This window comes from Lolium rigidum, chromosome 4 (genome assembly GCF_022539505.1).
Source record: "Lolium rigidum isolate FL_2022 chromosome 4, APGP_CSIRO_Lrig_0.1, whole genome shotgun sequence".
NCBI classification, from domain to species: Eukaryota; Viridiplantae; Streptophyta; class Magnoliopsida; order Poales; family Poaceae; genus Lolium; species Lolium rigidum.
In genome coordinates this window covers 38,089,488-38,161,576 of record NC_061511.1, presented here as the reverse complement: position 1 = coordinate 38,161,576, position 72,089 = coordinate 38,089,488, and the positions used below count along the sequence as shown (strand labels likewise).

At 44.3% G+C, this 72,089-nt stretch overlaps 4 protein-coding genes and 1 pseudogene across 5 annotated transcripts; 2 read left to right on the top strand and 3 right to left on the bottom strand.

The window, feature by feature from the left end:
- Positions 1–7,215: 7,215 nt before the first annotated feature.
- Positions 7,216–16,406, top strand: LOC124646930 (disease resistance protein RGA5-like). Its single transcript, XM_047186967.1, has 3 exons — positions 7,216–7,270; positions 12,329–13,159; positions 14,081–16,406. Coding segments are annotated over exons 1-3 (3,159 nt in total). The 5' UTR covers positions 7,216–7,268.
- A 21,014-nt stretch (positions 16,407–37,420) lies between these two features.
- LOC124646929 lies at positions 37,421–40,608 on the bottom strand (annotated as a pseudogene).
- A 267-nt stretch (positions 40,609–40,875) lies between these two features.
- LOC124646928 (disease resistance protein RGA5-like) lies at positions 40,876–47,913 on the bottom strand (the record flags this gene model as incomplete). Its single annotated transcript, XM_047186965.1, has 4 exons — positions 40,876–43,081; positions 43,186–45,462; positions 46,329–47,156; positions 47,906–47,913. Coding segments are annotated over 4 exons (5,055 nt in total), but the record flags the coding sequence as incomplete, so codon positions are not given.
- LOC124707865 (disease resistance protein RGA4-like) lies at positions 47,828–52,104 on the top strand. 2 transcript variants are annotated; one of them, XM_047239562.1, is made up of 2 exons: positions 47,828–48,876; positions 49,862–52,104. In XM_047239562.1, the coding sequence occupies exons 1-2, from the start codon at positions 48,038–48,040 to the stop codon at positions 52,002–52,004; spliced, it is 2,982 nt and encodes a 993-aa protein (XP_047095518.1). In that variant the 5' UTR covers positions 47,828–48,037; the 3' UTR covers positions 52,005–52,104. The 2 variants fall into 2 exon arrangements, with proteins under 2 accessions (XP_047095518.1, XP_047095517.1); XM_047239561.1 differs by having other exon boundaries at positions 49,859–52,104.
- A 3,092-nt stretch (positions 52,105–55,196) lies between these two features.
- On the bottom strand, positions 55,197–61,430 carry LOC124646927 (pumilio homolog 1-like). Its single transcript, XM_047186964.1, has 9 exons — positions 61,011–61,430; positions 58,317–59,551; positions 57,412–57,553; positions 57,230–57,337; positions 56,891–57,103; positions 56,696–56,806; positions 56,095–56,289; positions 55,826–56,000; positions 55,197–55,735 (listed from the first exon to the last, which is right to left on the bottom strand). The coding sequence occupies exons 1-9, from the start codon at positions 61,428–61,430 to the stop codon at positions 55,695–55,697; spliced, it is 2,640 nt and encodes an 879-aa protein (XP_047042920.1). The 3' UTR covers positions 55,197–55,694.
- Positions 61,431–72,089: the final 10,659 nt, after the last annotated feature.

The window sequence follows — 72,089 nt, the reverse complement described above, 5'->3', positions numbered from 1 at the left end:
TTCGCCGATTAACTCCTAGATCAAAATAATTTATAGAAAGAGTCAAACAAAAGCACTTGGGAGAACCTAGTAATAGAACCGAAGAATAAGAAGTAACACACTAACAAGGTAATAGAACAGAAGATGGACCAAATCGTCTGTGACTATGAGATCGAAGATGTTGAACTTATATCGTCAGCTTAATGTGTATTTATAGGCAGCCAAGGTGTGGATTACTTAATGTGCACACCAAGTAAGCTAATGATGTAATCCATGTTAGTTTCAGATGGTTGGCGCCAATGTGGGAGAGGATATGCAATTTGTCTTTAGTTAGTATTACGTGCCTACACATCACCAGATAAACTGATGCTTATCTATCTCAAGCAGAAAAGGGTGAATAGGTTTTGATACGTAGTTGTAAGTTGCAACCACCACTAACATTGACGTGATCATCCCTTGGAGGTATATAGATGGATCAATCGCTTGAGCTTAATCCAAAGTCTAGTTCTCCAAATCCTCATGGTTGTACTTTATACATATGTGAAATCCCTTAGCCCCTCTAACTGGCCTTGGTACCTTCCATCAAAGGAACGGTTTGATGGAATGCGCATCTCTCAGATAGAAATCCTCACCACCTCTTTAGCTGAGGATCAATTTTTGTCAAAAAGATGTTCTGCACTGCAGCGCTTCATCATCATACAGCTTCAATATACCCTGAATCTTGTCCCGTACACGTGTGACCAGTACCACCACATGTGTCCCAAAGGAGGCATATCCATGTATTTCAGATAATTAGTCGGGCGGTCATCTCGGATGAACTTCTTGACCGCCTTAGAAGTTAAATTTAGTCAAAGTTGAATACTGTCACATACACATGATTCAATGCGGAGCATACTCATATAAGCGCTGAACATATATCAGAACAAAACTCCATTAATTACCATCAGTCTGGGAGATGATTGTAATCTAGGAATTTAGTAATTTCAGAGCTCCCTATATAGAAGGCTACCCAACGCGTGGTGTGAGAGCGACTGTTGACACGCCGGCCATGGTATCGACGAAAATGTAGATGCGGTCGGTCCTCAGGTCATTGAACACCGGTGAGTCTTCAGGCACGACGATGATGGTGGCATCAGGCTTGCCCTTGCGGATGATGTTCTCTGCCTCGTCCGCGGGCATCCCGACCACCTCCGGCCACGACGTCTTCTTTCTGATCCTCGGGACGTTGTACCACTAGCTCATCGCCGGCTCACCACTGCGATCGAACGAGCTATCTCTATCTCTATCTCTACTATATAAAAAGGAAGAACTGGTTCTGTTTCCTCCGGTCTAAGGTTTCGTCCTACATATTTTTTATATGACCAATTTGCCCTCCCACTACACAATCAAACAATTAATCACCGCGCCAATAGAAAGGAAAGTAAAGAAAATTAGAAAGAAATCACCGCACCATCAGAATCGAAAACCATACAAAGGAAACTCCACATCCTCTCCCGATTCCAACGCCACCATCCTCTCCCCTCCCGGCCTCCCCCGTCACCACTCTCGATCGAAGAATGCTCCACCTCGATCTCGACGCATCGGTAGTCTGTCCATCATCCTTGCCGCCGCCCCACCTCCGCTGGCCCGCAAAGATGGCTTCACGCCGGCGCGCGTCCTGTGTTGGGAGAAATCCCAAGGGAATTACCAAGGCTGCCTGCCTCGATGTGCCCCACGGCCCTTTCATATGCCTCAATCTGCCCCACAGCCAACATCAGTAAAGTACAGCACAACCTCTTCCTGGAGGAATCCATCAATCCCTCTTCTTCCTGGGATAAAGTAGCGGCCAACGGATCCATCCGTAAATCCCCAAGCTTGCAAAGGAAAGAGACCCTCACCCAGTTGCGAGCGGACGCGCCTATCGTTCCTTCCGGCGAGGCGAGACGTCAAGCAGGTGTTGTTTTTCGTACGAATTTTTGCCTACTGATTGGCCGCTTAAGTAATTTTATGCCCAATGTAGTATCTTTTAGGTCCAGAACCACATGGATAATTAGAATAGTTGTTTATTGTTGTTGTTTGCCTAAAATCAGTAGTTTAGAACTATAATCGGCGGTTGGATATTTTATATTTCAATTTAATTCTAATTGGTTACACTGAAGTTAAATTACTCCCTCCATTCACGAAAAAACAATTTGGATCTCGGGCACTGGTGCTCCTGCCTCCTGGTGTCAAATAATCACCCAAAAAAATTCCACACATACTAATATATTTTTATTGGACCGGTAAATTTGCATAGAGTAATTTAAAATAATGCGACTTGTGATAAATAAGAACTTTGATCATGTTTTTATAATTTTGGAGCTTCAGACGTATGAGCTTTTGTAATCCACTGTTGCAGCTTCAAATCTTTTAGGGAGTTCTTTTATATGTGCTGAGATTTTGTTCTCGAAAAGTGTTGAGATTTCATATATTTAGCACCTATGAATATTTGATGTGTTATGATGTATTAGATCTAGCTTTTAGATGAAAGCTGTTGTGAAAGTTACATTTTCTCTATATTATGCTTATATTCGATGAATTGCGTGTTAAAAAAATCCGCTTGGCTTTTGGCTTGCCCAGGCTTCAATTATTTTCTAGGTCCGCCACTGCAAACAAGAGTAGCTCCCCGCGCGGTGGGATCATACCTGCCATGATTGGATCAGCCTCCTGGATCCAACTCCACCGGACATGCTGGCCTCGCGCACAACGCCATCGTCATGCGCACCTCCTGCAGGTAGCTGCTCCGACAGAAGGTCCATGATGCTGCGGCCAGGGAGAACATGCTCCTCAGAGAGGAGAAGGTCCCTCACGAAGTTCCACCACTGTCAGAACAACCACCTTGAGGCCTTGTGCTGCCGAAGAAGCCAGCGGGTACCATCCTCCAGTTCTCCCACGCCGTCGAGCATGAGTGCTAGGTTAAGCAAGGTGAGTTTTCCATGGAGATCACCACGGGCAAGGTTTTTTTTGTTCCTGCAGGCTCATCATTTGGTTCAAGGAAAATAACTTTAACTCGCGATTTTTGTTGATGCAGGTGCATGCATCTTCTTGCAGCTCAAGGTTTTACTACGTTGCGGCATTTACTTCTTAAATCCAGGTACCTCAATCTATGATGATGCATGAAAACGCACTTGGGGATCATAATAGATCACCAAGTAAAGAAAAGCAAGTGAAATACATCCTTATATCCAGCTTGGTCAATTTAAATTTGAGAAGACAAGGGAGGTTTTGGTTGAACTTTTGTGCTACCGGTGCTCTACTCAAGTACTAGCAAGTCAGCGCTTGCACGTATTTCAAGTTCTAGCTATTGTTGATAGTTTACATCACATGTAATCTTGATGCTATTTAGTCTTAGCAGTACATACACAAACCGTACTATTTATTTTCCACGGTCATAAATTCTGAATGAATAAAACAATACACACGGGAAGAAGACATGCTTGATGTTACCATCTCAATACTGAATATGTCATTTTTTTGTTTTGTTTGATGTCTACAGGAAACACCATTACTCTTTACTCTGTTAGTGAGTAAGCTAAGTGATATTACTTTTCCTGTAAGTTCTTCCTCTATATTTCCTTTGTGATGCTTCCATGTATATTTTCAATTCCTCCATAACTAAAAGATCATAGCTCGGATTTTAGTGCTTTCATCTGTTACTTATATTTTCTCACTCAATTAATTGACTTTATAGTTGCTTACATTGTCTCGCTCTCTGTATTTGCATACTGGTTTGAATCTATTTTGCCTTGTCTAGGTAGTTTTCAGTATTAGGTTCAAAGGCATGAGCAACAAGATTGGGCTCAAAAGGATGCAGTAGTGCCAACAGTTGTTGAACTGTCGGTCCCAAATTACGTATTGCGAAAGCACATAAGGCCTCTTCCTATTTTCTCGATTTCTACTTGGATTTTTTGGCTGCATGGCCAAGCGGACCTATACTTCCCAACGAAAATGTTTCCTTAACATACATATTAGCTTATTCATCTTGGTGCAAAGATGTTAAAACTTTAAAATATCACCTATGAGTTTAGACTTAGAAAGATTACTATTGCAAGCAGAACGCAACATGACTCAGCAGTAGATTTCCTCTAAGCAATTTCATTTTAGTTCGTAGTATTAGTCGTGCAATTTCAAAAGACCAGCATGTCGTGTTATACACGAACCCATCGATTTACGTTCCGTTTTTGTTTCTCTTTTTTTCAACGTTCTTCCGTTCTTGTCGCAGGTCGTGGCTCTTTATTCTGCAAGTTGGATCGTGGGAGTTAAGAAGACATGAAGGTGAATTGTGAAGGTCAAGTCAATCTGGGAAATCAACAATCCCTAAGAACCCCTAAGAACCTGATTGTAGCTTTCAAGTTGAACCTCAAGGAGGAAAGAAGACACATGTGCTAGGGACACCTGCCTTGGGCAGGAAATTCACTCGATGTGTTAAATGGTAGCATCACCTGCCTTGGGTAGAAAACTCACCCACGGCGGCACAAGTGATATCATCTATGTGTTCTCTAATATTTTGTTAAAAAATTTCTTAAAGAGTTACATGATTACATTGATGTGTTCATTGATGCTCTGAACATGTATTATACCTTCACTATCAGTTATTTGCCAGTTTGCATTGTAGATCACCTTCCAGTGTTTGCATCATCTTTCATGTTCTATGATTTTTGCGTTTTTACATCTTTGCATTTGGCTAAATTACCATATACCTGCTAGCATTAATCACAGATGGGAGTGCATTCTGAAAGTAAAGATTGAGGGATCCATTGCTCAAAAGTTAACAATATAGAATTTATGAATTATGTGGCATGGTATTTGACAATAGTAGATACTCAAACTCTCAAACAAAGGTATTATCATGTTGTAGTATATTATGATATCCTTGATTTGTTTTGAATTTTCGTAGTGAGTTGTGAGTTATATATGTGCTTTGAGAAATAAAATTTAAGGACCCGTAGCAACGCACGGGCATTTGTACTAGTATATAGCTTAAATATGAACGCAGAAATAATCAAAGGATGGCAATTGACCGTGGGATTAATAGCGCAAGTACTCACCACCGTTGAACTGATCGAACTGATAGCAGCTGCTGTTAACCAAAGGCAATATCCATCCACCGGTGATTTGGATATAAGATGGTGCGTATACGTCTGCATTTATCGAGAGCAAGTGCTGTTAGCTAGCTTAGCTAAGACAAAAAAAAAAGCGACCTAATTAATTAATTAGGCATTGAGAGTACTCCAAACGATGTTAACAATATACATGCCGCGTTACTCACAAAGATCCAAGGGACAATATTTGCTGTAGAGATCAAACGGGTAATTAGAAAGCAGAAAGTATAATATGCTACTATAAATATGTCACTAGCCACATCGTGTTCATCGATCATTACTTGACGGAGCCGTTTATGCAGGTTTTTAAAAACTGTGAGGACATCTTCCACATGCTCTGCTTTCTTACTCACTCTGTTTCAAAAAAGATGTCACGGATTCACCTAAATTTGGATACATTTATACACTATTTAATGCATAGATATATTCAAATATAGAAAAATGTGAGACATTCTTTTCGGGGCGGAGACAGTATTACTTATTCTAGGACTTGTCATTATTTGTATGCATGAATTGAGTTAGGCTTAATTTGATGAGTGAGAGTCCACCAATCAGAATGCTAGCATGAAATATATTGCTACTCATGTAAGGATCAGGCCAACGACATCACACAAATTTTGATAAGTAACAATTCTACGGAGACTTGCAAGAAAATTCTCGAGGAAGCACTTGCCACAACTAAGAAGATATGGGGTTGCTTCTTCAATTTATCTCATTGAATTTAGAATCCTCTAGTGTGGCTTCACACTTGTGTACGTGGAATGGGCATTGGCGGCGACTTTGCTATTGTTGTTTCACAATGGTGGGTGAAGGGAAATACCACCGAAGACACCGTGGTGTGCCGTTTTGCGAGTGGTTAGAATCACTCTGGCGTGATGTACTCCTGCTTTGGATTTGTTAACGTGATGACATGTATGTCCAACAAATCTATAAGATATAAAATAAAGAGAAATGGATAGAGAACATGGAATGAGAAAGCTGATTATAGACTTATGATGAAGATGACAGAATGGCAAAACGGAGGAGTGTTCAAACGGAGTAGTGGCAAAATTGAGGTTTCAATCGGTAAATGGCAAACTGAAACTCAAGTCGATCATAGTGGTAAAAATGATAAAAATCCTTTATTTAATTTCCATGGTTTTGAACAAAATTTATGTTTGAATTTCCGTTACGTGGTATGCAGTTTTTATAACTGTTAAACTAATTTTGCAATTTGTTATGACTGTTTAACTGGTCCGTGAATCTACTATGAGCAAGCACGAGAGGAGGCAAGTTTTTTTTTTTTTGCTAAAAGTATTGTGGTGGAGATCTAAAAAATAGTATTGTGGTGGCTAGCGCCCCTACAAAGTTTGAAATGTTTTCCAAATGTCCGTCAAAACTTTAATTCTAAATCTGATCTAGAAGTATATGAAAACAGTTAAATCCATATGTGGACAGTGTTCAAATTTCGTCTTTTGTGTTTTTTTTCTTTTTCTGAATTATTCAACGCATAAAGAACACCAATTACAGCAAAACTCACCAATTCTCGGTCCTGTGTGTAGCTCCTCCGATGTGAAGCATTTTCTCCGATGGGCGGCCGTCCGACTTGCTAGAAGCATTTTCCTCCGCCGTCGTCGGCGATTCGCGCTGAGGTCGTCTTCATCGCCCGGACGGGGTGCCCCTCGGCCTCCTGTGCCCCTGCCATCATCTCCTCGGCGACTCGGCGTCCGCCCCGAGTCCCTGCATCGTGGAGGCATAAAATGAATCCAAGGCACGCTTCATCTTCTCGCCAACCAACGCCCCTGATTCATGGTGCTGTGGTGGGTGGTCTGCCTCCTTCCACCCCTCTTCTCAGTGGTGGTGTCTCATGCTCTGCGCAGACAGTGTTTGACAATATGACCAAGTGAGTAACCTGGCTTCTGCTTTCTCAGTTGCAGCGATTTGCAATGTACTTCGGGCCAATTTCCCCCTGCTCTGTGCTCCCTGTGATGTTGAGCCTAACCTTTCAAGTGTTGTGACTGACAGCGCCGTTTCATGGTGTGTGGATTCGTCCCGGATGCTGCCACTGTACTGCCGGAGGATGACGCATGCTGCAGCCTGTTACAAGGAATGGATGCTGCTTCCTTGATGCCCTCGAGTTACTCGACAAAAGGCACAAGAGAGATAATTGCGATCGACTACAACGACATCATGTGCGTAATAACAACTCTCTTGCCTTTACTCTGTTCCTATTTTCAAGTGTGCAGCTAAACGTAGCATGTATAGGTTACAATCGCCACCAAAACATAAACTTAGCCAGTAACTCCCTTTTTAGGACTAAAAATAAAAATAAAAATGTTTACACGGAAGAAGAACTAGCACAATCATAGCACCAAACAAGCACTCAAAAGAGGCACAATGTATCAAACGACCAGCTGAAGATAGCCTTACAACATGACTATTGGCTGACAAGCAGAAAAAAGTGAGCAAGCTTAAGGAAGGTAGATGCGCTCATCAAAGGGATGCAGAGTCAGGCTTCCTCACAGGGATCCTGCTCTTCTACTCCATCAATTCTGCATCAGCTACAAGGGTCCCTGTAGCATACCTCGTTTCATTATTAAGTTGCCGAAGGTGCCACCTCTTGCAGTTGCACCGCGTCCAGCACGAAAGGCCCTTTAGCAAAATTAACCATGAGTCCTGGTTTGATGGATTCTGTAGCATTATTCTCCTGCTCCACCCCCACGTATGCGGTAGAGCGTGCTGCTGGTGGTTCTTCATCAACTACACGTGGCCCCTCTCCGATGTGATACCCATGTGCCGGTTCCTCCTCAACTGCAGCTGGTGTCTCCTGAAGGCCACCTGCGATGAACAGAACAGTCGGCCTGTTATGGTGGCTCCTCGCCTCTGCTTCCCACACTTTTCTTGTCTTTTCGTCCACTTCAGGATGCAGAGAAATTTCCTTCAGCTCTCGGAGGCGCATGATTTCGACGCCGGAAAGACCAACTAGATCCTTGCAGATTAGTTGCAGAGAGATAATCTCTGGCCGAGCTCCATCTTCAATTGATAACACAGATGTCCCCATGACTTTCAGCTCAAGACATAGGCAGTGAAGGCTCCTGAACTTCCCATCTTGTATGACGAAACCATCATCGATGCTGTTGGCAGTCATCTTGAGGTACAGCAAGACAGGCACCTCGCCAATGACTGAAAGGAGATGCTGTGTCACAGACAGGGTGGTCGAAATGCTTAGCTTAGTGAGGTCACGAAACAAGGCAACGAACTTTGGCAATGTGGCTGAGTTGAAGTTGCCATGTAGCTTCAGTGAGCTGAGATGATACATATGTCCTGCTCTCAAGCTGTAGTGTTCACATACTTGATCTAGAGCACAGAGGGTACCGTTGGGTAATCCTTGGAAGTAAAGGGACAGGGATCGAACATTGTCTTCACCCATCTGAGTTTCAATGTACCTTTCGATGGCTTTGGAAATGTGATTATTCATGTCAACCTGACCTTGTTCAGTTTCCTCAGAATCGCACCATATCTTGACCTTGTTCAATCTCTTCATATGGTCCATAAGTAGCAACAATCCCTGACCCTTGTCGGCAACAAATCCCTTGACCGTCTGTAACGTACATTCTTTGGGCAGTCTCTCTGTCTTGACTTGGTCTTGAAGCTTAAACTTTCCAATCAGATGAATTAAGCAGGGTAGACCAATAGCTTCCACTGGGAGCACATTCACCCTTGTCTTGCTTACATCAAGTGTCTCCAGCAACTTAAGTTGTGCAATTTCCCTGGGAATCCTTGTGATATTGGGCCCAAGACTTAGATATCTCAGATTCCATAGATTGCATATGTCTTTAAGATGATAATCTTTGACATCAATGCAACCTTCCAGGTCCAACACTCGTGTAAGCTTGTACTTTTCAAAGTTGGAAATAGCATCACCTGCATTCCCTATAACAGTTAGAGATCTGACACGAGATAAATCGATGTCTGGCATTGTTCTGGAGTTTCCGCTGCTACTATCATGGATAAAGAAGTGACGAACTTTTTTGTGCTGAGAACCATATGGCATGATGAATTTCTTAGACATAGACTTGTGCAACATGAATGCGTGCATGATACCATGAGCTTTGCATGTCTTCTCTGTATCACTGCTGATTGGAACAACAGGCAGAATGATACTTCGGTTGATAAATGTCTTGAAGGTTTCATCAGCTAGAATTTGGTGCCAGCCTTGATGATGGCGTGCATATCCTTCAGCCAACCATCGCCTGGTTATGACATTCTTCTTGAGGGGATGATCCATTGGGAATATACCTAGGTACAACAAACAGGTCCTGACACTGTAATCAGGCAAACTGGTGTAATTCTCCCTAAGAACACCTCGAAGCCTTGCAAAGTTAGGCTCGTCTTCACGTTCCAGATATGTACCCAAATCGTTGCACAATTTGTTACATAATTTCCCTGTGAGTACCTTTTCACAGCTCAATTGGCATGCCACACTATAAAGAGCAAGTGGAAGACCACCACATTGCTTCAGGAGTTTTGCTGCACCCAGCACTATTTCAGGTGAGCATCTTCCCATGAGAGCTATTTTTCTAGAATCTTCTTCTCCAAGAGCTCTCATGCTGTACACATAACCAAAGGTACATCTATCCTCTTCGCGGGGATAATTGCAGCATCTATTAGCTACGGACTGAGTGGCCGTTGTCACAATTATTCTGCCATTATCCCTGAAGGCATTCCTCAGCGTATTCCAGTGCGTCAAGTGCTTCTCCTTAATGTCATCAATCACGATTAAATACCTGCTAGACAAATGAAAATCAGATTTTGGTAAACGTAAAGTATCCAACAGTGTATTTGGAAGCATGTAGATATCCAGTCTACATGTGTGGATCTAGAAAACACAAGCCATCTTCTTCCACGAAAAGTGTATTTGGAAGCTTCGACACCCTGTTTGCTCACATTGTCCAGCGGGTGACATTTGTGGCCTTAAACCTAGAAGTATTTCAATTATTTTATGGAATTGGTTTTTATATACGAGTAAATTCATTAAGGCGCAAACTGTATGTGCTCTGTTTGTCTATCTAGAATTGCCCAACGATATTATTTTTAATAAAGATTTCTTGAAACTTTGTGGGCTATTCATATGCCTACCCAAGTACCCATTCAATATGTACTTGGTAATTTTATTCACCCAATGATACTTTCACACAGATTGTTCTTGCATCTCGGGTATTTCGTTGTGAAATGTCCAAAATTCCACAGGAGTTTAGCTTTTTATATAAAAAACACTTTTGGCCTTGTCACTTTCTTTTGAACATTGGTGGCATATGTGCCTATATATAAGAGCACATATAGGAGAATGTCTTATTTTACAGTTCCAATCACCATAAGGAAACATTGATTTAAGCGTAGCTGCATAATTTTTTATTTTTTCGGGAGCTAGTGGAAGATTGATAAGTTGGTTGGGATACACTCTAATACATGATTTCAGGCTAGCTTGTACTACTGTGTAGACAGGAGTAAAACTGAAAATAGTTGATGCGCAAGACTTAATTACACATACCTGTCCTCGTGGTATTCTGTGGGAGATGTTGCAGAAGACACTTCCCCAAGACTAATCTCATCTTGTATATGTTTGACAACCCCATTGGCACCCTTATAATCCAGCAAGTGCCCATCAACCCATACACAGCGGAGTGCTCCTTCCATTTGGACAGTATCGTAGACTGCTTTTGCAAGGGTTGTCTTCCCTGAACCACCAAATCCCACAACGGCGACCACCCTCAGCTGAGCTGCAGCCCTGCTAGTACTAGTACCCTCTGCTTCATCTTCGTTAGGTTCGATGCCGAGCAGCGCACGAAGCTCCCTGGTAGCATCCGCGATGCCCACAGGATGACAATGATCCTGCGCATAACTCACTTGCTGTGCGGTCTCGTTTATTTGGCCTGGGCTTGGTCTCCATCAGCTAGCAGAGAGGCGTTCAACGCCCGCTCCCGTGCTGCCGCCACGCGGTTCCTGAACTCCTTCATCTTGGCAGCGAACCGGAGACGGATGCGGAAAGTCCTGATGGCGTGAGCTGAGCGCCGAGCCCGCGACGCTCCAGCCTTGCAGGTAACGCGGTGCAGGAACCGCTCGATGCAATCTTCGATATCGTGGGTCAGCTCAGTGATCTCCTCGCCATACACCCTCGCGACGGCCGTGCGAGGAGGATGAGCAGCCATGGTCTGGTAGTCATCCACAGCTGCCGCCAGGATGCCGAGGTCAGTTTGCAGAGATATGCTTTCCCTTTCGATGTTCTTCCACATCTGGTACTTCTTCTCGAGCTCGCTGTTGAGTCTTCCCATGATGACGTTCGCGAAAGCAGTGGCTGCTGCTTTCTCCGCCACTAGTCCTGCCGGCAGTGCCATCTTCAGGTGAGATTGATTGCTTTGGGATCAGGGGAAAGTGGATTAAACGGAAGAAAATGTTACAACACAATCCAGTACTTGCACAGCACCTACTACATATGTGGCTAGGTACTCTGCTCCTCCATAAGTTCCCACTTGCTTTGCCACTATGGAATATCTCTAATACACCTTTTCCTGCAAAATTCTCTAATACAACTTGACTAGACTTATGATTTTTGGTTAGTTGTTTTTTAGAAGTGATTTTAAGTGGCCAACAATGATTGTCTCTACATAAACCAGTGATCTCTATCATGATGATCTGTTTTGTGTCTCTTACCTTAGTTAATATGTCAAGTCGTCGAAGGCCCCAGTAGAGTTGTCCTTTGTATTGTAGTAGTCAAGTAGTAGGTACGTCCAGTTGTCCTTATATTGTTTGAAAATATAAATATTCCACATCTCCTCATGTAATTTTGAAAAGAAATGGTCCACTTGACTTAACTTATTAGGGAAAACAAGAATGGTCCACATCCCCTTATATAATTTTAAAAGCAAACGGCCGACTTGACCTAATTTAGGTTGCAAAAAGACAAGTGGTCTGATTGTCCTCAAAAACAAAGAAAAAGCACCCATGGCTCTCTCTGTACGCCATGTTCAAGCCACTCTCTGGTCCATATCCCTCAGCGATTTCATAGGGGGTTGAATGTAGAGCAAAACTCATACAGATTTGGCAAAAGTCGCATGCAAGCCCAACTTAATGCTTCCACCCCTTACATGATTTCTTCTGCCTAGGTACAGTTACAGAATGCTTTGTCCATACCAATGTTGTTTATTTTGAAAAGAGAGCGACTAATAAATCTCTGGTTTGGTTCACTTCAGGAACAAGGAGATGGAGGCCCCAATCAGTGCTTCCCAGGGAGCCATGAGGTCCCTTCCAGGTAAGCTGGAGTCGTTGCTATTGGGACGCAAGCACAATCTGCGGCCAGAAGAGAAGAACAAGCTCCGCATCCTCCAAGGTGATCTCCAGGGACTAATAGACAATTTCCTATTGGAGCCATCAGAGGTGGAGTCTCCTGCCTCGACGGCTAGCTTCTGGATGAAGGACATGCGCGACCTGTCATTCGACATCGATGACTTCCTTGATGAGCTCGCCGAAGCCGGCACCAGTGGTTCCAGGAGCAGCACCCTCCAGACACAAAATCTCCCGCGTGTTAAGATCTCTAGGTTCCCAAAGAAGCTGAAACGGCACCAATGGATCGCCGACGAGATCTCAGAGTTTAGGACTCGCGTCAAGGAAGCAATTGAACGGCACAAAACCTATCTTGGTTACTGCAAGTGGCGGTCTAGCAGCAGCAGCTGTCAGCTGGGTGAACGCCCGCACTCCCCAATCATAGGTAGCATTTCCCTTGTTGGTGTGGAGAGGTCCATCAAACAGCTTTGTGGCTGGCTGGCTAACGATGGACAGCCAGAGCACAAGGTGGTGTCCATTGTTGGAACTGGTGGGGTTGGTAAGACCACCCTCGCGAAAGAAGTGTACCGTAAGCTTGAAGGCCAGTTTGAGTGCCGTGCTTTTGTGTGGGCGTCGCGAAAACCAGACATGAAGAGGCTCTTCACCAGCATACTGTCACAAGTTAGGCGGCACCAGCTCCCCGATTCTTGCGAGGTGCATAAACTAGTATTGAATATCAACAAATACCTCCAAAATAAAACGTAAGTGTTCTTTTTGGGTTATCTATCTTTTACTACATAAATGCAAAACTGTATGATCCTTACAATTTGGCATGCCATTCAAGAAGAAAGGTGCGTGAAGAGGAATAAGGATAAGAGAAACAGGGAGTAGGAGGAAGATGAAAAGTACTAGGTGGGGCACGGGAGAGACCGCTCAGCCTGGTTTTCTAGGTCCAAAATAGTTAATTAAAAAAACCTACTAGCTAGCATGTATTTGTTATCACATCCAGTGCTCTAAAAGATGTCTCGGATGTATTGCGATGATGAGCCATATATATCCCAAAAGTGAGGTGGAAATCTTCACCAATACCCTAATTTTCTGAGATGAGATGTCTAGGATTGGCTTTTCTATAGTAATGCGAGGAATTGAAGATGGTGACTTCTTACTAGGTTTAACAACATAGACTTTCTAAACACACAAGTGAACATTGTGCTAGAAAAATACTCATGTAAAGGTTCTATCAATATACAAATTAGAATTCGGAACAAATGAGTGAATAAAATGACATGTTCATTCGAACATATCCATATAAACAAGTGCTAGCCTTAACTGTCTTACCATCAATAATCATTTTGTCCCCTTTACTCGAATAAATCGTGCTATCTTTGGATGATTGAGCAGGTGCATGCGAGAGCGCAGAAAACAAATCAAAAGCTTAATAATGAATGCAGGATAGTACTTTCAAGAATAGTAATATAGCTCTTGTCATATCATGCTTTCCATAAAACAGACCAACATCTTAATAGTTTTTTTGTGGAAATAATTATTTCTTATACTCCTTTTGGTGTGAAGCATGATTTGAATCTTAGAATGATGCCGTCATCACTCCACCATCCTTCCAAGAGACTGTTTTCCTAATTGTTAGTTGCCATGAATAATATAATATAAATATTTTTTGGCAGGTACATAATTGTAATTGATGATCTATGGGCATCATCTACCTGGGATATTGTTAATCATGCTTTGCCAAAGGGAAAATGCTGCAGTAGAATATTAGCAACGACCGAAGTTGACGCTGTAGCTCAGGCATGTTCTGCAGATTCCTCCAAGTACATGCCTTCAGACAAAGCAGGTAACTCTATGTATATATTCAAGAAGGAACCGCTTAATGAAGATGAGTCAAGAGAACTTCTTTTAAGTACAGTATTTGGCATTCAAGCTGAATGTCCTCAAGGTCTAAAGGAAGTTTCAAATGAAATTATAAAAGTAAGTGGTGGCCTGCCGCTAACAATTAATATATTGGCCAGCCTCTTGGCACGTCAGCCAGCCAGCAGCCTAGAGCAATGGAATTACATAAAGAATTCACTGAGTTCCTGTTTTACCACAAATAATAGTTTGGAAGGGATAAACCAAGTTCTCAACCTTGGCTACGACAATCTTACCCACGGCTTGAAAGCATGCATGCTATACCTGTGTATGTATGAAGAGGACCGTGTAATCCTGAAGGTTGATTTGGTGAAGCAGTGGATGGCCGAAGGTTTCATCTGCGTGGTAGAAGGGGAAGATGGGAATGAAGTTGCACGGAGCTATTTTGATGAGCTTGTGAACAGGGGAATGATCCAACCGGAGGATATCAACTGCAATGATGAAATTCTGTCATGCAAAGTGCACAACATAGTACTTCGCTTTATTAGATATAAGTCCATAGAAGAGAATTTCAGCATTGCAATAGATCATTCTCAGACCGCTATAAGACTTGCTGACAAGGTTCGTCGGCTCGCCCTCCACTTTGGCAATGTTGAAGATGCCACACCGCAAGTGGCGGCAAGTATGAGACTGTCAAAAGTTAGATCACTTGCCTTTTCTGGATTGCTCAAGTGCGTGCCTTCGATTGTTGAGTTCCGTTTTCTTCAGGTTCTGATCCTTAAATTATGGGCTGATCCTGATAACAGTAGTGGAAAACTTAGTGGACCTGGTGACCTAAGTGTCAACATCCCTGAATCTGATGACTTGACAGACAACCTCAGTGAACCTGATGGAGTGAGTTATAACCTCACTGAAATTTCAAAACTGTTCCGGCTGAGATATTTTCATCTTGATGCATGTTATATGAGTGTGGAACTTCCTGCCCAGATGCAAAGTCTAAAAGATTTGATGGCATGGGAAATTGATGCTGAAGTAAATGTAGTTCCGCCAGACATTGTTGATCTGCGTGGCTTGCTCTACCTCAGCATTCCTAGCAAGGCTCGTCTGCCCACTGCTATTGGCCGCATGACTTCTCTTCGCAGTCTGGGAGTTATCGATCTTGGCAAGAACTCAACAGAAAATGTCATGAGCCTTGGTGAGCTGACCAATCTCCAGGATCTTTATTTGACATGTTCCACATTACAGCCTGATAACCTGGAAAATAACTTGGAAGGCCTGGGCTCGATAATTAGGAAACTAAGAAATCTCAGATGTGTAACTCTGGTACCTGCAGTCTCCTCTCATATAAACATTCAGGATGATGCAGGTGCTTCAAACATGAGCATTTCCTGGCATGGCTTCACCATCGAGCCCCTTTCTCCAGCTCTTCTTCAGAGACTGGAGTTGTCACGGCGCTGCTGCATCTTCTCCAGCCTACCTGAGTGGACAAATGAGCTTACCAAGCTTTGCACTTTAAAGATTGCAGTCAGGAAGTTGTCGAGTGAAGATGTTGTTATTCTCAATGGATTACCTTCTCTCACCGCTCTCTCGTTGTTTGTCTGGACCGTCCCTGTAAGAAGGGTCATGTTTGAAGGTGGGGGATTCTTTGTTCTCAAGTACTTCAAGTTTGTGTGTGCTGCACCATGCATTGTTTTTCTGGAAGGAGCAATGCCCGAAATCCGAAAGCTTAAGCTTGGTTTTAATGCTAATAAAATGGAGCGATGCAGCTTATTAGCTGCTGGATTCGAGCGCCTAACTCGCCTCATGGAAATCTCCACAAAAATTGGGCGAGCTAGTGCTGATAAATGCGACAGGAAGTCTGCACAGTTGGTGTTGACTAACGCCATTAGCAAGCATCCAAACATCCCCATCATCAATGTACAATTGGTGGATTGGAACTTTTCTGGTGGTGATGAAAAGTACATGGAGGCAAAAAAGGAGATATGTGATCAGACTTCAGAGAAACAAGATGTGATCGCAGGGGAAACCTCAGTTGAACATGGAATTCGAGAAAAGAAATTGGAAGAATATGCAAAAAAAGAAGGAAGGGGGCCACTAGGATTCGGAGCCCGATTTGTGGCTTCCCATCGGACCATTCTGTAGCCGCACGATAGGAAGCATTTTGGATGTTAGTTTCCATGAAATCAGCGCCTGATTGCATGCTCCAAAATAACTGCTCGTATCAACAGAAACCACTAATTACTAGGATACGCCTTGACTGCTTCCCAAACTTAACTCTTCGGGATTTTTAGGAAACCAAAAACCCCGTTTTGAAGGAAACTAGCAACAATTTAGCAAAATTTCAGGCATGCAAATTTGCTTCCGTTAACATGCAATTTTTGCAAAATTCAGGCATGCAAATTTCTGATGTTATTTATTTTTGTTTCCTTTGCGACTAATATTTACTTCCGTTAGAGCTGAATTTTGCTTCTATGTAAAAACTAGGTGAATGCCCGTGCGTTGCTACGGATGCCCGGGCTCTCTTTTTTCCCCATCTTGCAAGACAAGAAACATATGACTATATGAGTAATTAACCATTTAACACATTTCAGTTTTGAGAGTCCATACAAAATTACATGATCCATTAAAAGCATTTTAAAGTAAAAGTATTACGAAATAACATGGTTTCCTTTACGCAATCATTAAATTGTAAGACAAACACACAACGACCCATTTTCATGAAATAATATGAGCGCCAAGATGCATTCCTCATAGACACCTAGCAGCAGAATATGCAACATACTTGAAAACAGGGGTACCAGAAAACCGGATAATAAACTAACTATTGTAACATTTTACAAGCTCTTTCCAACGATCAGTGATCACCACACCAAACCGCACGGTTAGCCATCTCCCAAACTCTTCAATGTCTTCTTTCTAGTTGGTCAGCAAGCCCATGTACTCTTTATGTCTTCAAGGCTTCTTTGTTTGTATATCATCCACACCACACGAGATGGGCTTTTGTCAAATAATTCAAGAAGACATAAACAAGTGATAAGATATTTGCCAGAGCATATATTTCTTGTCTCGTAGACCTACAAATTATTATCAGCCCAAAATACAGCCTGCAGAGCCTGTAGGCAATGCAGAGACTGCAACATGAAATTGGATTATAAGTAAAAAATTATTGACAAATTCAATACCTAACCGGGCGAAACATTACAATGGTAATAAATTTTGAAGACACACCAACGATATACTTGCACTAATCATCTGTTATCTAGCAATGCACGTCACTATTATGTAGAGTGCACCATGACATCACTAAATAGAATTTTCAAGAGATGCACAACAAGGATGTCAAATTACCCATTGATTGATGAAATGTTGTAGTCATCTGTGTGACTGTGTAGCATCCGACAAACACTTGTTCTATCTATCTCATTCTTTTAGTAAAATAAAGTGTTCTAATTTTAAGGCTTGCTAGCCATCAAAATAAAGCATAAGTACATTCACTCTTTGTCTGAACGTAAAAGTATAATGTAAAAAAAACATAACAAGATTACAGATTGAATCACCTTAAAGTTCTCACTTCAACCTTAAAGTTCTCACTTCAGTAGTTGGCACCAATGACTATTCTCCTTCAATTGCCCTTCCACTGCAAATGATGCATGATCAAAAAAAAAATCAGAAAATGCCCCCAATCAACAGGCCCAAATATGCAAATTTTAGCTGTAAGAATTAACAAGACTAACAACAATATTTTAAATTGGCTTCGCTACTAATGTTACTAAAGAATTGTAGTGGATTTCTCAAATAAGTTCTCTCCCAATCGAGAACCCTAAAGTGACACATGGTTGTGCAGGAAAATTCTGGGGGCTCTGGGCAGATGTTTCTCCAATCGAGCCTTGCGAAAGCGCGGAGAGTTGGGGCTGGCATCGAGCTGCGGCGTGCATGCTGTTTCATCTGCGTGGGAGTGCAGGGAGGCGACATAGTCTATGATGAGAATGGAGCAGGAGAGTGGGTGATACTCTGCGCCTCTAGGGGCCGTCCATCATGGGAGACGGCGACATTGAGGTCGGCACATGGCAGTATGCATCCTCCCCTCGAGAGGAAGGCGGCATGTTAGTGGGAGTGGTTCATCTGGGTGTGAAGATATAGGTAGGTGGTCAGTGTGCAGGCGGAACGGACAAGGCGGCGGCGAGGATGATTGTTGCCGGCATGCGTGCATGCTTCCGAGCATCGGAGAACTGGGCGGGCATGGGAGGGCTGGGGTGGGGTGGCCAGCAAGATGGGTGATGAGGCGGCAGCCTGCTTGGATTGAGAGGGGGAGGAGCAGCAAATTGTTTGTAGGGAATGCATACACAGTAAGGAAATATCTCATAATTAATTTGTATTGATTGATTTCTATTTATAGTTCCTTCATTAGCGGGAGGAAATTAGAGGAAGGCACAAGATGGCAGGAAGTATCATTGATTCCCCTTTATAGTTCCTTCATTAGCGGGAGGAAATTAGATGAAGGCACAATACGGCATGATAACATATGGAAGTATTTAATGGGCATATGCAAAACAGCTCCGGAGATCACGTTTCAATTTAATTCTGATTTTGTTTTGTCGAGTGGGGCTGGGTTGGACGAGGCATGTATACCTTATATAAATCGATCGAACGGTGTTCGTTGCTCAGATTAAATTGGATGGACAAGATTCTTTTAATGACGACCATCAAACGCGTTGAGCGTCAAACGACCAACTCCCATTTAATAGTAAAGATATATTTTTTAAAGCATATCAAACTATGTTTATGTGGACATCAAAATTAATATTGCTTCCATGGTTAATGAAAGTTCTTGGATGTGGCATACATAATTTGTGTCGTGTGTAAAGTGATACATATTTCAAAAACATTGGGATCTACCAACGTGAAATTTGAACGGTTCAACATAATGTACCGGAAGCACATAGTTGATTTATGTGCCAGAAGCTTCATTCATATGCCTATGAAGCACACTGAGTATTGTAAACATGCAACATTATTTTGTGTGTGGAAGCTTCATTCCTATACTTACAGTACATTTTAGTGCTTCATACATTCAATTGACATATTTCAAACAAGATACATATTTGAAGCATACAAGTAAGGAAACCTGCAATATTTTCTTTTTGTGTGGAGGATTCATTCCTATACTTGGAGACTTGGAGTACATTTTAGTGCTTCATACATTCATTTGACATATTTCAGACAATATACGTATTTGCTTCCTTCAAGTCATCAAAAATAGCAGTGTTGCACTTTCATACGCTTCCTACATACAACAAATTTGCTTCATTCTACAAGACGGTATGTTTTATGGATGTATAAGCAACAATGTGTTACAAGCACTTGGTTCATTTCCTTTGGCGCATGGAGACATCATTCCATGAGGCTTTAGCCCTTGAATGACACGCCGCATGCTCGCTTGCTTCTGCTTTTGGTCCTCCTCATCGAACATAAGCCACGCCATCTGGATGAAATTCATTGATGACTTGGCTAGGATTTGTAGGCAGAATGCAGTCCCAATACTGTTGATAGCATCGACCTATTTTAAATAAAATCCCTGCATAAAAATAGTGATCCAACATCGAAGAAATCATGTAAAAAAATCTCGCGGCGACAATTCTTTTTCATACCGGTTGGTGTGGAGGATGCATTCTCCCGTCCGATCAATCCATATGGATGTCGTTGTTGGCGAGCCACACCGTCAGATCGGAGTAGTGCCGTTACGGCAAGACCAGATCAACCACCACGGTTAGATCAGAGCAGCTCCAAGCTGACTACGAGATCAAGCCAGCAAGGAGCAGCAACTTTGTGGTAATTCAGCATAAACGATGATCAAATTTAGTTTGAATTACCTATATATCCGATTTGTATAGACGTTCAAGGAAGCAATCTCCGACAGGCTGCTTTGTCCAGAGTCCGGACTACACCCTTGCCTGCCTGGCTATGCCGCCCGGCCACCGACGATCAGGGTGGTGGCGACGACGACTACACGAGGCGGACGCAGCAACTTTTTTTGGAGGAGCGAACCGAGCGGGATTTTAGTGATCAATTTGGGAGGAGCTGACCGGAATTATGGGTGAGGTGGGCAACATGCGACCTTTATTTTAGCATGAAACCTGGATGCATGCGCGCCGCGTGATGTAATGGGAATCGGACGGTGCCGGATCGGTCCGATGTTTTGCACTATATCGGACTACGATAGGTAGTCTTTACCAAAAAAGAAGCTGATATAAGGTGCGTCCACATTAACTTCTTTCCTACGTTATTTTTATTTCTGCACTTTAATTCCATGAAATTTCGAGTAAAAAGATCATGCTAATTTGTTCCTGCTTTGACTTTGACCCTAATTTTAATGAGATGTCAATGGCTTGCTGTTACTAGGACCTATACGCCACTGGAACCGACTCGCATCTTCAGAGTACACGTAATCTCCTCGTTCCTTCTCATTTCTCCATTCAACCCATTAACTTAGTTTGTTGCTAAAAGTTTTGATCGCCATTTTATATGACCTCTGCATCTTCTATTCTTTCTGCTCTTCGCTCTCTTGTTTCTCCTGTTCGTGTTATCACGGCTGATGGTACCTCTCTTCCTGTTTCCAGTCGAGGCACCCTTTCTACTTCCTCTTTCTCTGTTCCTGATGTTTCTCATGTTCCTAGTCTTAAGATGAACCTTTTTTCTGCTAGTCAGTTTACTGATTCTGGTTGTCGCGTTATTCTTGACGCTGATTCTTGTGCTGTTCAGGATCGCCGTACACAAGCTCTGGTTGGAGCTGGCCCTCGCAGCCTTGAGTCCCCGGGGCTCTGGGAGTTAGACTGGCTTCGCGTTCCTTCTGCTAACACTTCATGCGCCGGTTCTCCTGCGGTTGTTGCTTACATCACTTGGATCTTTTCAGCGGTGGCATCATCGGCTGGGTCACCTCCGTGGCTCCCGTTTATCGTCATTAGTTCGTAGTGGTCTTCTGGGGTCTGTCTCAGGAGATGTGTCTTTGCATTCGTGTCAGGGTTGTAGGTTAGGCAAACAGATCCAGCTTCCCTATCCTACTAGTGCGTCTGTATCTCAGCGACCTTTTGATTTAGTTCATTCGGATGTTTGGGGTCCGGCTCCCTTTCCTTCGAAAGGGGTCATCGATACTATATTTTGTTTATTGATGATTTTTCACGGTACACCTGGTTGTTTCTTATGCACTCTCGCAGTGAGGTGCTTTCTATTTATCAGCGTTTTGCAGCCATGGTTCGTACTCAGTATTCCACGCCTATTCGTGTGTTTCGTGTTGATTCTGCCGGAGAGTATATCTCCCAGCACATGCGTGGTGTTCTTGCTGAGCAGGGCACTCTTGCCCAGTTCTCGTGTCCCGGCGCCCATGCTCAAAATGGTGTCGCCGAGCGTAAGCATCGTCATATTCTTGAGACTACCCGTGCTATGATGATTGCTTCCTCTCTTCCGCCGCATTTTTGGGCTGAGACTGTCGCTACGTCGACTTACCTCATTAACATTCAGCCTTCTGCTGCCCTTCAAGGTGGCATTCCTCTCGAGCGTCTTTCTGGTTGCTCTCCAGATTACTCGACTCTTCGCTTATTTGGTTGTGTTTGCTATGTTCTTCTCCCTCCCCGCGAACGCACCAAACTGACCGCTCAGTCTGTTGAGTGTGTTTTTCTCGGATACAGTGATGAGCATAAGGGCTATCGCTGTTGGGACCCTGTTGGTCGTCGGATGCGCATCTCTCGTGACGTCACGTTTGATGAGACGCGTCCCTTCTATCCTCGCCCCACCTCGGGTACTTACCCGGTGGATGATATCTCTTTTCTTCTTTTTCCAGATGCACCCCCTGTTGTCCCCCTCCCCCCTCCTACTTCTGATGCGCCCCCTTCGGCGCCATCCTCTCGTTCGTCTAGTCCACCTAGTACTCCTCGTTCTCCGGCTTCGGATCCTTCCGATGCTGTCCCTTCTTCCTCTTCTTCTGATGACTTGTCTTCTACAGAAGAGCTTCCCCCTTTACGGCATGTTCGTCAGCGTCGTGCTTGATGACCCACAAGTATAGGGGGTGTATCGTAGTATCTTCGATAAGTAAGAATGTCGATCCCAACGAGGAGCAGAAGGTGTTGACAAGCAGTTTCGATGAAGGATTCACTGTAAATGCTCACAGACAAGTATTCAGGGGGTTTTGATGTAACAGTTGAATAAAGTACGAGTAAGTAAATTGCGAGAGTAACAATTGCAGCGAGTGGCCCAATCCTTTTTAACACAAAGGACAAGCCGGTTTGTTTACTTATAATGACCAAACGTTCTCGAGGACACACGGGATTTTAGTCTAGTGCTTTCGCTACATACGGCTAAATAATCTTCATTGTTATGATAAGTGTTGTGTGGGTGAACCTATGCTAATGTACAGCCCTTCCTAGAACTAATACATACTTGTGATTATACCCCTTGCAAGCATCCGCAACTACAAGAAAGTAATTAAGAATAAATCTAACCACAGCCTTAAACTCTGAGATCCTGCGATCCCTCCTGCATCGATATACCAACGGGGGTTTAGGTTTCTTGTCACTCCGGCAACCCCGCAATTAGCAAACGAATACAAGATGCATTCCCCTAGGCCCATAAATGGTGAAGTGTCATGTAGTCGACGTTCACATGACACCACTAGAAGAATAACACCACAACTTAAATATCACACCATTGAATATTACTCAACCATAGTTCACTACTAACATTTAGACTCCACCCATGTCCTCAAGAACTAAACGAACTACTCACGAGACATCATATAGAACATGATCAGAGGTGATATGATGATGAATAACAATCTGAACATAAACTTGGTTCAATGGTTTCACTCAATAGCATCAACAACAAGTAGAGATCGATACCGGGAAAGTTTCCCCTATCAAACAATCAAGATCAAACCCAAATTGCTACGGCGGTGACGGTGTCCAGCGGTGATGACGGCGGTGATGATGGTGGAGATGATGATGATGGTGATGGCGATGATGTCCAGCTCGATGACGGTGACGATGGCGTCGATTTCCCCCTCCCGGAGGGGAATTTCCCGGCAGATTCACTGCCGCAGGAGAGCTCTTTCTCTCTCGATGTTCTCCGCCCCGCGAGGCGGGCTGTAACTCTTCGCGAGGTACCCTCTGTGGCTTAGGTTTTCGGGACGAAGGATTTCGCGAAGAAAAGGAGGCGAAAGGGGTCGTGGGCCCCCCAAACCACATGGCGGCGCGGCCAGGGCATGGGCCGCGCCGCCCTAGGGTGTGGGCCCACCCTGGGTCCTCCTGGCCCCTCCTTATGGCTTCCTTCGTCATCTTGAAAAATAGGATTTTTGGTATAATTTCCTCCCATAGTTGATCTTCCGAAATATTGCATTCTGACGGTGCTTTTTCCAGCAGAATCCTGGCTCCGGTGCTTGATCCTCCAATAATGATAAAACATGCAAAATAGATGAAATAACATAAGTATTGTGTCCCAATATGAAATATATCAATGAATAACAGCAAATTATGATATAAAATAGTGATGCAAATTGGACGTATCAACTCCCCCAAGCTTAGACTTCGCTTGTCCCCAAGCGAGCCGAACTCGATAGACAGGACCACATGTTTATGGAGTGAAGAGTCGATAAATAAAATACGGACAAGAAGCATCATATTCATTCACACGGGACATTATAGTAAACAACCTCTTATAACTCATCTTGAAACAAGTATAAGGTAATCACAAGTAAAGGTGCATAAGGAATCATAATTGGTGATGGCAAACTTCGTTCTTGGTCAGAGAACAATTAACAGATTATATTTATCTCATTGAGCAGCGCTCTTATGTTAAAGTTTATAAGGCACAACTTGCATACTCAATCATAATGGTCTTCTCATGATCATTAATAACTTGCAAAGCTATATTCATTCAGATAAAACTTGTACTAAACAAGGAAGAATAAAAGACATGATGTAGCAAATCACAATATAATGGTTTGATCACAACTACTCAAATGCTTGCTTGAGATGGAGGGAAATAGGTTTCTTGACTCAACATAAAGTAAAAGACAGGCCCTTCGCGAGAGGAAGCGAGGGATTAAATCATGTGCTAGAGCTTTTTCGGTTTTGCAATCATATAAAGAGAATAAAAGTAACATTTTGAGAGGTGTTTGTTGTTGTCAACGACTGGTAGCGGGTCCTCTAACCCCCTTGCCAGACAACCTCCTAAGACCGGCTCCCATATTATTTTCATTTTGTGTGGCACTCCTTCCAACCTTTCTTTCACAAACCATGGCTAGCACGAATCCTCGGGTGCACTGCCAACAATCTCATACCATGAAGGAGTGCCTTTTTATTTTAGTTTTATTATGATGATGACACTCCCCCAACCTTTGCTTACACAAGCCATGGCTAACCGAATCCTTCGGGTGCCAGTCCATCAATCACATACCATGGAGGAGTGTCTATTTAGTTTAATTAATTTGGGACTGGGAATCCCATTGCCAGCTCTTTTTGCAAAATTATTGGATAAGCGGATGAAGCCACTAGTCCATTGGTGGAAGTTGCCCAACAAGATTGAAAGATAAAACACCACCTACTTCCTCATGAGCTATGAAACATTAACACAAATAAGAGATACTAAGTTTTGAATTGTTTAAGGTAGCACATGAAGTATTTACTTAGAATGGCAGAAAATACCATGTAGTAGGTAGGTATGGTGGACACAAATGGCATAGGTTTGGGTTAAGGTTTGGATGCACGAGAAGTATTCCCTCTCGGTACGGGTCTTTGGCTAGCAAGGTTAATTAGCAAGCATAAGAGTCGAGGGAAACAAACAAATATACATATGATAGAAACAATCATGCATCTTCCTTGTAAGCACAAACAATCTTAACTTCAGAATAATAAGCTATGAGCTAACAAGAAAGACAATGAAACATCTACATGTATTTCTCTTTTCTACTTAAACCTCAAAGTGTTGTTGCTATTGACCAATGCTAAGTTTGCCAAAACCAAATAGATTTATTCAATGCTCCCAAAGTGATACAAATACTAACAACAAGGTGAATCATATAATAGAGATTGCAAACTAGAATAAGATGTGCAATATGTAAATGATAAGACTTCTCATTAATATTCCATAACGATAACTCACACCAAGGGATACATAGATAACCAACTAAAGGAGAGATACTTCCAAACGCAACCCATCTTATATGATAACTTCCCTACTCATGATATGACACTACTTGACAATAAAAGTAAAAGGTAGTGATGATGTGATACCGCGGCACTCCCCAAGCTTGGAACAAACCAAGGGGATGCCAATACCGATGATGAATTACTCCTTTGGTGATGGTGGTGATGAATTCACGACAAGCTTCTCAATAAGCTCCTGAAGCTCGTCAATCACGTATATAAGATTGCGAATCATCTCCGAATTGTGCTCGACGCGGTTAAAGAGTACGTCCGACGGCGAGTCCCAACTCTTGGAGTTATTTCCCCACTCTTCAGCCTCAGGCTCCTTCTCTCCTGCAGTGTTAGAGCGATCTATATCCCACTGGCTAGGCAATGCTGCCTTGGGAGTCCCTTCAATTTGATTATTGAAAATTAGATTATGGAAGGGGTGATGAGTGCCTGATGGAGATGTTTTCGAAGCTAGGTAATGACGTGGAACCCCTCCTCCAGTGCGAATTCTTGCGCTCTTGTTTGCACTAAAAGGGTTGTCCACCACCTTGATGCTTGCGATAGTAGCACGCGGGTGTGCGCGCGAATCTTCCTCCACCTCTTCTTCATCCTCTTCCTTGACGTCCTTGACTTCCTCTTTCCACCCAAGATCTCGATCATCTTCATCCGGAAACTCCTTGCCCTTGTTCTTGGAAACCATGGTGCTTCTAAACTGAAAACAGATCCTGGCAGAAACAGCTCGAAACAAAACACGTCGAGAACACGATATACGGACCTCCAGGGGTCCGGGGGATTATATAGCAAAATTTTTCGCGACAAACGGAAAGTACCAGATCGAACCAGAGTCGGAAAGGGGCGACGAGGCGGCCAGACCATAGGTCGGCGCGGGCCCAGGTCAGGCCGCGCCGGCCTATGGTGGCGCCCCCTCGTGCGTCCTTTCCACTCCGTTTCGAACTCGTAATTTTTCATATTTTCCAAAAATAGCAAAAATATTGTTCGGAAAGTAAATTGTGTACTTTTCATTACCAGTACTGTTACCTATTCAAAGTCGAGTTACGGCGGATTGTCAATTTGCCCTTTGATGAAAGCTTCAGGTGTTTCCACTTGAATAATATCAACATCAACATTATAGGAATCACACTGAGATATAATGCTTGAGTCTTTGTCCATTCACCACTTGCGTAGCATTGCCTTGGAGAGAGCTAATTTTGATTGCTCCTGAACGATACACCTCCTCGACAACATATGGTCCTTCCCATTTCGAGAGTAATTTCCCTGCAAAGAATGCGAGACAGAGACCGATACAATAGGACTTTATCCCCAATATTAAATTCTCTTTTGATAATCCTTCTATCATGCCATTTTTTAACTTTCTCTTTAAAGAGTTTAGCATTTTCATAAGCTTCACTTCTCCATTCATCTAGAGAACTCAATTGCAACAACCTCTTATCACCAGGCAAGTTTAGGATCTTTATTTAATTCTCTAACAGCCCAATAAGCTTTGTGCTCTAGTTCTAAAGGTAAATGACAAGCTTTCCCATAAACCATTTTATAAGGTGACATTCCCATGGGATTTTTATAAGCAGTTCTATAAGCCCAAAGTGCATCCTTCAATTTACTAGCCCAATTCTTTCTAGTTTTATTAACGGTCTTTCCCAAAATAGATTTAATCTCTCTATTTGATAATTCTACTTGACCACTAGTTTGAGGATGATAAGCGGAAGCAATCCTATGATTAATACCATACTTAGCAAGAGTTTTTCTAAAACCTCCATGAATAAAATGAGAACCTCCATCAGTCATAATATATCTAGGTACTCCAAATCTAGGAAAAATAATATCTAAAAGCATTCTTAAAGAGGTCTCACCATCGGCACTTTTTGTAGGTATAGCTTCCACCCATTTAGTAACATAATCAACAGCAACAAGTATATGAGTGTTACCTTCCGAAGACGGAAAAGGTCCCATGAAGTCAAATCCCCAACAATCAAACGGTTCAATAACAAGAGTATAATTCATGGGCATTTCATTGCGTCTGGAGATATTACCAACCCTTTGGCATTCATCACAAGATAAAATAAACTTTCTCGCATCCTTGAAGAGAGTTGGCCAATAAAAACCTGATTGTAGAACCTTTTGCGCGGTTCTTTCTCCGGCGTGATGTCCTCCATAAGCACTACCATGACATTTACTCAATATCTCCTGTTGTTCATATTCGGGAACACATCTTCGCATAATACCATCCACTCCTTCTTTATATAAGTGTGGGTCATCCCAGAAATAATGCCTCAAATCATAAAAGAATTTCCTCCTTTGCTTGAGCTGAAAAGGTTGGAGGCAAGTACTTGGAAACAATAAAGTTAGCATAATCAGCATACCAAGGACTGTCTCGCGAGCTCACCTTTATTACAGCCAATTGTTCATTTGGAAAACTATCATTAACGAGAACAGGATCATAAGCAATATTTTCCAATCTAGACAAATTATCAGCAACCGGATTATCAGCACCTTTCCTATCTACAATATGTAAATCAAATTCTTGCAAAAGAAGTACCCATCTAATAAGCCTTGGCTTAGCATCTTTCTTTGTCATTAGGTATCTAATTGCAGCATGATCGGTATGAATAGTAACTTTTGAATCAACAATATAAGATCTAAATTTATCACAAGCAAAGACTACAGCTAATAATTCTTTTTCAGTTGTAGCATAATTTCTTTGAGCAGCATCAAGAGTTTTACTAGCATAATGAATAACATTCGAGTTTTTTATCTACTCGCTGTCCAAGAACAGCGCCTACAACAAAATCACTAGCATCACACATAATTTCAAATGGTAAGTTCCAATCAGGAGGTTCAACTATAGGAGCAGTTGTTAAGGCTTTCTTAAGAGTTTCAAAAGCTTCCTTACAATCATCATCAAAAACAAATGGTACATCTTTTTGAAGAAGATTAGTAAGAGGCTTTGAAATCTTGGAGAAATATTTAATAAATCTCCTATAAAACCCAGCATGACCAAGAACACTACGAATACCTTTAACGTCCCTCGGATAGGGCATCTTCTCAATTGCTTCAACTTTAGCTCTATCAACTTCAATACCTCTCTCAGAAATTTTATGCCCCAATACAATTCCTTCATTAACCATAAAGTGGCATTTCTCCCAATTAAGAACAAGGTTAGTTTCTTCACATCCCTGCAAAACTTTATCAAGGTTTCGCAAGCAACTATCAAAAGAATTCCCATAGACGGAAAAATCATCCATGAATACCTCTACAATACTTTCACAAAAACCATGAAAAATAGCAGACATGCATCTTTGAAAAGTAGCAGGAGCATTACATAAACCAAAAGGCATACGTCTATAAGCATAAGTTCCATAGGGACAAGTAAAAGTGGTTTTCTCTTGATCTTTAGCTTTAACCGCAATTTGTGAAAACCCAGAATAACCATCAAGAAAACAAAAATGAGTATTTTTGACAATCTTTCTAGCATTTGATCAATAAATGGTAAAGGGTAATGATCTTTCTTAGTAACTTTGTTAACTTTTCGAAAATCAATGCACATTCTATAACCTACAACTACTCTTTGAGGGATGAGCTCATCATTATCATTAGGCACAACAGTCATACCTCCTTTCTTGGGAACGCAGTGCACAGGACTAACCCATCTACTATCAGCAATAGGATATATAATACCAGCTTCAAGAAGTCGTAATACCTCATTCCTTACCACTTCCTTCATCTTTGGAATTAGACGACGCTGATGTTCAACAACAGGCTTTGCATCATCTTCCATATTAATAGCATGTTGGCAAATAGAAGGAGAAATCCCTTTCAAATCATCAAGAGTGTAGCCAATAGCGCCTCGGTGCTTCTTCAATATTTCCAATAACCTTTCTTCTTCAATCTCTGAAAGCTTAGAACTAATAATAACAGGATATATTTTCTTATCATCTATATGAGCATATTTAAGATTATCAGGCAAAGGCTTTAAATCAAAAACAGGATCTTCCTTTGGTGGAGGTGTTGTACCCAAATCTTCCACCGGTAAATCATGCTTGAGAATAGGTTGGCGAAGAAAAATTTCCTCAAGCTCATCTCTTTCTTTCCTAAAAATTTCACTCTCGCTATCCTCCAAATGTTGCTGCAAAGGATTATTAGGAACAAGAACAATAGATGCACATTGCTCCATTTTAAAATCATTACTAGGCAAATCAGCTTTATAAGGAGTTTTGGTAAATTTAGAGAAGTTAAACTCATAAGATTCACCAACAAATTTAGTCAAAATTTTCTCTTTCTTGCAATCTATAATAGCTCCACAAGTATTTAGAAAAGGTCTACCAAAAATAATAGCACAATAATCACTAGCAGCAGAACCAAGTACCAAAAAGTCGAGCAGGATATTTAATCTTACCGCATAAAACTTCCACATCTCGAACAATACCAATCGGAGAAATAGTTTCTCTATTAGCCAGCTGAATAACCACATCAATATCTTCAAGTTCACAAGAATCAATTTCGTGCATAATCTCCGTGTAAAGCTCATACGGAATATCACTAACACTTGCACCAATATCACATAATCCATAATAGCAATGATCACCAATTCTAACAGATAGCATAGGAACACTAGCTTGTTTGGGTTTATTAGGATGTGAAACAATATTAGAAGCATCTTCACGAGAAAATAATATGACCATCCTCCACATTTTCGAGTCACAAGATCTTTAATTATCGCAACGACGGAGTTCAACTTTTATTTGTTCTTCAGGTTCTACAGGTTTCTTTTCACTTTTATGAACCACACTATTTATAACGAGTACTCCTTCATTTTAGCAGGGAAAGGAGTTTTTTCAATATAAGCTTCAGGAATAATATGATCAACAGTTTCAACTACAACGCATTTATTAATAGATGAATCAATTTTATCTTTATACGGCTCATGATACTTATCAAAATTCTTCTTTGGCAATTCATAATGAGAGGCAAAAGCTTTATAAAGATTTACAGCAACTTGAGAATCAAGACCATATGTAGCACTCATATTACGAAATTTATCAGTATCCATAAAAGCTTCAATGCATTTATAATCATAAATTATACATGATTCTCTATCCTTGTCGTTCTCCCAACCTTCAGTATTTTCTTGGATTCGATCAAGAAGGTCCCTTTTAAACTCTTCTTTGTTGCGTGTAAATGATCCAGAACAAGAAGTATCCAGCAAGGTCTTGTTTTGAAAAGAAAGTCTTGCATAGAAATTATCAATAATAACATTACCGGAAGCTCATGAATGGGGCATTTGAGCATTAAAGACTTCAATCTCCCCAAGCTTGGGCAATACTCTCTCCATCATGAGGCCAAAAATTATATATGCGATTCCGATCCTTATGAATTTCACTTGGAGGATAGAACTTAGAATAAAACCGGGGCACAATATCATTCCATTCAAGAGAATCCCCATTATCCAGTAATTTATACCAATGCGCCGCCTTACCGGACAGCGATAAAGAGAATAGTTTCTTCCTCACTTCATCCATAGCAATACCTGCACATTTGAATAACCCGCATAATTCATGCAAAAACGAGTAAATGATCACCGGGGTGGACAGTTCCATCCCCTTCATAGCGGTTATCCATAACACGTTCAATAATTTTCATAGGTATTTTATATGGTATTACTTCCTCACCTGGCGCCTCATCTACTACCGTTGCAGTAGTAGTAGATTTCCCAAATAAAAATTGAAGAGAAGATCTCTCCATAATGACTTATAGCAGCAGGCAGAAATAAAATCAGCACAACAGTAAAGGTTTTCCTTACCAATTCCACTTACCAATAGCGCTTCACTCCCCGGCAACGGCGCCAGAAAATAGTCTTGATGACCCACAAGTATAGGGGGTGTATCGTAGTATCTTCGATAAGTAAGAATGTCGATCCCAACGAGGAGCAGAAGGTGTTGACAAGCGGTTTCGATGAAGGATTCACTCGTAAATGCTCACGGACAAGTATTCGGGGGTTTTGATGTAACAGTTGAATAAAGTACGAGTAAGTAAATTGCGAGAGTAACAATTGCAGCGAGTGGCCCAATCCTTTTTAACACAAAGGACAAGCCGGTTTGTTTACTTATAATGACCAAACGTTCTCGAGGACACACGGGATTTTAGTCTAGTGCTTTCGCTACATACGGCTAAATAATCTTCATTGTTATGATAAGTGTTGTGTGGGTGAACCTGTGCTAATGTACAGCCCTTCCTAGAACTAATACATACTTGTGATTATACCCCTTGCAAGCATCCGCAACTACAAGAAAGTAATTAAGAATAAATCTAACCACAGCCTTAAACTACGAGATCCTGCGATCCCTCCTGCATCGATATACCAACGGGGTTTAGGTTTCGTCACTCCGGCAACCCCGCAATTAGCAAACGAATACAAGATGCATTCCCCTAGGCCCATAAATGGTGAAGTGTCATGTAGTCGACGTTCACATGACACCACTAGAAGAATAACACCACAACTTAAATATCACACCATTGAATATTACTCAACCATAGTTCACTACTAACATTTAGACTTCACCCATGTCCTCAAGAACTAAACGAACTACTCACGAGACATCATATAGAACATGATCAGAGGTGATATGATGATGAATAACAATCTGAACATAAACTTGGTTCAATGGTTTCACTCAATAGCATCAACAACAAGTAGAGATCGATACCGGGAAAGTTTCCCCTATCAAACAACCAAGATCAAACCCAAATTGCTACGGCGGTGACGGTGTCCAGCGGTGATGACGGCGGTGATGATGGTGGAGATGATGATGATGGTGATGGCGATGATGTCCAGCTCGATGACGGTGACGATGGCGTCGATTTCCCCCTCCCGGAGGGAATTTCCCCGACGGATTCCTGCCCGCCGGAGAGCTCTTTTCTCTCGATGTTCTCCGCCCCGCGAGGCGGCTGTAACTCTTCGCGAGGTACCCTCCGTGGCTTAGGTTTTCGGGACGAAGGATTTCGCGAAGAAAAGGAGGCGAAAGGGGTCGTGGGCCCCCAAACCACATGGCGGCGCGGCCAGGGCATGGGCCGCGCCGCCCTAGGGTGTGGGCCCACCCTGGGTCCTCCTGGCCCCTCCTTCTGGCTTCCTTCGTCATCTTGAAAAATAGGATTTTTGGTATAATTTCCTCCCATAGTTGATCTTCCGAAATATTGCATTCTGACGGTGCTTTTTCCAGCAGAATCCTGGCTCCGGTGCTTGATCCTCCAATAATGATGAAACATGCAAAATAGATGAAATAACATAAGTATTGTGTCCCAATATGAAATATATCAATGAATAACAGCAAATTATGATATAAAATAGTGATGCAAATTGGACGTATCAGTGCTCCAGTTCGTTACTCTCCTAGTCAGTATGGTCTCTCTGTCGTTTCCGAGCCGACTTCTTTTCGGGATGCCGAGCGTCATCCTGACTGGCAGCTTGCCATGGTTGAGGAGATCGCTGCGCTTGAGCGCACTGGCACTTGGGATCTTGTTTCTCCCTTTTCTGGTGTTCGTCCCATCACGTGTAAGTGGGTTTATAAAATTAAGACTCGCTCTGATGGATCTCTTGAGCGCTATAAAGCGCGTCTTGTGGCTCGTGGTTTTCAGCAGGAGCACGGCCGTGACTATGATGAGACTTTTGCCCCTGTGGCTCATATGACTACTGTGTGTACCCTTCTTGCTATTGCTTCTGTTCGCCGCTGGTCTGTCTCCCAGCTTGATGTTCAGAATGCTTTTCTTAATGGCGAGTTGAGTGAGGAGGTTTACATGCAGCCTCCTCCTGGGTATTCTGTTCCCGATGGGATGGTTTGTCGTCTTCGACGTTCTCTCTATGGTCTCAAGCAGGCCCCTCGTGCCTGGTTTGAGCGCTTCACCTCTGTGGTGACTGATGTTGGTTTCTCTCCTAGTCTTCATGATCCAGCACTTTTTGTTCACACTTCTCCTCGTGGACGTACTCTTCTTCTTCTCTATGTTGATGATATGATCATTACTGGTGATGATCCTGAGTATATTGCCTTTGTCAATGCTCGTCTTCGCGATCAGTTTCTTATGACTAATCTTGGTCATCTTCGCTATTTTCTTAGCATTGAGGTTTCCTCCACTTCTGATGGCTTTTCTATCTCTCAGGAAAAGTACATTCAGGATCTTCTTGCTCGTGCTGCTCTTGGGGATGAGCGCACGGTTGATACTCCTATAGAGCTTAATGTTAAGCTTCGTCCTACTTATGGTGATCCTCTTCCTGATCCCACTCGTTATCGCCATCTTGTTGGTAGTCTTGTTTATCTTGCGCACATGGACACTGGATATGCTAAGCATGCACCCGGAGTGGCAAGAGAGGGAGTGTTGTGCCATCTTGGAAGAACCACGCCAGATTTTGAGAACTTGAGTCGCCTGAAGATTGTGAGTAAAAGCAATGCCCCCTTGATCAGAATGACAACATGGAGCGATGATCTTGTGTATTTATTGCATGCAGGTAATGATGATTCTATACAATGCCGGAGCTAGCACAGGTTGGTTGGTGGGGGGGGGGGGCAAAAGAGAAAACACACCATGTTGAGGGGGGGGCAAATTAGTCTATGTTTTCCAATTTAACACCCTAAAAGAAAATTTTCTTCACTAATTTTTTCAAATCTGTCACATAGCTACGCCCTTGCAGATGGAGCCAGCGTTTCACGCACCCGACACCACCATGGACCCGGTCGGGCACGACCTGGCATGACCATGCATGGCACGTACACGGACTCCATGGCACGTCTAGTCGTGTGACCAAACTTTCATGCAACATAGCAACGGTTCGAGTATAAATAGCTTGTTCGGCACTCTGCTCTGCTCTGCCCTGCTCCGTCGAAGATGGTGCCCGCCTACACTCTCCCCGTGCTCACCACCATCCTCTTCCTCCTCCTCCTCTCCACCTCCACCTCCATCCCACCATCCACCGCCGCCGCCCTCCAGCACCCTCCATCCCGCCACCCAAGCCTAGGAGAATACAAGGTCTACTTCGTCCTATTGAAACCTCGCGCTGATGGTGCCCACCTCGCCATGAACAAGGACGATCACCACGAGTGGCACCTCTCATTCCTCACAAGCGCCTTCACCGTCCATGGCAAAAAGCGGATCGTGAGCTCATATGGCGCTATCTTCTACGGATTCGCCGCATGGCTCACCGACGAGGAGTTGGATGACGTCTCCAGGAAACCCGGGTTGGGCCGGTCGTTCCCCGCCGGTGTCAGGCACCCCGCCACAACTCGGACGTGGATTTCCTCGGCCTGAACAAGGCCGAAGCCAACGTATGGAACAACTCCAACTACGGAAAAAGGGGTAATCGTCGGAATCATGGATGGCGGGGCCAACTCCGAGCACCCCGCCTTCAACGACGACGGGATGCCGCCCAGTGGTGGAGCTTGAGGGAAAAGATCGGGGGGGGGGGGGAGGAATTCCTTCGGAGCTTGGTAAAAAGCTGGGGGCGCCCCACACACCCACACACACACACACACACTTGAACTAAGCTACGCCAGTGATTCTATATGTGGTCCTTAGGTTGTACCCACCGGTAGTCGTTCTTACGAGAAGAGCAAGCAAGACAATCAAGGTTGGGGGCATCACATATCTGGCAGGAGTGAACCTTACGTCGCCCCTCCTCATCCACCATGATCCCGATTTATGGGGAAAAGACGCAAGCCAATTTAACCCGGAGAGGTTTGCTGATGGCATCTCGAATGCAACAAAGCATCCTGGTGCAATCTTCCCATTTGGAGGGGGTCCTTGGATTTGCATCGGCCAGAACTATGCGCTTCTACAAGCCAAGATGGCTCTCAGCACCATCCTCCAGCGCTTCTCCTTCGAGCTCTAGCAATCCTACACCAACGCTCTCTACACCGTGATAACCCTCCATCCGCAGCATGGCATGGCATTAATATATTCCCTTTATCGAAAAAAAAAATCCGCAGCATGGCACTCAAATTATGCTGAAGAAGAAATGACTGTGCATGCTTCCCATCAGGTAGTGAATTTGCTCACGTACACATGGTGTGTGTAGTTTAGGGATGAAGCTTTGGGGTGAACAAACATAGCAGCAGGTTACATGTTGTGAATAAATCGAAATAGTTCTTTTAGTTGCACTGATCCCAAGTCTGCAACTTTCATCAAAAGAAACTCCTTCCGTAAGGCTGCAGATAAATGACACTGAAACTCCCGACCACATTTTTCTTGATAACGACACTTCCTACCGTAGTCCGATAGGAACGATTCGGTCGGCCTCCTCCTCAATCGTTGATTCGGCACGCCATCCAATGGCTGTTAGGGTCCTCACATCTCCCCTTATGACTCCCCTAAAATTACGCAAATTAAACTGCCATTTATGAAGCCCACCAGATCCCATCGTGAGCACACCCGAGCCATGTTCTTCTCGAGCGGCGATGGCTCCCATTGCAGCAAGCAGAACGGCACCTTCTCCAATCTCGGCGTCCACTCCAGTCCAGCCGACTGGAAAAAAGCATCCTTGTACGCGAGGGCTCACATGGCACTATCAAGGTCTCGCCCTACGCTGCTGCTGCAGGACACTCACGTCCCTGACCATCTGCCGCCACCGCTCGACGTTCTTCGTGCCATCGTTCGAGTCGTCGTCAACGGAACAGCGAGTCATCATCGAACTGCCCGATACCTCCGTCGTGGCAAGATGCTGTTCCGCCGCAAGGAATCGTCGTCAGGGCCTCCTTGATTGCCGGTGACCGGGGCAGTACGCAGTAGCCTGGGCCCTGGGCCGGCCAGGCTTGCCTATCTCCTTGATAGGTCAGGATCGCATGGTTGTTCCTGCTAGTTCCAGGTTGAGCATGCTGGTGGTTGTACGGCACAAATCTCTCAAATTCTCCGGTGGTTCCGTCATCACGCTCGTCTATGCAGGTGCCGCGACATGGGAAAAATCTCTCTGTACGGCGCCTACTGGCCATGTTGCCCATGGTCCCAGGCTGTACTGAAGGCTGAAGCAATAGGAAGGAAGAAGGAAGCGAGCAAGACCAACAATAGAAGCAAAACGTGATTTGCATAGGAAGCATATAGGCATGCATGGGGAGAAAAAATTCTGCTACATGAGAGCGAGTTTTCTTATCTTTGGAAGCTATTCCCTATCTCAGTAGAAGCATATGTTTATGTTCATTATCGATAGAAGCAATCATTCATGTTACTGGAAGCATTTTTGTAGTCGACAACATTTCTTCCAGAAGCATTTCCCTAATTATTGTGTAAACAAATATTCAATATTTATTTCGTTGAAGCATTTCTCTAGTTGATGAAAACAAATCTGTATATATTTTGAAGCATTTCTCCTTATTTGGAAATGATTCCAGCGAATTAGGCATAAATTTTGCACCATATTATAGCAAATTTCATTTCAAGGAAGCAAATTCTTTAGTGTACGGGAACAGTATTTTTTGACGAAAACTTAACTTCAAATTGGAAATAAATTTCTTCCACACGAAGCAAATTTAGTTTCATCCGAAGCAAATTTGCGAAGCATTGGAAAGAAAGTTTGCTTCTCTCAAAATCGGGAATAATTGGCTTCCTAAAAAACGAAATTAAATATTTGGAATGTTCTTAATTAGATGGGCCGCCTCGAAATATTTGGAAACTCCATGGGATTAGCCGTGATCCATGTGTAATATTTAGGAAGCCAGTCACGGAAACTAATTAATACCCGGCATGTACTATGAACGCTCACATGATTTCATCGTACAGCAGCAAAGGGGTCCGATGGAACGCTAAAGATCGGCATCCGATCCCTAGCGCTGCCATCAAACACCAAGTCGGCGATCAATGCCTCATAACCAATTGCAGAAAAAAAATTACAGGGCAGGTACAAATTAGAAGCACCTGGATGACTGACCACACATCACACATCACAGGTAAACTCCTGGTTCTTGTGCACAATACAGTCGTCTTCTGATTTGGATGTACGGTACAACCAAGTAGCAAAAATATCAGGCATGCATCCAGCGGGGTTCTAGCTAATGGAGGGGAGCTAGCGATAAGTCAGAGCCTGCCCGCGGGTGAGGTCCATTTTTCAAGCATGTGAAGGCACTCCTTAGGGTGGCTCTCCGGCGCCATGTGGCCACCGCCCTTGACTGTAGCATAGGTTAAGTTGTAGGCGTACTCGGTGGTGAACCCCGCGGGCTGACGGTTTGAGTACCAGGGCCTCCATGGCGCCACCACGGGGTAACCCAGTGTCCTGATCCATGCCTGCGTACCCACAAATGTTATCACTAAGTCATGGTCGCCGTTGTACACCAGCGCCCGGTACCCGCGCTGCGTCAAGTTGCGGTGGTAGGGTACTGTGTTGTGCACGTCCATCCGCAAGTGCAGCAGTGTGGGGCACAACCTCCAGATGCCAACTGACCCCTCCCGGATGCCTAGCATCTCCCGGACCTCTGCGTCATTCGCCCAGATGTCCGACAGATAGTACCCGCGCTGGCACGACAATCCACAGGGAGCGAGGGAGATGCAGTCCTGGGAAAGATGGAGCCCGGCTCGTCATTCTCCTCCTGCACGAGCAGCCTTGTTGCAAAGATTCTGTTTGGAGTTGAATGTTGCAAGTACTCCACTTCACACAGGGGCTCCAAGATGTGCATTGGGTTGATATCAGAGGTAGCCTCGCTGATGGCCTGCAGCGCCTGGGCGCACTCGGTGGTCTTCGGCGTCGACACCAAGTCCCCGACGCAGCTGTCCAGCGCCCCCTCGTAGAGCTCGTCAGAGATGAGTCCCATTCCATGCATGAACGGAAACCTGCCGCCATCGTCACAATTCTTGTCTGTGAGACCGTTGCCCACCATGTACCCCTTAAGGTTCAGCTCTCCATTGGGATTATGGTTGGCCATCTCCAGCGCGGTTACTGGGACGGTGATACCAGAGTAGGAATCGCCGCCGATGTATAGCGGGTTGGAGGCAAACTCCGGGTGCTGGACGAACCACCTCTCAAGAAATATTCGGACCTGCCTGCCGGTTCCGGTAATGCTGACGTTGAGCCCCTGCGCTTCCCGGGCGTACGAGAAGCCTGTACCCACCGGCGCGTCAAGGAATATGACGTTGCTCACCTTTGTCCATGAGGCCTCAAAGTAGAAGAGGCGCGGGAATAATCCCTCGGTGTAGCCAGCAACGTCCAACTTGAGAGGGCCGATGTCGAAGAAGAGAGCGTTGAGACCGGAGCAGCCGGGGCCGCCGGAGATCCAGAGGATGAGAGGGTCCTCCTGCGGGTTGCGCTCTGACTCGATGAAGTAGTAGAAGAGCTCCACGCCATGCGTCTCCTCCACCTCCACGTACCCTGTCTCCAGGGAGAAGGGGAGAGGCCCATCGAGATGGCTGATAGATGTCAATATTAGTACTAAATATATCAATCATGAAAATGACATGACTGATATATGTCAATATTTTGACAATTCCTGCTTGTGGAGCCATGGTGATGTTGTAAAGCTGTCTACAGCTGGTCGTTGAACACGTTGTGCCTCGTTCGAATGATTTATTTGGTGTTACGTTTGGGGTACTTCATATTTTTCTTTCACAGTAAAATTTTTCCTTTTCTGACCAAACATGGACACATGGTAGAAGCTTGCTGAATTTATGTCGTGGTGGTAGCTGCAATCTAGACATGCTACGAACTATACATCCTCACACCACATTAATCTACTCGCGGAAAATAGGAACAGAGTGAAGGCAAGCAAGCTGTTGTTACGCACATGTCACCGATGTAGTCGAACGCAGCTCCTATTACCTGTGCCTTCCGTGAGTAACTCAAGGGCATCCAAGAAGCAGCCTCCATTAGTTTGCACCTTGTAGCGCCATCCTCAGGCAGTACTGCGGCAGCATCCAGGACAAATCTGCAGATCGAGACGCCATGGTATCAGTCCCTACAATCGAACGCACCTCCTACTTCATGTGCCTCATTCGAATGATTTTTTTGCTGTTACATTTGGGGTAGTTCATATTTTTCTTTCACAATAAAATTTTCCTTTTCTGCCCAAACATGGTAGAAGCTTGCTGAATTTATGTCGTGGTGGTAGCTGCAACCTAGACATGCTACGAACTATGCATCCTCACACCACATTAATCTACGGCGCGATAAATAGGAACAGAGTGAAGGCAAGCAAGTTGTTGTTACGCACATGTCACTGCTGTAGTCAAACGCAAGCTCCTATTTCCTCTGCCCTTCGTCGAGTAACTCGAGGGCACCCAAGAAGCAGCCTCTATTAGTTTACTCCTTGTAGCAGGATGCAGCGCCGTCCTCAGGCAGTATGTACGGCGGCAGCATCGGGGACGAGTCTGCACACCCAGATGCCATGGTATCAGTTCCTACAATTGAAGTGTTAGGTTCAACATCGCAGAGAGGAATGGGGAAATTAACGCGGAGTAGATTGCAAATTTGCAAGTCACTGCAACTGTGTAAGCGGCTGCTACTCACTTGGTCATTTCGTCGAACATCTTCTCCGCAGCTCATGAGACATCAGTCACATCACTAGTGTGGACGTGAGCGGTGATGCCGCCAGGACGATATGTCTCCACCGAGCGCGGACTTGGGCGGCCGCAGAGGAGATGAAGGCCGCGGCAGAGGAAGCCGAGGGTGGCGGGAGGAAGGCACCTCGTCGGATCAGTCGAAGACATCCTCAGGGGGTGCCCTCTGCGGCCCCCCGTCGGACCTGGAGGCGGCGAGGTCGGCCACTGCGGCGGAGCGAAAGAAGTCCATTACTAGATTCGTGACTATTTTGTAGAATCTTTGTTATTGTGATAGCTCACTTAGAACTTTTCCTTGAACATAATAGCAGCTTCTTATCATATGATCTAGATATCTGAATCTTGGTAAATCCAAGAAGAGAGCAAGCTGCATGTACATAACATCAGCTTCTTATTGTATGATCTAGCGCTATCTCAAACTTGGTAAATCCAAAAGGAGAGCAAGCTGAATATATGGTACGCCAGCGAGCTCCCAAGCTAGCTAGCCGACCATGGGGACCTCGGCAACGATCTGGGCGGTAGTCCTTGGTCACCATTGACCCCGCCGACACAACGACAATCTTCGCCTTTGGCTTGTCCTTCAAAATCACCCTCTTCGCCTCCTCCACGGACTTCCCCACCAACTCGGCCATGACATCTTCTCGCTGCTATCATCACCGGTGGCAGTGCTCCCTGTGGCAGGGTTATTCTTCCCTACGCTCCCATCCACAGAGCTCATCTTTGCCGATTGACTCCTAAATCAAAATAAATAGTATAAGTTGTTAAACAAGACCTCGTGGAGAAATCTGGTAAAAAGAGAAGATAGAGAGGGCACACACTAACATGGTAATGTAACAGAAGATGGACCAAATCGTCAGTGGCCGTAAGACGTTGAACTCATATCATCAGCTTGATGTGTATTGATAGGCAATCAGGTTGTGGATTACTTAATATGCACACAAAGCTAGCTTCACAAGGATGGTGGCAATGTGACAGAAGATATCACATTTAGCATTTACTCAGCACTACGTGCCTACACATCACCAGATAAAGTGATGCTTATCTATGTCAGGCAGAAAAGAGTAAAAATTAAAATCTTGGTACAGAGTTGTAAGTTGTAACCACCACTAACATTGATACAAACACCCTTCGGACCGTATACATAATGATCAATCAGTCGAGCTTTACCCTTCGAATAAATCTAACATTTGTCGCTCCAAATCCTGGGGACTGTACTTTACATATTTACCGAAATTCCTTGACCCCAGCTGACCTCGGTACCTTTCAACAAACAAACGGTATGCTGGAATGAGCTTCTCTGTGACGGAAATTCGCAATTCCTCTCTTAGCTGAGGATCCACAACACTCCATGTTGTCTGCGTCCTGCATATCTCCTCATAGATCAGGTTGAAACTTTTGAACCGTTCTTGCAGTGCACCTTTGATTGCACTCAAAGATCCTGTTGTATGTGGCAAACCATCATCTGTCAGACAAGTTATTGCCCTTATCCATGAGGACTGGAAGTACCTTTCGGAGTACACTGTTAACTGACCAGGGCGTATACAGATCAAATTATTCCCAAGCAGACTCTTTAGTTCTGAATCATTCACCTTCTGCATAATGTAGTACAGATTGTTCATCAAAAAGATGTTCTGTAGCGCCTCATCATCATACAGCTCCGATTTGTCCTCAATCTTGTCCCACAGATGTGTAATCAGCATCATCATCATGTGTCCCAAAGGAGTCATACCCGTATTTTCCAGCTGATCAGTCTCATGGCCATCAAGAAGATGATGCAACCAGCGGCTGTAGTCTGCAACCAATCGTACTAAATAGATCATGACATATCGTGTCAACTGGTGGATACCGCCGTCTGGCAGTGATCTACTATCAGTATGCCCACGTATCGCATTGGCTAACTCAGCAAGTGTGCCAAGCACTGCATCCCCTAGACTCTCAAGGGTCCGCTCTGCTACTTCCTTGATAAAATCCCTTGCTTCGCCTGAGAACAAGACCACGAGCTCTGGCAGCAACTCAGCTAGTGCCTCATACATATCAAGGATACTGAACAGCTTCTCGGCCGATCTCTTCCCAACTGCAATGTTATTAGCAAAGCTAAGCAGCTGCAGGACACAGCTCTTGCCTGCCTTAGTAAAGCACACTTCCTTTATGTCAGCATCAGCCGTGAAAATCTGGCTACAGAAGCGGCGCTCCTCGGCTAGAAGTCCCTGGACAACCACCTTGAGTGCCCGAATCCATTTGTACTTCTTGTCCTTGAGGGTGACCCATTCCATACGCTGCACCTCCTCCAGGCTCCTCTTGTCAACCCCAAGAACGGTGACGCACTCTATAAGCTTTTCCTGGCGCACCTCGCCATAGACCTGGCAAAGCTTCAGCGCATGGCCAGCATGCAGCATAACATCCGCGATGTCCTTGAGCATGCTAACGATGTACGGAAAATTGAGGTATGGCAAGCTATGCATGACGTCTGCGATGTCTTTGAAGGTGCTGATGGTTTCTGGGGAAATGAAGTAAGATGAGATTTCACCGTCGGAGACCGAGCTCCATGTGTCCCAACCAACAGGCTCGTCTAGCTCACCGAAATCGTCGATGGAGGAGGTGGAACTGAAGGTAGATATGGTAGGCGAGAACCCGGGAAAGGCGGACGTGTGCAGATTCTCTGCAGTGGGCGACGTCGTCCCACGGATCAACAGCTGGCGGAACTCCTCCTCAAGCCGTGCCATCGCGATCTGCAGCCATGCCTCCACGCCTGCCCCAGCCACGCTCGTGAGGCAAGCAACCGCGGTGAGGTACTCATTGGCGTTCTCCGGTGACTCGAACACAAGCCTGTCCCTTGTGGCCGGCAAGTCCCACTGCTCCACCACCCACATTGCCTCCTCAACTGATGATGCATCCTTCCCGTCGCCCAGCTTGCCGTCAGCAGGGCCAGCCCCCTTCCGAGAGTCATGCTCGTACTCCTCCCGAACGTCATGGACTAACAAAAACAAGTGGCAGTCAAAAAAATTCGCAACAGACTGGGTTGACGGGAGGAACAGCCAAATGACAGAGAAAGAAAGATTACCTGTATTCTGCAGATACGAGGTGGATTCCACTATCACACAAGTCCTGGTAACAATAAGCCATCCATTGACATCTCATCAAAATCAGGGTCATAATCAATGCAGAGATTCAAAAATAATATGCACAAAGAAAAGTTAATCTAGCAGCACCTTATATCAGATTGTTTCTTGGCATCTTCCTCCAAGTTCTTTCCTTTAATTCCATATTCATCTGAGCTTTCCCCAGCGGTCACGCCTTGTTTTTCAGGAGTCTGCTTCCATATTTCTTTTTGATCCTCTACATACTTCTCGTCATCACCACAAAAGTTCCAATCCACCCATTGCACACTCATGATGGGGGTGCTAGGATGCTTGCTAACAGTGTCAATCAACACAGACTGTACAGGCCTTCTGTCACATTCATCAACACCGGCACCCCCAATTTTTGTGGAGATCTCGTTGAGGCCAGTCAGACTCTCGAACCCAGCACTTATCAAGCTATATTGCTTCATTCTGCTAGCATTGAAACCTAACTTCAGATTTTGGAGTTTGGGCATTGCTCCATCCAAAAAACCCAGGCATGGTGCAGCACACACAAACTTAAAGTACTTGAGAACCAGGAACCCCTCACTGTCAAACATGATCCTTCTCGCAGGGGAAATCAAGAGAAACAACGAGAGAGCGGTGAGGGAAGGCAATGCTTTAAGAATAGCAAAATCTTCACTTGACATCTTCCTAAGTGCGATCTTTAAAACGCAAAGCTTGGTAAGCTCGTTTGTCCACTCAGGTAGGCGGAAAAATAAGCAGCAGTGCCACGACAACTCTAGTCTCTGAAGATGAGCTGGAGAATGGCGCTCGATGGTGAAGCCATGCCAGGAGATGCTCATGATTGAAGCACCATCATGATTCTGAATATACATACGAGAGGAGACTGCAGGTACCAGAGTTAGACATTTGAGATTGCTTAGTTTCCTAATTAGCAAGCCCAGGCATTCCAAGTTTTTTTCCAGGTTATCAGGCTGCAACGTGGAACATGTTAGACGAAGATCCTGGAGATTAGTCAGCTCACCAAGGCTCATAAAATCTTCTGTTATGTTCTTGCCCAGATCGATTATTCCCAGAGTGCGAAGAGATGTCATGCGGCCAATACTACTGGGCAGATGAACCTCGCTAGGAATACTGAGGTAGAACAATCCTGGCAAATCAACAATATCTGATGGAACTGATGTTACTTCGGCATCAATTTCCCATGCCACCAAATCTTTCAGCCGTTGCATCTGGGTTGGAAGCTCCACACTCAAATGACGTGCATCAAGACGAAAGTATCTCAGTCGGAACAGTTCCGAAATTTCAGTAAGGTTATAACTGACGTCATCAGGTTCAGTGGGGTTGTCAGTCAAGTCATCAGGATCAGTGATGCTGCCACTCAGGTCATCAGATCCAATAAGGTTGTCACTCCTATTATCACGATCAGCCCATAATTTAAGGACCAGAACCTGAAGAAACCGGAACTCAACAATCGAAGGCATGCACTTGAGAAATCCAGAAAAGGCAAGTGATCGAACTTTTGATAGTTGCATACTCGCCAGCGCTGGCGGTGTAGCATCTTCAACATTGCCAAAGTGGAGGGTGAGCCGACGAACCTTGTCAGCAAGTCTTATAGAAGTCTGAGAATGATCTACTGCAATGATGAAATTTTCTTCTATGGACTTATATCGAATAAAGCGAAGTATTATGTGGTGCACTTTACATGATAGAATTTCATCATTGCAGTTGACATCCACAGGCTGGATCATTCCCCTTCTAACAAGCTCATCAAAATATCTTCGTGCAACCTCCTTCACATCGTCCCCTTCCACAGCGCAGATGAAACCTTCAGCCATCCACTGCTTCACCAAATCAACCTTCAGGATTACACGGTCCTCTTCATACATACACAGATATAACATGCATGCTTTCAAGCCGTGGGGAAGATTGTCGTAGCCAACGTTGAGAACTTGGTTTATCACTTCCAAACTATTGTTTGCAGCCAAACCGGAACTCAGTGAATTCTTTATGTAATTCCAGTGCTCCAGGCTGCTGGCTGGCTGGCGTGCCAAGAGACTGGCCAATATATTAATTGCTAGCGGCAAGCCACCACTTCTTTTTATAATTTCATTTGAAACTTCCTTTAGGCCCTGAGGACATTCAGCTTGAAGGCCAAAAACTGTACTTAATAGAAGTTCTCTCGACTCATCTTCATTAAGCGGTTCCTTCTTGAATATATACTTGGAGTTACCTTCTTTCTTTGAAGACATATATTTGGAGGTATCTGCATAACATGTCTGGGCTATAGCGTCAACTTCGGTCGTTGTTAATATTCTACTGCAATAGTTTCCCTTTGGCAAAGCATAATTAATAATATCCCAAGTTGATGATGCCCACAGACCATCAATTACAATTATGTACCTGCCAAAATATTTAAATTATACTCCCTCCGTTCCTTTTTATAATGCCTATAGATTTTTGGCATTTGTTTCAGAATATAAGGTTGTAGCTTTGCTTTTTTTTAGTTACCCCCTCTACCGGTCAGCTCCCACACAACATGCATGAAAAAAATCCATACAAAAGGGAAACAATTAATTGAGATTCCTAATGCATGACCCCAACGATTCCTTAGATTTAGGAAGCATTGTTTTTCTTTCCTTAATAGTAGAACCTGACTGCACATATATGGAGAGTCAACCAGAGAGATTTGTGGGATTTGTTATGTTAATTTAGGAAGTTATCGATTTCCCTTATTTTACGCTGATCTCAAATCGTTAAGCCAGGGGGTCTTATGTAAAAAATACTCTTGCACTAATTTCCGTGCCAAAAAACTATAGGTACTATAGAATGGAACGGAGGGAGTATTATTTATCGCAACAAAAAATAGGGATAACCATCTCTTGGTATCGTGGAGCGATCATGGCGTCATTCTGAGATTCAAATCCTGATGCACACCATAAAAAAATATAAGAAATAATTATATTAACATGTTGACGCGTTTTGTATGCTCCTGCATGCACCCACTCAATCATCCGAAGATAGTTAAAACTTACGAATTTATACTTGTTTTGTATTGTTATGTTCAAATGAACATGTCTTTTTATTCACTTTGTTTCACATAATATAAATTTTATATTGTTGCAAGCTTTACCTCATTCCAGATCTCTCTTCCTCCGCATGGATTGAACAAAGGCGTCATCGATCCCATTGTAAGGCGCGCCTCAGATTTTACAAATATAGTTTTGCATTTATATAGTAAAAAAGTGCATGAACCAAAAAATACTTACGTTTTATCTTGCAGGTGTTCGTTGATCTTTAAGACCACTTTATGCACCTCACAAGAATCGGGGAGCTGGTGCCGCCAAACTTGAGAGAGTATGCTGGTAAGGAGCCCCTTCATGTCTGGTTTTCGCGATGTCTGCACGAAAGCCCGGCACTCGAATTGACCCCCAAGCTTACGGTACACTTCTTTGGCGAGGGTAGTCTTACCAACCCCACCAGTTCCAACAATGGACACCACCTTGTGCTCTGGCTGGCCCTCATTTGCCAGCCAGCCGCAAAGCTGTTTGATGGAACTCTCCACGCCAACAAGGCGAATGCTACATGGTGTTGAAGGGTTCTTCCATTCACCCAGCTGACTGCTGCTGCTGCTAGGACGCCACTTGCAGTCACCAAGATAGCTTATGTGCTGTTGAATTGCTTCCTTGACACGACTCCTAAATCCCAAGATCTCGTCGGCGATCCATTTGCGCTTTTTCAGCTTATCCGGAAATCGGGAGATTTTAATGCGGGGGAGTTTTTGGGTCTGGACGCTGATCCTAGAACCGCTAGTGCCGGCTTGGGCGAGCTCGTGGAGGAAGTCATCGATGTCGTATGACAAGTCGCGCACATCTTTCATCCAGAAGCTGGCCGTCGAAGCAGGGAACTCCACCTCTGATGGCTCCAACAGGTAGTTGTCTATTAGTCCCTGGAGATCACCTTGGAGGATGCGGAGCTTGTTCTTCTCCTCTGGCCGCAGGTTGTGCTTGAGTCCCGATAGCAACGAATCCAGCTTACCAGGAAGGGACCTCATGGCTCCCTGGGAAGCACTGATTGGGGCCTCCATCTCCTTGTTCCTGAAGTGAACCAAAGCAGATGTCGATTAGTTGCTCTGCTTTCAAAATAATAATAACATCGGAATGGATGAAGCATTCTGTAACTGTACCTAGGCAGAAAAAATCAAGTAAGGGATGGAAGAATTAAGTTGGAGCATGCTACTCTAACCAAATCTGCATGAACTTCCTCTATATTAAAGGTCGGCCCCTATAAACATGCTGAGAGATATGGACCAGAGAGTGGCTTCAACAAGGCGTACAGAGAGGGCCATGGGTGGTTTTTCTTTGCTTTTTAGGACAAGTGGACCATTTGTCTTTTTGCAGCCTAAATTAGGTCAAGTGGGCCATTTGCTTTCAAAAATTAAATAAGGGGATGTGGACCTTTACTGTTTTCTCCAATAAGTTAAGACAAGTGGACCATTTCTTTTCTAAATTAAATGAGGAAACGTGGATCATTTGTGCTTTCAAACAATATAAGGACAATTGGATGTACCCACTATACTTGACTACTAGTACTCCCTCCTTACCAGGGCATAAGGCGTACAGTACAATACAAGGACAGCTCTAGTGGGATTGTCAAAAAAAAAGGACAACTCTAGTGGGGCCTTCGAGGACTTGACAAATTGACTTAGGTAAGAGACACGAAACAACTCATCGTAATTTATGTAGAGATAATCAAGCTGTATTAGAGTTTTGCAGGAAAAATGCGTATTCGAGATATTCCATAGCAGCAAAGCAAGTGGGAACTTATGGATGAGCAGAGTGCCTACCCCACATATGTAGTAGGTGATGTGCAAGTGCTGGCTTGGGATGTAACCTTTGTTCTGTCTTCCCTCCCATCATATCTCGTTTTAATCCAGTTTGCCTGATCCCCAATATTAAGCACTCAAGCTCGCCTGAAGATGGTACTGCCGGCGGGGCTAGTGGCGGAGAAAGCAGCAGCCACTGCTTTCGCGAACGTCGTCATGGGAAGACTCAACAGCGAGCTTGAGAAGAAGTACCAGATGTGGAGGAACATCGAAAGGGAAAGCACATCTCTGCAAACTGACCTTGGCATCCTGGCGGCAGCTGTGGATGACTACCAGACCATGGCTGCTCATCCTCCTCGCACCGCCGTCGCGAGGGTGTATGGCGAGGAGATCAGCGAGCTGACCCACGATATCGAAGATTGCATCGAGCGGTTCCTGCACCGCGTTACCTGCAAGGCTGGAGCGTCGCGGGCTCGGCGCTCAGCTCATGCCATCAGGACTTTCCGCATCCGTCTCCGGTTCGCTGCCAAGATGAAGGAGTTCAGGAACCGTGTGGCGACAGCACGGGAGCGGGCGTTGAACGCCTCTCTGCTGCTCGCTGATGGAGTCCAAGCCCAGCCCACATACAACGAGACCGCACAGCAAGTGAGTTATGCGCAGGATCCTGTGGGCATCGCGGATGCTACCAGGGAGCTTCTTGCGCTGCTCGGCATCGAACCTAACGAAGATGAAGTAGAGGGTACTAGTACTACCGGGGCTGCAGCTCAGCTGAGGGTGGTCGCCGTTGTGGGATTTGGTGGTTCAGGGAAGACAACCCTTGCAAAGGCAGTCTACGATATTGTCCAAAAGGAAGGAGCACTCCGCTGCGTATGGGTTGATGGGCACTTGCTGGATTATAAGGGTGCCAATGGGGTTGTCAAACATATACAAGATGAGATTAGTCTAGGGCAAGTGTCTTCTGCAACATCTCCCACAGAATACCACGAGGACAGGTAAGCTTAATTAAGTCTTGTGCATCAACTATTTTCAGTTTTACTCCTGTCTACATTAGCACATATGCCACCAATGTTCAAAAGAAAGTAACAAGGCCAAAAGTGTTATTTTATATAAAAATCTAAACTCCTGTGGATTTTTGGACATTTCACAACGAAATACGCGAGATGCAAGAACAATCTGTGTGAAAATATCATTGGTGAGTAAAGTTACCAAGTACATATTGAATGGGTACTTGGGTAGGCATATGAATAGCCCACAAAGTTTCAGGAGATATTTATTAAAAATAATATCGTTGGGCAATTCTAGATAGACAAACAGAGCACATACAGTTTGCACCTTTACGAATTTACTACATAAAAAACCAAATCCATAAAATAATTAAAATACTTCTAGGTTTAAGGCCACAAATGTCACCCGCTGGACAATGTGAGCAAAAAGGATGTCAGAGCTTCCAAATACACTTTTCATGGAAGAAGATAGTTTGTACTTTCTAGATCCACACATGTAGACTGGAAAGAAAATTGACCACTGAACAAATGTAACTTCCATGTTGAACTGTATTTCAATTAAGCGTCCAAGTAGTTCGTCCCAAGCTACTAGCTTTGCGCCTCCAAAATCTCACTAAATCCAACATTTGGCGGAACCGACGAACTGACCTCAGCCACCCTTGCGTGACTTCTCTGCAAGATCTCATATAAAATAGGGTATTGTTCGAATTAAATTCCTTGTGTGTCCTATGATTCTGTGAACCATGGTGCCACTGTCGACAAAACAAAGTACCCCATTGAAGGAATTGATTCTTGGCCCTCATGATACACTGTTAAACATCTGATGTAATCTCTGTGTGAGATAACGTCTTTGGATTAATAGAGGTACTTGTTGCGTATCATATGTTGTCACACAACATCATAATTCAAAAGTTAAAGGTTAACTGCTGGATACTTTGTGTTTGCTAAAATCTGATTTCCTTTTGCCTAGCAGGTATTTAATTGTTATTGACGACATTAAGGAGAAGCACTTGATGCATTGGAATACAGTGAGGAATGCCTTCAGGGATAATGGCAGAATAATTGTGACAACGGCCACTCAGTCCGTAGCTAATAGATGCTGCAATTATCCCCGCGAAGAGGATAGATGCACCTTTGGTTACGTGTACAGCATGAAAACTCTTGGAGAAGAAGATTCTAGAAAAATAGCTCTCATGGGAAGATGTTCACCTGACTTAGTGCTGGGTGCAGCAAAACTCCTGAAGAAATGTGGTGGCCTTCCACTTGCACTTTGTAGTGTGGCGTGCGAATTGAGCTGTGAAAAGGTACTCACAGGGAAATTATGTAACAAATTGTGCAACGATATGGGTACATATCTTGAACGTGAAGACAAGCCTAACTTTGCAAGGCTTCGAGGTGTGCTTAGGGAAAATTACACCAGTTTGCCTGATTACACTGTCAGGGCATGCTTGTTGTACCTAGGTATATTCCCAATGGATCATCCCCTCAGGAAGAATGTCATAACCAGGCGATGGTTGGCTGAAGGATATGCACGGCATCATGAAGGCTTGCACCAAATTCTGGCTGATGAAACCTTCAAGACATTTATCAACCGAAATATCATTCTGCCTGTTGTTCCAATCAGCAGTAATACAGAGAAGACATGGAAAGCTCATGGTATTATGCACGCATTCATGTTGCACAAGTCTATGTCTAAGAAATTCATCATGCCCTTTGGTTCTCAGCACAAAAAAGTCCGTCACTTCTTTATCCATGATAGTAACGGCGGAAGTTCCAGAACAATGCCTGACATCGATTTATCTCGTGTCAGATCACTAACTGTTATAGGGAATGCAGGTGGTGCTATTTCCAATTTCGAGAAGTACAAACTTACACGAGTGTTGGACCTGGAAGGATGCATTGATGTGAAAGATTACCATCTTAAAGACATATGCAATCTATGGAATCTGAGATATCTAAGTCTTGGTTCCAATATCACAAGGATTCCCAAGGAAATTGCACAGCTTAAGTTGCTGGAGACACTTGATGTAAGCAAGACAAGGGTGAATGTGCTCCCAGTAGAAGCTATTGGACTACCCTGCTTGATTCATCTGATTGGAAAGTTTAAGCTTCAAGATCAAGTCAAGACAGAGAGACTGCCAAAAGAATGTATGTTAGAGACGGTCAAGGGATTTGTGGCTGACAAGGGTCAGGGATTGTTGCTACTTATGGACTATATGAAAAGGTTGAACAAGGTCAAGATATGGTGCGATTCTGAGAAAACTGAACAAGGTCAGGTTGACATGAATAATCACCTTTCCAAGGCCATCCAAAGGTATATTGAAACTCCGATGGGTGAAGACAATGTTCGATCCCTGTCCCTTTACTTCCAAGGATTACCCCAAGGTACCCTGTCTGCTCTAGATCAAGTATGTCAACACTACAGTTTGAGAGCACCACATATGTATCATCTCAGCTCATTGAAACTACACGGAAACTCCAACTCAGCCACATTGCCAAAGTTCGTTGCCTTGTTTCGTGATCTCACTAAGCTAAGCATTTCAACCACCCTGTCTGTGACACAGCATCTCCTTTCAGTCCTTGGCAGGATGTCTGTCTTGCTGTACCTCAAGATTACTGCCAACAGCATCGACGATGGTTTCATCATACAAGTTGGGATGTTCAGGAGCCTTCACCGCCTATCTCTTGTGCTGAAAGTTGTGGGGACGACTGTCCTAACAATTGAAGATGGAGCTTGGCCGGAAATTATCTCGCTCCAGATAATCTGCAAGGATCTAGTTGGTCTTTCCGGCGTCGAAATTATGAGCCTTCGTGAGCTGAAGGAAATTACTCTTCATCCTGACGTGGATGAAGAAACAAGAAATGTGTGGGAAGCAGTGGCAAGGAACCACCATAACAGACCAAATGTTTTGGCCATCGCAGGTGATCTTGAGGAGACACCAACTGCGGTTGAGAAAGAACCACCAGCAACACGCTGTGCCATGTCTGCGGAGGTGGAGGCAGAGAGTAATGCTACAGCTCCCATCAAATCGGGACACGTGGTTAGTTTCGCTAAAGAAGCTTTGGTGTTGGGCGCAGAGCAACTGCAAGAGGTGGCCCCCTCGGCAACATGCTAATGAAGCGAGTAGAAGAGCAGGATTCCAATGAGGAATCTTGACTTTGCATCCCTTTGATGAGCACATCTACCTTCCTTAAGTTTGTTGAAAACAAATTCTGCTAGGCCAGCCCATGGTGATGTTGTAAAGCTACCTTCAATTGGTCAACGCATTGTGCCTCTTTCAAATACTTTTTGTTGGGTATGTGTGGGTAGTTTCTTCTTATTTTCTCTATCCACAATATATTTTTTCCTCTTTTCTCCAAACATGTGTATTACTAGTTAAAGCTATGTCATGGTGGTACTGGACTACTGGTGATTGTAACCTAGACATGCTACCAACTATGCATCCTCGCACCACATTCATGTACACACAAATAATAGGAACAGAGTGAAAGCAAGGAAGTTGTTATTACGCACCTGTGGTTGACCGTGGTTCCTCTGCCTGTGCCTTTCGTCGAGTAACTCCTGAGCATCAAGGAAGCAGCCTCCACTCCTTGTAGCAGGCCGCAGCGTCGTCCTCTGCTGGCAGCATCCGGGATGAATCCGCACACCACGACGGCACGACACCGTGGTTAGCTGTGACGACTTGGCGCTGCCGCTCACCACAACTGAAACGTTAGTCTCCACATCCCCAATAGGAAGGGAAAATCAAGACGAAGTTGCTGCAACTGTCAAAGCCAATGCTACTCACTTGGTCATTTTGTCAAACACCTTCTGGGAAGCGCATGAAACACCATCCAGTGGGAAGACCGATGGAAGGAGACGGAACGAAGCAGCGAAAGTCAGGATGGACGCTATGTCCACATAGTCAGGATGGCTAGCAGATCGAACGGTGCTGCCTCCAGGGCTCCAGGACGCTATGTCCACATAGGGATTGATCCCGCCTGCCTCCACGAAGCATTTGCCGCCGAGGAAAAGATGGCGGCGGCGGAGGAAGCCGAGGGTGGTGGAGGTCAAAGACGTTCATGCGGGCGCGCGTCGGACCCGGAGGTGGCGACGTCGGCCGCTGCGGCGGAGAGCAACGGCAGCAAATGCTTTCAGCTTCTTTAAAATGGGGGTCAGCAAATACTCCACAAACTAGCAGATACCCCTCCCAAAATTGCAAAATGGGTGTAATCCCACTTATAGTTTAATTTGTATTTTTTTAGTGTAACATTTTGTTGTTTTTTCGTGTGATGGTTTACATCTTGTTTTTAGCTTCAAGACAAGTTCGAATTCATCAAAAACAGAGTTCGAATATAATTGTTTCTGCCGTTTTTGTATAGGCTGAGCTCAAGCACTTGGGTGCTCACGAACGCCCAGAACATCCGGTAGGTCCTTCTTCTACAATGGTTTTCCAACATTTTAAACAAGTTTTGCACTTCATTGTCAATCTTCTTGAGCTTGTTAACTCTCAGTGTCTCCACTCTCCAATGATTCTCACATCTTTATGAGGAAAAAAAAAGATAAAATCTAGATCTACTTTTCAACCAATTCATCTCCTGTCTTTGTGAGGGGAAGCTACTATCTAAAGTTTGTATTCGTTTGTTTATTTCCTCCCTTTTATTCCTCTCATATTCCTTCATAGCATTAGTTGTTGTGGTGGATTTGAGAGAGAAGAATTTACACAGTTTTGTTTTTATCATTACATTTGGTGCATCGATTTTAGTTTTCCACGAGGATTTGTGAAAGTTCGTTATTACTCTTGGATGCGTGTATACTCAACTTGTTCCTCCCCCTTGGACCCTAGACGGCCCTTTGTGGTGATTACTAGGGAGACTCTAATTAAGTTATGGAGATTGTTCCAAGGACGTCCATTTTTGTGGGAAGATTCAAGGAAAATACGGCGAGCCTTTGTGAAATATGGGGAGCATTGGCCTCCACTCCAATGGAGGTTTGCACCCTTAGAGCATGTGGGGACTAGGGGCTGCATGCATGCATGTGGACGCCTGCATAGAGTCTCTACCGGAGACGCCGGACATAAAATGAGGCGTTAATTAGCTTTGGGGGACGCGACTGGAGATGTTCTTAAGGGTTTGAACTTAGAAATACACTCCAATGGAGGTTTGCACCCTTAAGGGTTTGAACTTAGAAATACACTCCAATGGAGGTTTGCACCCTTAAGGGTTTGAACTTAGAAATACATCATCGTTTACGCGTGTTTCGGTTATTTCTATACCAAAGTTTTTTTACTTTTGCATTTTGCTTTTGCATTTTGCTTTGTGATAGCTTTCGTGATTGAAGATATATATCTTGCTATCACAAAGTTACTTATCTTGATTAGCATAGATTGTTGGTGCACATAGCTAAGCATACTATATATAGATTTTGTGCTTGATAAATTAAACCCTGATTTTATTCTATATTATTTAAGAAGTAATATCTAGTTTTGAAACATGTTACGACAAGCAAACAAAGACAAATTAAGTGATGCACCCAGAAAAATATGGGACAGGCGAATTGTTTTTTTCAAGTCAAAACAAATGAGATGGTCAAATAGTACTACCTTCATCCCAAGGTAAGGATTATATATATTTTTTTAAGTTAAAGCAAGTAAAGTTTAATTAAACTTTTAGAAGAATCTATTAATAAATATGATATTCTATAGATACCATACAAAAATATATAAGTAAATATAGGATGGAGGTAGTACTGAGGATGCAGCCAAACAAGTTGACCATGTGCAAGATAAGCTAGACTGGGGCAGCTATGGTAAGGTAAATGCGAGAGAATTTATGTGTTCATGTGGAAGAAAGAGAAGGAACATGTAAAGCTTAAGAGGGCAGTGACAAAAATTATAGCCAAGAATCTACAAACAATAGAGAAAAGGGAACTGAACTGAATTTCCAGAACTGCAGAGTCTAAGAAGAGCTAAGAATCCTTGTGAAAGCATATTGAAAGAGTACCCAAGAGCTGAATTGAATTTCTGTTTTTTAGTATGCTTTTTGAGTATGACTTGTTATTACCTCTTCCATATTTTGGTCGGCAGTAACACTTGATCAGACAAGCTGTTTGACCAAGCAAACCAACAGATTTCACAGAGCAAACCACTCATCTCTGTCTCTCAGACAAGCTGTTTGACCAACAGTGCATTTACCTCTTGATCTGGAATTGAACATGCTAGCATTACAGCACACACTGCAATTTAGAAATAAAAAAAACATATTTCAGATTATTACAACCAACAAAACATAAGGGATCTTGGTGAAAGAAAACCTGCAACAACACTGATTCATGCATTATCATCATCCTGGATTAGATTACAGACAGATACAACTCCATCAATAACAGAAACTGTTCAGCAGTTCAGCAAAGCTGATACTAATAACTTCAGCTTGAACTGGGAAGAAAAAAAGAGGCTAGTGCCTCTGAGTTTTATCTTACAACAACAGCTTTAATCCACTCTTTAGACACACAAAAGGATAAACAAAGTAGTCGCGGCGGCTTTAATCCACTCTTTAGACAGCTAACAGCTTTCTCTCTCTCTCTAGTGCTAAATTTGTACAGTGAGCAGAGTAACATGTTTCTTCTTACTCCTCCTCTTCTTCCCCTTTACAGTTCAGATTAGTCTTTGCTTCCTCAGCTACAGAATGTACACTCTCTCCAGTGCAACCAAGATTGTATCTTATTCCGCGGTACCACATACTAGTTTTATAGGGTTTTTTCAGTCGGGGAAAAACACGAGCGCAAACCTAGCCACTGTTAGCTGTACAACTGCATAGTCCGCCCTTCAGGCGGCAGTGCACGCTGGTTGAAGCCCCTGGCGCTTCTCTGCGACCACAATAGAAAATAAGGTATATATCAATAGCCCGTAACATCCTTACTCTGGCATGTCTAATGGAATCTAACGATAAAACATACCTCCAGCAGCAACAAGCTTCTCTACGCGTGCAACTATGTGTTTCCCATAGGTGTACTTTTTAAGGGTGTTCAGGTGGGCCTTTATCCTTGTGAGGATCATCTCCCTCTGCTGATCATCACAAGTCTCCAGCACCTTCTGCACCACATAGTTGGCAAACTGATCTTTCATCATTACCTGCAAGGGACATTGCAAATAGAATTAGAACAGTTCACAAATATTTGGTTCGATTCTCTTGAGAGCTTGGTTAAGAAGTTGAAAGAATGCAAACCTCAAGAGGTTCACTTTCAGTAGTGGATTCAAGCATTTCACCAATCAAGATCTGCCTCTCTACAGGGTTGCCAAAAGCTAAGCATTTCTCAATGACATTTGAAGCAAACTTTTGCTGGCTCATTTGCACAACTTGTCCAATTAACTTATCAATAATAGATGTCCTCTCATGTGGTTTGCCATGTTCCAGAACATGCTGTAAAAGTTCAGTGAGTCTTAACAGAAGCAAAATATTGCAAAAAAAAAAGGTTCAACAAAATCTCAGAATTAAGACTGCAACTGCTTGCAACAAAATCTCAGCATTGTCAAGCAGCAGGATCAGTCTAGTAGCATCAAAACAGAACACATTCTACCTACATTTTGTTGCAAGATGATATAAAGAGAAAAGATGTGAGAAGTCCACATCTTAGTAAGCAATAAGTTTAAGGACAACTAACACACAATTGCTAGTTGCTACTAATTAGCAAGCATTAGGATCAATATGATAACCTACAGTTGATCTGCACAGAAATAACCCAGCTACCATGCATAGGTAAGCAGCACAAAGGTTGTCTAAGTTCAAGGTATGCCGTAATGTTCGGAAATACGGGCATGGCACTGACCTGAACAACATAGTTACCATATTGATCTTGAGCCAGCAAGCAAACAGACTGGAGAATCTCATCCATCATTATTTGCTGTGTTGTTGGATCATCACAGTGCTCCAGGACCCTCTGGTAATTCACATTATATGACAGTGAGAGAGGTTGTGTCAACATGTAACTGCAAATGCTATGCAGGGTTATGTGTTAGCATACCTGAATAACCCGACAACCATACGGATGGGTGGACAGCAGCACAACTTGACCATAGAACGTTGAGACAATGAACTGGATAACATCCTGAGGGATGCACTCTATGCATTTCTGTATCACATGGTTACCATTTTGATCACGTACACAGCGCATGATATGTCCATCAAGCTCAGCAACCATTTTAGTCTGCTGAGCTAAATCCACGACCTCTATAGCCTGCACATAAATATCATCCATTTCAAGACGAAATTATAAATCCATCCTTACCATAAAGAAATTAACTTCAAAATGCAACAAAGTCCTTATATTGTCATATGTAACTAAAAAATAACTGATAAGCACCTTCTGTATAACCCGACACCCATACATCTGAAGACTGAGAGCGAGGACACGTCCAATAAGCTGATCAGACAGTTCCTTTATCTGAGTAGTGCTTCCATGCTCAAAAAACTGGACAGAAGGCAAACGATAAGGATAAGATATCATAGTCAAGCCATCAGCTAAAACAAACTAGTTTTCCCTACCTTCTGGACAACATAATTTCCAAATACATCAGTCATCAGTGTGAGAGCCTGAGGCATGATCTCTGAAAAGACCATGTCTTTCTCTTCAATACTGGCCGTTTCGAGCTTTTGCTGTATGAATCGGCTCCCATATTGATCCGCACTACACAATTATTCAATGATTAGCACAAAAACACGCTAAAGAAAATATATCTTTTGCAGTTCTGCATACTTCCAGCCATGAGTAAGAAATTAGCAGTAATTAAGGGTCAGTATCCATTGCAAAGTCGGGCAAACTGGAAGCAAATTAAAAATCTTCTTTGAACTAAATATTAGGATAGTGATCATTAATACAAACTAGAACATGGTTAAAATTATGAGTCCAATGTGTTCAGCAGAAAAGCAACAATATTAGACAGACTAAGGAAATTGCTATTTGTTATATTTTTTTCTCATCTTTTGGAATATGCCATGCATGTGGGGTGCACACAGTATATGAGAGCAGCAGGGAGAAGTGTGTTATTTGCTCAAGGAGATACCAAAATCAATTTTCTCTATTAAGTGATCATATTTGGCCTAAACTATAAGTGATATGCAGTTATGCACACAAAGGGAATACCATAAATACTATGCTGTAGTGAAAGTGAGACAGAAATTAAATTAAAACAATCTGTAAGAACATATTCCTCTAATTATTTCCTCATTTTTTCTTAGTTTATACATATATCTGTCTTCATCTAGATTAAACTGCATCATCAATTTATGCAATACAGTAGTTCATGTTATGTGTATTCCTGTACAAGGAGAAGTGCAACTATGTAAAGACAGATAGAATGTCACTAATTGTATGGCGAGCTTGAGTGCTAGTCATTGTAGTTTGCAAGCTGTTACATTATCATGTCGGTATACATCAATGAGAAGTTTACCTGAACTCAACGACATGGCCAGCTATTTCAGAGAGCTCATAAGTTCTGCTTTTGTTGCTCTTAAATTCTTCAAGAAGAGAGGGCATCAGATTGCTCTCCATCTTTCCAACCAGATCTGGATTCCATGAACCAAAAGAACCACCAAAATTCCGCATGCCTGATGCAAAACGCATGCTGCGTTCACCATGCCTAAGTGGACTACCAGATGCAACAGGTGAAGAGGGATGAACAGGACTCGTCAAAGGACTTCCAGCATAACCAAGGCCAAATCCAAGGTTTCCATAGCAGCCATAGTTCTTCTGTGACTGAAGCAACGGGCTAAGGCTCTGAGGACCAAGTAAATCCATGTAAGAATTTCCCAGAAGGCCACTGGCCATGAAAGGATCATCATAGCTGGCCGCAACTTGGGCAGCAAGATACTGAACATATAATGGATCGATTGGCATCTGAAGAGAAGTTGCTGCATTTGGACTTCCCATTCCATTGTAGCCTCGGAAGTTAGAGGCACCAGCTAAATTTTGCCTAGAAGATAATGTCCCTCCTGGGGATCTCGAACCAATCCTAGGGGAAGCAAAGCCAGAACCAACTGATGAATTGTCAGATGATGAGAAATTTCCAGCATTCATCTGATTTCTCATCATAGAAGAATTAGCCGAATTTGCAGAATACCCTTCAGGTGCCCTAAAATGTCCTTGATCAGTACGTTTCATGAAGGAGTGTTGTTGATTGCCATTTGTTTGATCACCCTGTCGATCAAAAAGGAACCTATTGGCATTATCAACATCCTGATAGAGCTTAGACTGATCCATGGTTTGCCCATTACCAGCTCTAGACGACGACAAGTTCATCCCAGATAAAGCAGCGACCAGATCATCAGGTTCACCAACAGCGGACGAACTACGGCGGAAGGAAGATGAGCCTCCATTACTCTTTTTATCATAAGCACCGACTTTCACACCAATAGGAGGAAGGCACGGGCTAGGGACCCTCCTCACAAGCTCAGGATCTGGCGATGCACTTCTAGAAAGTGAGGGTCCTAGAATAGATGCATATGCATGAGATGACAAATCATTGTTCCGCATTTCAGCCATAGTCTGTTCATTGCTGTCACGCTGCAGACTGCTCATAGCTCCAGGCTCGCGATGTAGAGCATACTGCATTCCAGAAGAATCCAGGAAGTCATTACGGTTGTGGTTGGCACCCTGTCTGTCAATATCACGTTGATTTGATTCCTCCTGGAAGATTTACAACAAGTTGTACAAATATTAAAAGCTGTGCTGCCTAAAATTAAACTGAATAGAAATAAAGCTTCCTAAAAAGACACATTAAATTGTTTGTAGTTGAACAAAGAACCAGGACATGTGGTCAACAATATGAACTAGTGAAGGATACACTGGTGAGCAAACCACAAAGTTTGGAAGCTTGTTTCTAGTGCCTAATGTTCGTGATGAGTCATCCAACATGAATCAACAGTTGACCTAAGCATGCTAGCAAAAATGGTTGATGGTCCAAAGAATAATCAGGCAAAAGACAGATGCACAGACAGGCATGATACAAATGAAATATTTGTCAAGACTCAAGAGCTAGATGCACACACAGGATTATACGAATGCTAAAAGTTACACTAACCCTTCCTTGCAAATGTTAACGAACCGCTAGCAGAGAACTCATAACTCAATACTGTCCAACACTCAAACTGGATATATTTTTTCTTCTTTGTTCAAACAGCAAGCTATAAAACTTTCCTATGTATGCTATGCAGAGTTCAGAAATACAGACCAGTCGATAAGTCGAACAGCTGCAAAAACCATGACTTGGCTCACAATAGCACATCTAATGTGCAATCAGAATGTACCAGAACTAGTTAGCAAGGTAGGAAATAGTAGTGCTAACACATATACTGTTTGAACTATGAACTTGCAAACAGGCATTACACATACAGTAGACCAGTCAATAAGTCAAACAGCTGCAAAGACCATGACTTGGCTCATAATATCACATCTAATGTGCAATCAGAATGTACCAGACCTAGTTAGCAAGGTGGGAAACGGTAACACATATACTGCTTGAACTATGAACTTGCAAACAGGCATTATACAGGCAAAACATTGTGAAGCACTAGACAGTACTTCAGATGATCCAGTAAATCTGGAGTCATTATTGTGATAACCGTTTGACCTTTCGCGCGAACGTGAACAAACGCTAGCTGAGAATCCAGTAGCAACCAGATTAAACCCAGCTACACATACTGCACGAACTATGAGCCTGCGCATTTCAGTCAAACAACTCCAATGTTTCCAGTCACCTTCACTAATAACACACGATATATATGATGAATTAAGGATTAATAACCTCGGAGCCATTATTTAGGAACTATAAATGACAACATCACAATAACCCTTTGGCCTTTCTCGCAAATGCTAACAAGGTAAGAAACACTAGCGGAGAATTGATAGGTCAATACCATCCAGCAATCAGACTGAACTCAACTAGTGTGTGTGTACTCAGCTGCAAGGTGGTAAAATGGTATTACTGAAGAGGAGTAGACAGTACTTCAGTCAACTCCAATGTTTTCAGTCACTTTCACACAAAACACATACAGTAGACAGTAGTGAATCAAAGACTAATAATAGACTGCGAACGAAAGGGAAAAAAAGAAAAAAGAGAGACGAGATCTTTGGTGAGAGCAACTACCTGGAAGATACTGGAGAAGCTCCGCTGCCGGGGATGGTCGATACCGGGGAGGCCGACGAGCCCGTCTCCAGCCCCCGCCGGCGCGCCCCTCCTGCCGTCCCCGATCCCGCCGAGCCCGGAGGAGGCGGAGCTGCGGAGGCGGTGCTGCGAGGAGCGCCAGTCCTCCTTGGAGAGCAGCGGCGGCGGGAGGCGCGGGTTGAGGTGCGCATTGGAGTAGTAGTAGCTCTGGTAGGCCGGGTCGGCCCGCAGCTCGTCGTCCAGCAGCACCTCGCCGCCGCCGCCGGCCGCCATGGCCATGGCGCCCTCGACGGTGGGCGGCGCGGAGCCGCTGCGGAAGAGCTCGAAGTCGCCGCGCTCGCCCACCTCCTCGCCACCGCCGCCGCCGCCGCAGATGCCCTCCCCAGCTCCCCGGGTCGCCATCTCCGTCACCATCGGATCGATCACCGCCGCCGCCGCCAGCAAAACCACCCCAAAAGAAACACCAAACAAGATCCCCGCACCCTTATCCCTCTACTAAAACACCGCCATTACCGCGCAGAAAACACCGTCAGCCCAAGATTTTAACCCGGTAATGGTCACTCCGGGAGCTCGGGAAGCGTCAAGAACAGGTTTTCGCAGCTCGGAGCGGGCGAATCGGGGAGCGGAGGCCCGCGTGCGGAGCAAATGAAGCTCAGGTTACTGGAAATGGAGCGGATTCGGGAGGGATTCGAGCTTGCTTCCTCGCTCGCAGCTACCAATGCGTGCTGTGTTCTTGCTCGTGGGGAAGAAGCGCAGTGAGAGAGAGAAGAAGCAGGCGGCTGAGTTAAGTACAACGGCCGGAGCGATCTGGGACGTCGGATTGCTGGATGGACGGCCAAGATGATCCGGAGGGGTTTGGGCCCTAGGGTTTTGAGGCCACCACGGCCGAAATGGGCACGCCCGGCTGTGAAGGTTTGGATGGATGGAAATAGAAAAAAAACGTTGGGTTGCTACTCTATGGTCAAAATGGCTCGAGGCTCTTTGTGCTTGAGGACATGTGCATTTTTGGCTAATTTGGGCAATGTAGATTTTGTGGTTTTCATTTAAGTGTATCTTTGTCTTTATAGACATTGATTGATGGGCTTTTATTATTTGTGATTTAGAGACATTTCCATTCCATGTGTCAAATTTCCGCTTGAAGCTTCTCGAAAGCACAAGCGCTTTTAGGTTCCTTGACGTTTAAAATATATATTTCATAATAAAGGATTTTTTATTTTTTATTTTTTTACAACTTAAAAGGATGGATTGTTAGTTGGCCGAGAGAATGGTCACCCAGATACATAAATGGTCAAGTAAAATAAAATCATCCTTGATTGACATACTTTCAGATGTTTCAAAAGTGGCATAAAACACTCATAGGAAACGAGGTGACGAACACAACTCTCATGGTCTTGAAGTTTGCCCTGGTCAGTTGAGATTGTAGATATACACTAGATATACCATATAATATGTAAGTACATTCGCATCGTAGTTAGATTTTCATTAGGACACATGATAGAAGCAATGTGCCACGATGTTGAGATTCCTTCCGTTCCAAAAAATTGAGGTTTTTGAGTTTGCGTAGAACAAAAGAAACACAAATGTATTTTGTGCAACTTTGATAAATGCCATCCTTTGCAAACATCAAAGGCCAAGACAACTAAATAGACCACCGTCGGGCACTAAAATAGTTTTGAGCTGTGATACCGCAAGAACAGAAGGTGTTGTATTCCTCTCTTTTTTTCCTATGGTTGCTTGTAATTAACTCTTTCTTCTCTTAATTACAAAATATTCTACATCTTTGCCTTGATCCTAGAAGATATGCAACTTGTTTTCCTTCGGATCAAAATGGCATCTACTATTAAACGGAGTTGTGAAAGAGTTTGAGGCTAGGGAAGAGATTGGGAAGGATTGCACACCTCATACGGGTGGCTTCATCTCCATATATATATGTCAAAGATTTTACAACTTACAAGGAAAGGTTAGGTGGGATATTGTCTTGATTAGCAAGACACCTAAACCGGTTATAGAATCAATCTAAACAAGGCTAGAGATATGTACGTATCTAAACTATCCAAAGTCTATCACCCTCCCTCAATCTCAACCAGGCTCAATGAGGCTGAGATTGCGTTTACAATGTCGATACAAAGGTAAAGGCAAAGGCTTGGTGAAGATGTCAGCCAACTGATCCTTCGAGGAGATGAAGCGAATCTGAAGTTGCTTCCGAGACACACGTTCGCGAACAAAGTGAAAATCCACTTCGATGTGCTTGGTCCTTGCATGGAAGACTGGATTCGAAGAGAGATATGTTGCGCCAATGTTGTCACACCACAAAATCGGGGACTGAACTTGCGACACACGGAGTTCCCATAACAGGGACTGGATCCAGATGATCTCAGCTGTCGCATTAGCAAGAGCTTTGTACTCAGACTCCGTACTCGAGCGAGAAACTGTGGCTTGCTTGCGAGCACTCCAGGCGATCAGATTTCCTCCATAGAATATAGCATGTCCCACGGTTAATCGCCGATCTTCCACACTGCCAGCCCGACCGACGCATCGAGAAGGCAGAAAGTAACGTGGAGGGAGAAGCCTGAAGCCGAAGACCACCATCAATAGTGTGACGCACATAACGGAGAATCCGTTTGACCGCGGACCAATGAGAAGTGCGAGGCTCATGCAGGAACTGGCACACCTTATTGACAACAAAAGAGAGATCAGGACGTGTAAGGGTGAGGTACTGAAGACCACCAACCAAACTGCGATATCTGGTAGCTTCATCCGGAGAGAGAACATCACCATCAGTACTGCAAAGACGCTCAGAAGCTGCCATGGGAGTATGAGCTGGACTACACTTGAGCATACCGGCACGAGCAAGAAGATCAAGAGCATACTTGCGCTGCCGAAGAAGGAGAGTTCCAGAAGTGCGAGAATCAACCTCAATGCCCAGAAAGTAGTGTAGAAGTCCAAGGTCTTTAACAGAGAACTCAGACCGGAGCTCACCAATCAACCTCGGAATAGCAGCCGCGGATGAACTGATGACGATGATATCATCTACATAGACCAGCAGGTAGACTGTAATCTCTGGCCGATGGAGAATAAACAAGGAAGTATCAGCTGTCGAAGGAGAGAAGCCAAGTGTCCCAAGAACAGAGCTAAGACGGGCATGCCAAGCACGAGGCGCCTGTTTGAGGCCATAGAGAGACTTGATCAGTCGACAGTAATGCGAAGGATGAGCAGAATCCGTGAAACCAGGCGGCTGCTTCATATAGACTACTTCATCAAGTACCCCATTGAGAAAGGCATTTTGAATGTCGAGTTGTCGAAGATGCCAACCACGAGCAAGGGCCAAGGACAGGAGCTGACGAATGGTGGCAGGCTTGACCACAGGACTGAAAGTCTCATCAAAGTCAAGACCATGCCGCTGCTTGAAACCTTTGGCGACGAGACGCGCTTTGTAACGCTCCACTGTACCATCAGAATGCATCTTGACTTTGAATACCCAGCGAGAGTCAATCAGATTGACACCAGGAACGGGGGGAACTAACTGCCAGGTACCATTGCGCAACAGGGCAGAATACTCTTCCTCCATGGCTGCTCTCCAATGAGGAACATGAAATGCTGCGTGATGATCTCGTGGTACAGCAGTAGCAGCAGAAGCCAAACAGACGGCGCTCCAGGCGATGGTGCCATCCGTCCGCTGCTTCGGTTTGGAGATGCCGCGGCGAAGCCGTGTGACTGGGCCGGCGGGAGCAGCGGACTCGACCGCAGGCGGCCCAGCAGCAGAAGTCGTGGAGGGGTCTGTCGCGGGGCAGTGGCGTGGAGAGCCTGGCTCGGGCGAGGCCGACGCGGAGCCGGGCGACGCAGAGCCCGAGGAGGAGCCGGGAGCCGCTGCATGATCCATGCGCGCGACGTGAGGACTCCCGTGATCGACGTGATCGTCTGGATCACGACCAACATCCTGTTCAGGAGTTAGAATCTCCAGCCGAGCAGCACGCCCATGTCCTGTACCATGATTAGCCAACAAAGGAGGAGCATAGGCAATATCCATAAATTGGTCAGCAGAAAGTAAAGATGATTCGGTGGGTATGTGAGATGATGGGGTGGGCATCTTGGCAAATGGAAAAGACGACTCATCAAAGACAACGTCGCGCGAGATGTAGACCCTATTAGAGGGAACATGGAGACACTTGTAACCCTTGTGTAACGAACTGTAACCCAAGAACACACATTTTTTTGAACGAAAATCTAGCTTATGATTGTTGTAGGGACGGAGATGGGGCCAACAGGCGCAACCAAAGACTTTAAAGAAGGTATAGTCTGGAGTTTCATGCAACAAACGTTCTATAGGTGGCTGCATATTAGTGGTGCGACTGGGTAGTCTGTTGATGAGAAAACATGCGGTCGAGAAAGCATCACTCCAAAAATGGAGAGGCAAGGATGCATGAGCAAGTAAAGTAAGCCCAGTTTCAACAATGTGTCTATGTTTGCGCTCAGCGGTACCGTTTTGTTGGTGTGTGTGGGGGCAAGAGACTCGATGTGATATGCCAAGTCCCTGAAAGAAAGGGTGGAGTTTCTCATACTCACCGCCCCAATCTGTTTGCACATGAACAATTTTCCGATCAAGAAGACGCTCAACATGCTTTTGAAACTGAATAAACACATTGTAGACATCAGATTTATGTTTGAGTAGATAAAGCCAAGTAAAGCGACTGTAGGCATCAATAAAGCTCACATAAAATTTATGACCACTGATAGAAGTTTGGGCAGGGCCCCACACATCCGAGAAAATAAGCTCTAAAGGAGCTGTGGTTACACGGTTTGATAAAGGAAATGGCAATTGATGACTTTTGCCTTGCTGACAAGCATCACAAATGGCTTTATTGGAACTTGACTCTAATGGTAACTCATGCTTATGGAGAACATGCTTGACGACGGGGGATGCAGGGTGGCCTAAGCGAGCATGCCACTGATCATGGGAGACGCGAATGCTGCTAGTGCTTGCTTGATGATAGGAGCATGAATTTGGTAGAGACCACCACGGCACCGACCTCTAAGCAGAATTTCCCTCGTGGCCCGGTCCTTGACAAAAAGATCATATGGGTGAAGTTCAACGAATACAGGATTATCATGTGTAAGTCTACTCATAGAAAGAAGATTACGAGTAACATGAGGAACATGAAGAATGCTATTGAGTTTAAGTGGTTGTGATGATGGAGTAGGAAGCAATGCGTGACCAATATTATGGATATTCATACCTTTGCCGTTGGCGGCATGAACTTGGTCTTGGCCACGGTAGGGTTCCTTGGTGGTCAGCTTCTCCAACTCGTGCGTGAGATGGTGGGTGGCGCCTGAATCAGCGTACCATGCTGGATCCACCGGGTATGATGTGGTGGCACCTCCTCCACCTCCATTGCCGGTTGCTGCCATGGCCATGGCGAGCTGTTTCTCGATGTCACGCCCGTCATTGCCCATGCCGAGGAAGTCGCGGTTGAACCGCTTGTAGCAGCGCGAGGCGATGTGCCCCACGGTGTCGCAGAGTTGACACGTAGGACGAGGGCGCCCGTCGCGACCACGGCTGTCGCGGCTGTCGCGGTTGTCGCGGCTGTCGCGGCCACGGTTGTCGCGGCCACCACCTGTGCTGCCGCCGCCTGAGTGAGTGGATGGCGCCGACCTCATCTGAGTGGGCGCGAAGGGCGAAGGAGCCGGCGCGCGATAGGGGCCGGCGCGCCCATAGGCTGCGACAGGGGCACCACCAAAGACACCAAAGGCCGCGGCGTGCTGATTCGCCGTCAGATCGGCGCGACGCGCGGCTTGACGATGCTCGGTCGCCTGCAGCTGCGCGAAGAGGTCGCGGACGGGGATGGGCGTCGTACGCGCGTTGATGACCTCGTACAGGGCGTCGTAGTCCGAGTCGAGGCCAGCCAGGAGGTAGGAGATGAACTCCTCGTCCCTCAGAGGTTGGCCGATGGACGCCAAGGTGTCGGCGAGAGCCTTCATGCGGTGGAAGTAGACATTGATTGACATGTCATTCTTCTTGAGATCGGCCATCTGAGTGCGGATGCCGGTTGAGCGTGCGACCGATGTGGAGGCGAAGGCGCCGGCGAGCGTCTCCCACGCCTCGCGAGCAGTCTTGGCGAAAAGCACCATGCCAACCACGCCCTCGGTCATGGATGACACGAAGGCAGAGAGGATGCTCTGATCGGTCTGCACCCATCGTCCAAAGGCTGGATTAGCCTGTTGGGTCGTCGTCTCGCCGGTGGTGACGGTGATCTCCTCTGCGGGGCACGGATTAGATCCGTCCACGTACCCCATCAGGAGATGGCTCCTCAAGAGAGGGCCGACTTGGGCGCGCCAGAAGAGATAGTTCTCTCCCGAGAGCTTGACCGTGATGGAGGAGGCCAACGAGGCAGGTGTCGGCGTGGAGATGAAGGCGCCGGCCATGGTGCTCGGCGCAGTGTCAGAGGTGGTGCTTGCCACGGTTGAAACCGACAGCGCAGATGAGCTCATTGCGGAAGCGACGTGCGATTTAGGATCGCAGCTCTGATACCATGAAAGAGTTTGAGGCTAGGGAAGAGATTGGGAAGGATTGCACACCTCATACGGGTGGCTTCATCTCCATATATATATATGTCAAAGATTTTACAACTTACAAGGAAAGGTTAGGTGGGATATTGTCTTGATTAGCAAGACACCTAAACCGGTTATAGAATCAATCTAAACAAGGCTAGAGATATGTACGTATCTAAACTATCCAAAGTCTATCAAGTTGGTGATATGGGATGTCACATTTGTAACTAATTATGAAAAATGCCATCATGGACGAAGCTAGATAATGGGTTTGCAGGGGCGAAGCCCATTGCTAATGGGCTTTTACATTCATTCATATTTGTACACTTCATAGGATATATGTATTTATATAAACAATAGGGCCACATACGAGAGCAGATTTGGTGCACCTGAGCAATAGTACTCCTAGTTTTTAAAATATTTAATTAATATATATATATATATATATATATATATATTTATGTGTTTTAAAAAATTATAAAAAAAATTACGTGATTTTTTTCCGAACCATGCAGAGAACTGCATGTACGTAGTATATATTAAGAGAAAAAAGGTTAAAGAAGACCCTAAATTTATTACGTGATACATATACATGTCTTGAATACTCGTGCAAAATTTTAGTAGAAATTGTGTTGTATTTTGAGCTATAGGAAAAAAAATTGTGGTTCTATGTATAGGTTTTAAAGCTCACATTTTTGTCATAAAATTGTTTTTTTCGTACAGCTCAAAATACAATATATTTTTCCATGAAATTTCTACCGAACCTTAGAAATGGGTATATGTGCGTACCTATTTAATTTCAGATTTTTTTTAGTTTCAGAAATATATTTTGAATTATTTTTCATAAACTAGGAGCACTGGAGGTCATGTGCCAAAGGCACTTTCGAGCCTGCATATATGCTAAAAAAAATTATACCATTGTCCCATGTAAGTAAGTACGAAAAAAGAGTGTAGGTCTTGGATGTGGATTTTCTAACTTTGAAACTTATAGACATTTCAATTTAGCCGAAATGGGGGAAATCAAAACTAGTTTAATGGGGAGAATTAGCTAGTGGTCCGTGGAAGGAGGAAATCATCAATTAGTAGTACTCATAAAAAATATAAGCCTATCTTTCTTGAACGGTCCAGGAAGACATATAGATGCAGGTTGACGCCGTGGAAGCTCACACTCCTCTACAGCTTAGCTAGCTCGAGTGGACACGTGTTGATCGATCGGAGCAAGCAAGCTACGGCCTCGTGTGAGAAGAGGATTGGAACGGAACGGAGGAGTACGTGTGATTATTGCGTGCAGGTGCAGGCTGCACGTGATCCCCGCTTAAGCGTACGAACCAACCTTTTTAAGTAAAACAACGCGGCAGAGACATTGGATTAGGCTTGGCTAAGGTTACGTTGAAGTTTTCACCACTAACCTTATACGGTAAAAAAAGGAAGCTTCGTACGCTGCGTATGATATAGCCATGTACAATTAAGATAGTTTACGAGAAATAATCTATGGTTGGGTGGGTAGAAGAATGGGGTTTGAACCCATGTAGGATTGGAGTTCGAACTCTCGCAAGATGGATGACCCAATATGGTATGGGACATACATGTCGTAGATTTTTTTTCTCGCTTTAGTAGCTCGCCGCCTGCCTGCCCGACTTGACAATAGATCAATGACGTCTACTATACCAGCCCCAAGCTCCAACCTCATCCTCTCACGGTAGTTTAAAAACCGAGCAGGTTCGGTGGTTCGACCGGAAATAACCTAAACCGACCACATCACCGGTTTTTTAAGAGGCAACGGTCCAAAAAAATAAAATTAAAAAAAGATGTCGCAAGAGAAATCAAACTTTAGACCTTCAGCTAGGGAGCAATAGCACCACATAACACCCAATACCACTTGGACTCACAATAGTTTTTTTTATTACACATTGAAATATACTCTATATATGCATTTTCTATATATGCATTTTATGGTCATTTTATTCTGAAATTTGCTTAAACTAAAAATAATGGTTTTTGTCACCGTCGAACCAGATGAACCGATGGTCTAACCAGCGAACCAGTCGTCTCACCGATCCAATTTTTTAAACTATGCCTCTCACTGAAAAGAATATTTTGCATTTATGAAACCCTAAAGTGTTAACCCGAGGTTTGATCTCAAGCGGGTTTGGTATACCTCCTAACATTTTGGGAGATCTATTTGGTGCACTTTCTCCGACAAAAAGCATGAACAAAACTAGTTAGCTTGCTCGGGTTTAGTTTTTTTTGGGACCTAGAGATACACTTACTATTTTTTCTCACATACTTGTACCCGACAGATATGCAATTCAAGCTTTGGACTGGAGCTGCCCTGAGCAGTGTACACGTACGACTGATGCTAATTCCAGGTTACAGTTAATCAAAAACAAAAACTGAGCCTAAGTATTGTATAGGATAAGTTATAGCTGACAAACATTGGCTAAAAATATTTTATTCTCTATCGAATTCCAAATTTCATTTTGCAGGAGACAACTCAAGGTAACTTTAAGATATTTAATAAATTAAATTTACTTTTTTAGATAAAGGGAATATATTAACAAGATGCCGAAGCGCCAGTTCCTATTTTCTGCTGTTTTTGGTTTCAGAAATTCTACATAGAAAATATTCTCGGAATTGGACCCAACGAAGACAGAAGTCAATACTTTGACGAGACGGACCCGGAGAGCCAGAGAGGGGCCAGAGGGGGGCCAAGGGGCTCCCACACCATACCTGGGCGCGGGCCCACCCCTGGCCGCGCCACCAGATGGGGAGGGCACCCTGGTGCCCCTCCGAGGCCGCCCTTCCGCCTATATATTCTCCCCGTCGCGAAAACCCTAAAATAACAAGTCATATTCCACGAAGAGTTCCGTAGCCGCCGCCATCGCGAAGACAAGTTTCGGGGGACAGAATCTCTGTTCCGGCACGCCGCCGGGACGGGAAATTGCCCCCGGAGTCATCTCCATCGACTCCATCGCCATCTTCATCGTCGTTGCTGTCTCCCATGATGAGGAGGGAGTAGTTCTCCCCCGAGGCTAAGGGATCTACCGGTAGCTATGTGGTTCATCTCTCTCTCCCATGGTGTGATCTTTATGTGATCATGAGCTTTGTATCACTATTAATCTATGTGCTACTCTAGTGATGTTATTAAAGTAGTCTATTCCTCCTCCATGATGTAAAGTGGACATCGTGTGCATCATGTAGTACTTGGCGTAGGTTATGATTGTAATCTCTTGTAGATTATGAAGTTAACTATTACTATGATAGTATTGATGTGATCTATTCCCCCTTTCATAGCTATTGTTGACAGTGTGTATGCTATGTTAGTACTCGGTCTAAATTGCAATGGTATTATCATGGATTATGATTTGATGAGGATATCCCTATGAGTGGTGTTTGTCAAGTACTTGATGAACTTTGAGTGGAGCTTTTATAGCCACTACGTGATGATTAGTGATTCCAATAGGAGAGTAATTCAGAGTAGCACAAGTGAAAAGAAGTTATCTAATTGTCCAATTATGTGATCATTGTTGAGAGTGTCCACTAGTGAAAGTATGATCCCTAGGCCTTGTTTCTAAGCATTGAAACACCGTTTCCAACAAGTTTTGTTACATGTTCGCTTGCTGCCATTTTTATTTCAGATTGCAATTACTACTTATAATCATCCATATTACTTGTATTTCACTATCTCTTCGCCGAACTAGTGCACCTATACATCTGACAAGTGTATTAGGTATGTTGGGGACACACGAGACTTCTTGTATCTTAATTGCAGGGTTGCTTGAGAGGGATATCTCTGACCTCTACCTCCCTGAGTTCGATAAACCTTGGGTGATTCACTTAAGAGAAACTTGCTGTTGTTCTAGAAACCTCTGCTCTTGGAGGCCCAACACTGTCTACAGGAATAGAAGCGTGCGTAGACATCACTCCGCTCCGACGAGAGATTTTGGCCCCTCCGACGCCGCTCCACCGCTTCGGCCAGCACCCCTCCGTCTGGAATGGCGCGTGCAAGACGCGTGGGTAGGGGAGATGACCGATCCGGCTGCGGAAGATCGACTCGGCGTCCGCCGGGTGCACGGGCGTCACCGGAGCGCGCCAGGCGGAGGCGCTCTGACGGCGCGTGGAAGCGGGCCGGCCGAAAGTGGCCGGAGCTGATGGCGCACCTTCAAGCGCGCGCGAAGGAGGCTGCGGAAGGAGAAGCGGAGGCGCCCCCCGTTGCCGGCGCGTGCAGCCCGCCGCTGCCGGCGCTACCCCCGCGCGGCGACGACGACGACGACGACGCCGGGCCGCCGCTAGCCTGCGGGAGCACCTCTGAGGCGGCGGCCATCGAGGTGGCGGCGGTCGTCGTCGCCTAGGAAGAGTCGGCGACCAAAAACCCTCCGCCGGCGACATTAAGCGCCCCGATGACAGTATAGTCACTCCGGGGACTAAATCAAGTCTAAATTAGGCCCCTAGTATCCAATGTAGGTCCAAGATGCATGTATTTTGCCCATAGTATTGTAAATTATGAACGAATTC

Coding starts and splice junctions, on each gene's coding strand:
- LOC124646927 (XM_047186964.1), bottom strand. CDS start 61,430: ATGGCGACCCGGGGAGCTGGGGAGGGCATCTGCGGCGGCGGCGGCGGT. Junction 59,552..61,010: donor GCTTCTCCAGTATCTTCCAG/GTAGTTGCTCTC, acceptor TAAATCTTCCAG/GAGGAATCAAATCAACGTGA. Junction 55,736..55,825: donor GAAGCTTGTTGCTGCTGGAG/GTATGTTTTATC, acceptor TTGTGGTCGCAG/AGAAGCGCCAGGGGCTTCAA.
- LOC124646930 (XM_047186967.1), top strand. Junction 13,160..14,080: donor AAATACCTCCAAAATAAAAC/GTAAGTGTTCTT, acceptor ATTTTTTGGCAG/GTACATAATTGTAATTGATG.
- LOC124707865 (XM_047239561.1), top strand. CDS start 48,038: ATGGTACTGCCGGCGGGGCTAGTGGCGGAGAAAGCAGCAGCCACTGCT. Junction 48,877..49,858: donor ACAGAATACCACGAGGACAG/GTAAGCTTAATT, acceptor CCTTTTGCCTAG/CAGGTATTTAATTGTTATTG.